The sequence below is a fragment of the Acanthochromis polyacanthus genome, chromosome 7 (genome assembly GCF_021347895.1).
Source record: "Acanthochromis polyacanthus isolate Apoly-LR-REF ecotype Palm Island chromosome 7, KAUST_Apoly_ChrSc, whole genome shotgun sequence".
Classification (NCBI taxonomy): domain Eukaryota; kingdom Metazoa; phylum Chordata; class Actinopteri; family Pomacentridae; genus Acanthochromis; species Acanthochromis polyacanthus.
This window is the reverse complement of record NC_067119.1, coordinates 32230438-32302526: the sequence shown is the minus strand read 5'-3', so window position 1 is coordinate 32302526 and position 72089 is coordinate 32230438. Positions and strand designations below refer to the sequence as shown.

Below are 72089 nucleotides of genomic sequence, written 5' to 3'. Positions count from 1 at the left end.
TGTGCAAAACTGATAGAGACATACCCCAAGCGACTTGCAGCTGTAATTGCAGCAAAAGGTGGCGCTACAAAGTATTAATGCAAGGGGGCCGAATAATATTGCACACCCCACTTTTCAGGTTTTTATTTGTTAAAAAAGTTTAAATATCCAATAAATTTCGTTCCACTTCACGATTGTGTCCCACTTGTTGTTGATTCTTGACAAAAAAATAAAATTTTATATCTTTATGCTTGAAGCCTGAAATGTGGCGAAAGGTTGAAAAGTTCAAGGGGGCCGAATACTTTCACAAGGCACTGTAAATGCTGGAACGGCTGGATTGAGTTTATCAGCCCATAGAGACCAGACTAAGTGACGTAAGTTGTACTGCGACTGCCCTGGTTAACGCTTGTTCAGTATGTCTGTTTGTTTGCAAAATTGAAAACAGTTTGTAAAGTACAATTGTAAGATATTGCTTATCTACTGACTTCTTTATGGAAAAAAGAGAATTTAAAAAAAAAGAAATTGGACAAACATAAAACAGGGATAAACAGACCTTAATTAAAGATTATTATTGGCGTATGCAAGTATGAAAAGCATGTTCACTCACCACAGTCAGGATGTTTTCTGTCATTTCTTTCTCCTGCTGCACGATATTTAACCTGAATTCAGGCACAAAAGAAGTTTGCACCTTTTTACATTTCAACTCAAAATAAAATCTGTCTGGATGTGTATTTTTCAATTAATCCGTGCATCTGAGCCGAAATGCTGCCATTTGTACTGACTTTAAGGTAAGCTTATTGGTTCAGTAAATGAATTGAACTTGAAAAGAAAGTAAAGAAGCAGCGTTTACATGTTTATCTGATGAGGTCCTGGTTTGGTTTGTTTCTCTGGAAAGCTGCTCAGCACGATAGTTCTGATGGCCCTTTAAAAAACACAACAAAGACACATTAATCCTGTGCTTGAATGCTCATAAAATAAGTCTTTTAATGGGGCTGAAGAAGGTGTGATTTGACTTTCTACTATAATCTTTACAATGGATGTGTAAGAATGTTAGTGAAAGAATGATTTGATTTAATGAAAGTCCAAAACCTGGGCCACATTTGTGCCAAAACAATACAAAAATTAAATATGAATCTACAATAAAGCATAAATGCAATCGATGCTTTTGAAGAGAAAAAGCCAAATACTCCAAAAAAATAAGAAAAACGATATTAAAATGCTCCAAATGTATGAAACCAATTCCACATATTATCACTGAATTATATTTCTGGAGTCTTTATTCATTGTCCTGCTTGTTCACTTGGGTTGAAAAAAAGTTATTGTTTCACCTTAAGACAACTTATTTTTTTCACGCTTGTCTTTACTGAACAATATTAAGCTAAAACTTTTTGAATCCTTTTGGTTTTTGTTGCTAACAACCAAATTTCTGTAATCAAATAGATATTTAAGGTTTCTTCAAGATGCCAACATTAAAATGTATGTTGGAAAATACCATGACAAACTTATACTGGTCAGCTACAACACTAAATATTAAGAGATTCATGTGAGAACTTTCCTCCTTTAATGTACAATCAGAGCTGGTGACTTCCACACGGCGGCAAATAAACACTTGGAGTCAAACTGTTCTGCTAGTTTAGTATTTATCTAATTTAATCTGTCCTCAGTGAGTGTTTCCTCTCCTACCAGCGGTTGTAGATGATCACTGCCATGGCGGTGGTCGGAGACAGAGTGGACAGATCCAGATCCACATGTTTCACACCTGGAGGCACTTTGCTGACACACAGCAGCTCATTCAGCAGCATGTTCAACACTGGGATGGTCAGTCTGGGGATGAAGAAGCAGGGGAGATAGTTACAGGATTCTACTGATACATTATCTATCTAACTATGCTGCTTAATGTTTTATCGTTATCCAAGTTTGGTATTTGTGCATCTTTGTCTGTTATTTTCTTTCTCGGCTACACAGTAAAGGAGGCCTTCACACCTCAGTTTATTCAGAGTTTAAGTAAAAGCTGTGCAGCGACTGTGAAGAACAAGAGTCACAGAGGGACTGAAGGTTGGGCCTGTTTGTCTGATGAGCTAAACAAAAGAATTCACTGAGACTAAATTTAGCCTTTTATGAAAGAAAAACGACCATCAACTCATGATAATGTGCACACATTCATAATCAAAGTAATCACAGTGGTCAAAGAAAAATTAGGCGACCCAGCTCACCGCCTCTCTCTTCCTCAGATAAAGTAAACAGATGAGCATATCAGCTTAATTATCCTCACCCATATCCATGAGACCCACTAACCCTCGATTCAATATGATCACAAAACAATATCATAACCAAAACAAACACAAAAAACAAGAAACTCATTCAGAGAGTGTAGTACTCCCTGAAAATTTCATCCAAATCTGTTGGTCTGTTTTTGAGTAATGTTGCTAACAGACAGACAGACAGACGCTGATCGTCACATAACTCTGATGCGTTCCTTGGCAGAGTAACAATCAGTATGCCCCTTAACCTTAGAATAAAGTAACAGTTCACTCATGGCTTCCAGAGGTTAAAATAATTAGTTTCTCTTTAACTGTTCTGCATTTGGTTACTGAGAAACACCCGCAGCCTCATTTCATTCTCAGAGAGCCCCACACACATTACGACCCCACTCACCCTTTCTCCAGTGAATCCAGGTCCCACTTCATGTGTGCGGCGACCTTCAGCGCCAGCAGCTTCAGGGTTCGGTTCCTGCGGTTGTCTGCTGGAGGCTGAACCTGATTCTGCTCGTTCACCGACGGTTTGGACGCCTGCTCCAGGAACTGGACGATCAGCTGCACCGGAGTGGGGTCTGAGGAAACACATACGCCCCAACAGTTTTATACGTTAGATTTTGTTACTGATACTTTTTTTACTTGTACATAACTTTCAAAAGTAATGCCGAGCTGACCTGCATTTGATTTCTGCAGGTGTTTCTCCAGCAGGCTGCCGTCCAGGAGGAACTCAAACCAGGACGTCTGCAGAGGCGTACTGGGCCGACCGCTGGTCACAGCAGCCACCCGGTCGGCTGCTTCAGCACTCATCCTTCCCTATTGGACAATGACACATATAAGTTATATTTTTAAAACACATCACTGTGACCTCAGGGCGGTTAGAAACAAGATAGATTACTACTCACTTTACCTAGGGTGACCATACGTCCTCTTTTGCCCGGACATGTCCTCTTTTGAGAGGCTGTCCGGGCTGTCCGGCCGGGGTTTATAAAGTCCTTCAAATGTCCGGGTTTTTGATCTTGCCTAGCTTGAGCGCGTCACAGACCAGAGTATTTATCATGGTAGTGTCTACAGATACGGACCCGTACCCGTAGCCCGTGGCCTACGGATACGGCACTTTCCCTTTTCATAAATATTAATGAGCCGTACATGAATATTAATGAGCCGGCTGATGAACGCGCTTCGTGATTGGCTGATAATCCGACGGACATAAATATTAATGAGCCGGTTACCATTCACGTTGAATGGTTCTTTTGGAAACACGCTCTGAGAGGCGGAGTTGGAGGCGAACCCCGGAACGCTCCACACTCACTCACTCCTCGCAGGCTGACAGGCAGGTAGGCACACTGCGAGAGAACACTCGAACCGAAAGAAAATACCGAAACGCAAATGTCATTTCACTGATGAAATGCGAAAAAAGTACCCCTGTTTTCGTCCGGGTCGTGTCAAATGGGAGGCAGAATGTACAGTCTGCAAAGCTGGGACTTATGTCTCTGTAGCTAATAAGAAAAGGAAAAAGAAGGAAAAAAGGACTGTTGACTTGAGGCATTATTTCTATATTTTTTTCATTTGCCATTAGACACATTATTTTGAAGAATGGGCTAACTGAACATTGAAGAATAGGCTACCTCTCTTTTTTCTTTTTGTTTAATATTTTGAGGCATTATTTCTATTTTTACATTATTGATAATTGGAAGGTTATTTTGAAGAATGGTACTCTACCTCACTTTTCCTAACTAAGGTGTAAGTGTCAGACTTAAGAGAGATGATTATTTCTTATTTTGTTAAACATCTGAATACATGTGTTCCTACACAACTTGAGTCAATAACTATTAAAGACTAGAGCATGCCATATTTGTATGTGACTGATTATATTGTTTAGGAGAATTGCTTTAAATTAATAAATATATTATTTATAAAGCAACTGTTTGTGAGTGTTTTGGGCTATTTTTCTGTATATCCAGGTAAAGTGTTCTTTTCTGGGAAATTCAAAATATCTGTTTAACTGAGTTTGAAGCACAAAGCCCCCTGACCCACAGAAAACCCCTAAAAGGGGGGGGGGGGGAGGACTGAAAATTTTTCGCGCGCGAGCTGGAAGTGTGTCCTCTTTTCAGAGAAACAGAATATGGTCACCCTACTTTACCTATCAATTAGGGCTGAAACCATTCCTCACGTTATTCAAGTAATCCCATTACTTGGATTCCTCGAGGCAAAATTCTCTGAATCGATTCTTCATTTAATCCACTACATACCAGACCCCAGGTCTCTAATTAGTCTGAACCCAGACTTCATCCTATACAGATCGATAATATATAAATTACAAAAGGATTTTAAATTAGACGAGATGCTTCCATTTTAACCAGTGAAGCTTTTCTAGTGTTTACGGCGTTTATCAGATCAGAGGCTGAACTATGAGGATAGTTTAACAGTCAGACTTTCTTTGTGTGAGTCGACAAAAACTAAACGCTCAGTCAGAGTTAACAGGTATGAAGGTGATTTTCTGCTTTCTTTGTCAACTCAGAGTTTCTGCTTCAAACTCAAACAGGACAGTTTAACAATCATTTGACTCGTTTTCTGCACTAAATAAACCGATGGTGTTCAGCTGCTGCAGTCAACAGGTTGTTTTAATGGAGAACAATGAGGTATATAATAATGTATGATGGCAAAAAGTGGCTACTGGAAATTATATAAGACAAGAATGCTGGTAGTAAACTATTAATTCAACATTAATACATAAATAACAATAGTCCAGGATTACTAAGTATGTCAACCAGACAGACAGAAGATCAGCCAGGACCAGAGCCTCTCACAAGTTGAAAGATACTGTTTATCAGTCATTAAACTAAAGTATAAAAAGATATACAAAAGAAGAAATAACCGTAAGGACATGAAAAGAAACACTGCAAAGACATGCAAAGCCACTACAAAATGATGCACACACACGACAAAAGATGCAAAAATGACCACAATATGAGCCAAAATGATCACAATAGGACTGAAATTGCACACAAAGACACACCAAACAACTACAAAGAGATGTAAAGTGACCACAATAAGATATAAAATGACCACAGAGAAACAATATGACCACAATACGGCTGAAGTTGACCACAAAGAGGCAAAATTAAGTAAATAAGTAATTATAAGAGAAACAAAATTACCAAGCCACGAAAATTATCACAGAGACACAAACCAATGACAGAGATGAAAAATGAAAACACAGTGACACAAAGTGTCTACTACACACAAAATGAACAAAAAAACATTTAAAATGACAGCAAACATGCAAAATTACCCCCCAAAATCACATTTTTACCATAAAGATAAACTTAATTACCAAGGCTTGTACCACTGCAGGATGTTATATAAAAGGTAATATGTTCATGCACCAACTACTGGTTGTACTTTCACTTTAAAAACATTAAAATTTTCTGTCAATAATTCTGCAGCTGCATGTGAAATTTTGAAAGCATGACAATTTCTTGCCATTTAGATGACGATATAATATTTGGTAAGAATCAATACAGTGTTTAGATGCTGAAAACACGGTCGCATTTAATATATTTTCTAAAAGTTTCATGACAAAATTAACTTGATTAAATAATTATTTTTCACGCTCAGTTCTAAAAGGTTACTGTCAGATAAGCTAGTTAGCCAAACATCGATAACTGTCCAGTTCTACGTGACATGAGTAGCTTGAATTTTAAACACGCGTCCTACCAGCTGGGCGGGGACTCACACTTTGACTGAAGGGAGTATTTCTGAGTTAGCGGCTCGGGCTGCTGCTGTGAATAAACCGAGCGCACGTCTTCCACCCGCGCTCTGTTGTGTTTGCAGGCAGCGCTGTTCCGGCTAACATTTAAGCTAACTAGCTAGAGTTTCCATCCTGAACCGGACACGGAGGAACCGTCTGTCTTACTTGAACGGGAACAAATCAACAAGAAGAAGATAAAAATGTTCAAAAAACCCTCTAAAAGCTCAGAGTAAACGACCGGAGCAGCGACACCGACTGAGTCTCACATAATTCTTTTTTTTTCTTCTTTCTTTATTTAACGATTAAACAGAACACATTTAGCATACAACATCTCGTAGAGGATGACAGTACAGAATGTATATTAAGCCACATTGCAGGAATACAAGTAAAATGGCATTCACAGGGCTTAAAGTTTTCCGGCGCCGCGCCGGATTTCCGGCGCATGGAAGTGTACCATTTAAAAACTTTCAGCCATCTCCATCCCGAAGGCTCCAAGCATGTGCGTCATTGTGCATTCAGTTGCTCCGCTTTAATCAATCAAACTCCAAATCCTACATTAAAAAATATACACCTTCTGTCCAGGCATGCGACTTTCTGATAGAACTTTTATCCAATTACAGTTTTCTAACTGCGTGTGCGCATCGACTGCTGGGCGCACGATATGCCGCGCCCTCTTGGTTCGGCATCGTCAGTGCTGCTGAGCTGCTGATAAGAAATAGCAGTATCCCACAAACACAATCCAAATTTGCACTATTTGTTGGTGTTTTTTTTTTGTAATTATATTTAAAGGGAATTACTGGAAACATATTGATATATATTGCATATTATTTATTTTATTTCTGCTTGGACGGTATACCCATTCCACGTGTCCCATCCCTGTGGCTGCCTGGTCTGTCCAGAGCGCACGGAGCTCCAATCTGTGAGTGGTGCGGTGAAGAATCGAGCAGCTGATCACTGGTCAATAGCGTTGGAGCTTGTGTTTAGCCCAAAGACGCAGATACTAAAGTTTGCTCAGACTTCGTGTGACAGAGGAGAGAGGATGTGTCTCTGCTGATTAACAAAGAGAGCAGCCGCTGCCGCGATCCCTGAGCCGCGGTGTGTTGAAGTGCGTCAGTGGCGATGCACGTGCACGCCCCACAGTCCCCATGGTTTCACCACAAAATAAAAACAAACGGGCTTAGGTATTGAATTAAAAAAAAGTAACAAAAACAGAAGGTGTTGATTTTGTTTGATTTCTTAATCTTTAAACATTTTCTATGTTTTACAACGGCAAAAGGAAAAAAGGAAACAGCTATTTAGTTTGCTGGATTTTATTTTGAAAGGAAAAAAATCAAAGATCAAGCCATACGGATTTGTCCCATTATTCTCCACAGAACATCCGTTTAGTTAAATATGCACAGACTGAATGTAGATTAGGTGATATTAACCTTTTTTATTTGAGGACATATAGGATGTTTGTAATGAGTTAAATAGCTCTCAGCAGATTTTGTGACCTTATGCATCCGAATGATGTCTAGCCACAAACAAAAAATCTCCAATCTTAAGCAAATATTATTAGTAAGAACAGAATGAATGTATGGGTTGTGTGAAATGAATAATGGATAGATAGTTAAATAAGAATGTTCTTAGCCTGCTTTTCACCGTTTTTTCTTCCCAAAATATAGATAAAAAATAGAAACATTTAAATTGAGTTAGTTTTGTAGCAGTTTTGTTGTGGTTGGTGTTGTTCAGAGTTCTTGTTAAATCTACTGAAGAGATAAAAAATATTAAAAGTTATTGATAATACATGTACTTGATTTTCATGATTTTTTCCCCTTTACACTAAAATAAATCTTTGCAATTATAGTGATGTGGTATTAAAACATCAACACAAAAAAAATCTGACTTGGGGCACTTTCTGAAATGCCTTAAGTTTTGGCCAAGTAAGGTTTTACATTTGAGCAACAACAAAAAAGTGGGATTATAATGGACATTATTTCCACCAGATGACCTCATATGTGCTCTGCATTAATAGAATCTCATATATATTGTGTTTTAGTGAGTTTTAAAACACATTTAAATACGTTTATTGACACTATAAATTGGATCTTAGAAGTGCAGGCTCAGGATTTTTTCTCACTTTAAGCCCTGCATTCATGAGAAAAGAAACGGATAAAAAATAAACTAAAACTAGAGGAAAGGGGGAGTTGAAAAGAAAAAACTGTGTATGAGTCCAGGCAAATACTTGAGAAAAAGGAGCAATAGCCTTGTAGTCCAAAAACAAAAATTAAAATAACAGAGAATTAGAAAAGTCAGCACTGATCATTCTGGCAAGTGAGTTGGAATTTGTCTTATTGAGTGACAGATAGTACAGCTTGAAGTCACTTAAAAACCAATTAAAGGAGGGCTTCACATTTCTCCACTTACAACAATGAAGATGATATTTACCCAGAAGCAAAACAATATTTACCATAACAGAGACAGATGAATTCATATTGTCCATATAAAACATAACGTGAAGGATATCAAGGATTGGAATGTCCTTAATTTTAGTCAACAGCCAGCTTCTTATATCAGACCAGAATTTCTGAGACACAGGGCATAAAAAAAACATATGTTCCAGTGTTTCTTCTTCTTCATGACAAAAGACACAGGGATCTACTTCAAATCTAAACCTGTTCTTGAGAAAAGCACTTGTTGGATAAATATTGTGGGTTATCTTAAAATGAGTTTCTTTAACTTTTGGGGAGATGGGCCATTTAAGATATTTGGTGAGAGCCTTGATCCTAAGAGAAACACTCAGTGTCCCCGGAGCCTGAATGCGTGCCCCTCTATGATAGTCATGAAATGCTCTAAATTTAAAAGCAGCATTAATTAATTTGTTGCTACATTTCCTGTCAAATAAACTACAGTCATCAATAAGTAATTTTGGCAATGTAGCCTTCACGTTTGTATAGTTCATGATCAAGGGCGTCAGTTTGTTTTTAAAAGTGGGGGGGACGGAGACCACAGCACTTTGAGAAAATGTCGAAGAACGGCGGCAAAATGCCACAGATTGGGTTCGAACTCACAACCACCATACCAAAGGTGAAGGTTCATCCTATTGCACCAGTGATACATACAGATTGAGAGGTCTGTGGGCCGCTATAGTACTAATTCTCCCGGGCCGAAATTTTGCCCCTGCACACCTCTGGTCGGAGCTTCCACTTGGCACGGGCGCAAATTTTGCATCTGCACGTTTTTTTTAACCTCACGGAGGTGTGCTGCATGTCTGTACAACTCTCGGCCGAGTGCGGATGGTGCGTTCAGGAGCGTCGGAATTTTCTATACTGCTGAAAATAACTGGGTTTACAACGGCTTACATGTGAAGAATTTGAATGTGTTGGAGACAAAATGACCCCTGACAAAAAGTGGGGGGGACACGTCCCCACCGTCCCCCCCTAAACTGACGCCTATGTTCATGATACTCTGAATCATCTGAATCGAAGGCAGGGGAATTGCCTTACAGATTTTATTATAATCTCGGTAGCAGCAATTTAAATCATAGTTGGTTATAAAAGTTGTGTAATCGAATAATTTGCCATTGGAGTCTAATAAATCAGTTACAAAAATTATACCTCGCTCAAACCAATCATTCTTAAATACACATTTATTTTTAACTAAGATGACTCTATTATTCCATAAGGTTGAACCATGAGGAGAAAAATTATGAGTAAATATCATCTTCCAAAACTGAAGAGCCTGTCTGTGGAAGTTGGAGAGTTTAAAGGGAATTTTGTTGATCTCAAAATCACACTTTAGGAGGAAGTCAAGACCTCCCATTCTGTTAAACAAAGATCTTGGGATATGAAACCACATGGAGTTTGGCTGAGACAGACAAGCTTTAATCCAATTTATTTTAAAGGTGCCAACCATTGACTCAAAGTTTAGAGCTTTAACACCACCTTTATCATATTCTTTAACTAGTTGTGACTTCTTGATGTAGTGGGTTTTATTTCTCCATACAAACTGAAAAATAATTGAACTGACTTTATTGATATTGTTAGTGGAAATATACATGGAGTGGCAAGGGTAAATTAATTTAGAGACACCTTCAGTTTTAGACAGTAAAATTCTACCAAAAATAGTAAGGTCTCTGGTCAGCCAGTGACTGAGGGATTTTTTAACAGCTGATATACGGTTAGAGATATTTATGTCTTCACGTCTGATGATGTTTTTAGATATTGTAATTCCTAAGTATTTCACTTCTGTCGCTATTTTAATTGAAGCAATTGTAGAGTCAGTACTGGTATGAATTGGGAGTAGTTCACATTTACTTAGATTAAGAGATAAACCTGAAGCATTTGAAAAAAGGGAGATCATATCAAGGGTTTTATGAATCATTCATTTGTTTTTCAGAAAAATTGCTGTATCATCGGCAAATTGACTCAATTTAAATTCTTTATCGAAAATTGTAATTCCTTCTATTTCGCTTGAATGGTTAATGAGAGAAGTTAGTAATTGGGTTGCTAGGATGAAAAGCTTTGGAGAGATTGGACATCCCTGGCGAATGCCTCTTGAAACATTGAAGCTAGGGGTCACACCTGGATTTAAGGAAACACAACTGCTAATGTCTGTATAAAACATACTAATGATATGACAAAATTTTTCCCCAAAACCCATAAAGGGTAAGGCCTTCAGTAAAAAGGAGTGTTCGACACAATCAAATGCCTTATAGAAATCTAAAAATAGTATAAAGCTTTCAGTATTAATGTGGTCTCTATAGTCTAGCAAATCAAGTATCAACCTGGTGTGATTATGAATGCTTCTACCTTTTACAAATGCTGACTGGCACTCATCAATTAGTTTGGTTAGACCTACATCTAAACGATTTGAGTACACATGAGCTAACAATTTATAGTCAATACATAACAAAGTTATTGGCCTCCAATTATCCAGTAAGGATTTATCCTTATTGGGCTTGGGGATTAAGGTAATGAGTCCCTTTTTCATAGTAGGAGACAAATGACTCTTTGAAATGCATTCAATAAAGGCGTTGTAAAGCATTACTCGTATGTCTTTCCAGAAAAATGTATAAAACTCCACGGTCAACCCATCTAAACCTGGTGATTTTCCTTTGGACATTCGCTTAATAGCACAATCTAATTCATCAATTCTGAGCTTATCATCCATTAAGTCCCTAAATTCTTTTTCTATTATGTCTCTATAATCTCTAATTTTTTCAAAGAACGACAAACAGTTTCCTTCAGAAAAATTGGATTTGTACAAATTAGTATAGAAAGTTTTAATTTCTTCATTAATTAGGTCTTGGTCATTAACATTATTAATAAGTAACATTTGGATTTTCTTGCTTGTCTGTCTTTGTTTTTCCAAGTTAAAGAAGTAAGAGGAATTTTTTTCCCCCTCTTCTAACCAACAAGCTCTTGAACGTATAAAGGCCCCATTTGCTTTTTCCAAATAGAGGTTATCTAACTCAGATTGAAGGCAATTTAGCCTGGCATGTTCTTCCACAGACAACTCAGCTTTATGACACAAACTGTTCATTTCTCTTAATATAAGTTGTTGTTTTGCTTTTTGAGCTTACTAACATATTTGCTAATTTTAATAGCACACTCTTTAGCTTTAAATTTAAACCATTCCCATTTACCCACAGCTGATAGTTCCATTTTGGAAATTTCTTGACTCATTTTTCTAACTTTATTACAAAAATCAGAATTATCCAAAAGATTGTTATTGAATTTCCATATTGAACAAGGATTAACTTCGGCTTTATGAAATTTAAAGGACAATGAAATTATACAATGATCTGATAAGGGTGAGGCCGAGATTTCACATTTAGAGACATTTTCAAATAGGTTACTTGAGATTAACCAGTAATCTATCCTAGAGCATTGATTATTGTTAGACGGACTGAACCAAGTGTATTGTTTCGTACTAGGATTTTTCAATCTCCAGAAGTCAGTTACATTTAGCTGAGAGGTAAAATCACTAATAATTTCCTCATAATAATGACATTGCCATCTAGAAGGATGGCGGTCTAACCAAAGGTCATGAACCAAGTTAAAGTCACCACCAATTACAAGTTTATCAGTTGAAAAGGTCACTTTCCACCCCTCAATCAGTTGGCATAAGGTTGAAAAGAAGTTTTTGTTACGTGTTTTGTGGTTGTAACCATATATACAGAGTAAAATAAAGTTAACAGCATTGAATTCAACCACAACCATCAGCCAGTGTCCCATAGTGCCACTTGTGTGATCAATTATATTCCCAGAAAATCTGTTCATCAGGATCATCACGCCTGCTGAGTGTGAAGTACCATGACTAAAGAATACAGAGTCTCCCCATTGCTGTTTCCAAAATTTTGCATCAGTTTCTACTGAGTGAGTCTCTTGCAAAAAAACAAAATTTGCCTTCTGCTCCTTACAGAAAAGAAAAGTTGCTTTCCGTTTAACATTATTTTTCAACCCCCTACAGTTCAGTGAAATAAAGGATAACATACAGAAAATCAAACTCCTTTGAATGCGTAGGAATATGATGCGCAGGAATGAGCAGCATGTCCTTGTAAATATCTATTGTCAACAATTATTGTGCAACAGCAACCCTCAAAAGGAAGGCCACAGGTATAAACCTTACAAAGAAACAGCGTACCTGTGCCAAACAAACTGCGATCTCCAATAATCTCCGAGGAAATCAATTAGGATCCACTCGATGATTGTCAATCAGCGCATGTCCTTCTTTCAGAAAGGCGCGTTTCCCTCTTCTCTTGGCTTCCTGAACGACCGGCCATAACTTGGTACGAGCCCCTCTGGTGAAGTCTTCCTTGAAGCGGATGTGCATCTCACTGCATACTCTGGCTGCTTTAGACTTTTTCCAGACATCATCCCGAACGGTTCTCATCCCGAACTGGTTGATGATCGCCCTCGGTGTGCCGTTTGACGTAGCAGCATCACTCTTCCTTCCTAGACGGTGGACGGTGTCCACTGTCTCTCGTAGTCGCTCAACCAACAATGGCACAACCCTTGTGAGAATGCCGATTACAATTTCTCTTGTGTTTTCATCATCTTTCTCTTTTAACCCAGTCAACCTTAAATTCCACCTCCTTTTGTAACGGGCATGTTCCTGACAGGTGATCTTGAGGGAGAGGTTTTCCTTTTCGAGTCCGTCAACTTTTTCCTGGAGCTCAGCAATTTCTTCCTTGTTCTCTTTGATAGCATTAGTATTATTTTCAATGCGTTTTTCAAAGCTCTTCAGTAATTCGGTCTGGAGATCCATTTTGTTAGTTAGAACTTGAATGGCTTGGAGGATAGCAGCGCTTGCAGCTTCCTCTTCTTTTTTGTCACTCACCCCTTTTATCTTTTTAGGATTTGGGCTTTTAATTGGCGTGTGGTTCAAATTTCTTCTGCCTTCTTTTGGGGTTCGGTCCACGTCGATATCCTCAATATCGCTGTCATCACACGCCTCGTGGAGGCTTTTCAGGTTATAGTCGTGGTCTGACATGTTAAAAAGTTCGTTGCGTAGCTCCAAAAAGGGTATATTAACCCTTGGATGCATGGCCAACCAATACCTACACTCTTCCATGGGTGGGGTCAAAAATGACCCCAATTGAAATCAATGCATTTTTGCAATAAACTTGAGACATTTCTTTCATGTTGGTTAGACATTATATATTTTGTTCAACAAAAGAGTATTTTGAGTTTTGATATGTTCCTTCTTCACTTTTAATTCAAATTTTATCACATAATCACTGAAACGGTATCAAAACATGTTTAATCTTCCTCCGTATTTTAAAACAGACAGAGGGACACATAAATTAACATTCAGTAACAATAATCAATAACATTCATAACAATCATAACATTCAATAACATTCATTCAGCATTCATGTTCAGACACATCCCATCCATCCATGATCATTTTTAGGGCAACGTCCACAGGGATCCTAGCTGGCCTCCTAGCAGCCATGTTGCCTTAGGTTGAAAAGAAAAGGAAAAAACATGAGAAAAGACACTGTTTGAATGCACAAAACTATAAATCATTTGTAGCTTTGTAAGTAAATCTACGGGCGTGCGCGCACACACACACACACACACACACACACACACACCCACACACACACACACACACACACACACACTAACCCATTAGTTAGCCTATTATATGATCATCGATTATTCAATGGTGTATGTGTGTGTGTGTGAGAGTGTGTGTGTTTGTGTTAGCTAACAATACTTTAGCTATCAATCCTGTTAGCTAAGATACTGTGTAATAACAGTGCAACAACAGTGCATGAGTGTATGTGTATGCGTGCGTGCATGCGTGTGTGTGTGTGTGTGTGTGTGTGATTGTGTTAGCTAACAATACTGTTTGCTAATAATAATGTTAGCTAACAGTATTGTCAGCTAACAGTATTGCTAGCTAACCACAAACTAGGCAAATTTCACAGATATTCACATAAAATTCACATATTCTGTCAACGAAAAATAAGTTCATTAATGGAGATAATACTTACAAATAATGCTGTGCAAAAATGACCTCCTAAGTGGTGGGACTGCTGACATCAGTTGTATGAGGGACAGTAAATGTTTATTTACACTCACAGTTGCCAAGAACCAATGTTAAGTGAAATATCCCATTGGAAATACTTGGGGTCATTTTTGACCCCGCCCATGGAAGAGTGGGGTACTGATACAAAACTGATTTTTTTTTAAATTAATGAAAAAATGAATAAAAATGCAAATGGCATCATGTCACAAACATGTTTTATGAGGAATACCTGGAATATGAAAATATCAAAACTTTTAATCTTAAAGATATTAAGGAATAACAACCTCTGGGGTCAATTTTGACCCCACCTATGCATCCTAGGGTTAACACAACAGCTGGCAAAAATATCCTCAGTGAAGTAAAAGAACAGGACAGGGGGCTGGTGCACGACAGGTTAACAAGTTAAGGACAAAAAATAACTTTTTTACAGAGCCTGCAAAAATGCGACTTCTCACTCTGCCATCTTGGACCTCCTCGAGTCTCACATAATTCATTCTGCGCCTCTCCATCGCTCCTCCATCATTCCGGTTCCACTCCGTCGCCAAGGAGACACACGAAACGCCATGTCTGCGCATGTTTATGCTGCATTCAGGTCACATGTTCAAACTGTGATTAAACACAGCTGAGCGACAGACCCTGTTCATGGCTATCTCTGACTTTTAATTCTCACGGATTCCCCATCTCTCAAGCAAGCAGCATCTTTAAAAATAAAACCTTAGCGCTAATTAGCAGTAACAGCGTCCATAAAGCTAGTTTCTATGGGCCTTTACACTGTTTTTATGTAAACAGTTCCACTTGTTGTTGAACTAATGCACAAATATAACAAAAATGTGCTAATTTAGGCTAATTACATGGTGTGGCTATAAGGTTAGCACTGGGGCTGATCACAATTGGAATAAAGCAGATACTAGGTTTAAAATTATTGCTTTTCCGGTTTTCTCGAGATTTGGTGAACGCAACACTATCATGGTGGCTGATAGATGCCTGTATTTAATTATAATCTGATAATTAAACAAAGCTTACACTATTTAACTGAGGCTGAAGTTATTTTAATTGACAGTTTTCTGCCCATCCCAGAGAGGAAATTAGAAAAAAAAAGTAAAAAAATAAAAATAAAAATTCAGGAAAACCAAAAATGAAAAGAAATGGCAAACAAAAAAGTTAGGTTCCAGGAATTCATTCTTATATTGCTGCTCTTTGTGTTTATCAAAAGTTGTAAATTTTAATAAGACCAGTTAAGATAATAATATAAATGTTTAAAACTTGAAAAAAATGCTAAAAGTTAAAATGCTTTGCACTGGCAGTTTAGAATTACACATTTTGTAATAAAAAATAATCATTAGAATATTTTTTTCCTGTTTTAATGAGTTTTTAATTTCTGTCTTTACTTGGTATGCAAGCAAACATATTTAAAGAAATTTTTTTAAAAGTACTTAAGCAAATTCTCACATTTGATCATGTAGAAACATAAACAGTCAAGCATTTTTGCTTGAATAAAGACATGAACTGACTAATCACTTCAGCTGTATTTGCTTTTACTGCTGGACAATTTCCAGAGCAAACTGCTTCATAAGCTCCTCTTCCTATATCTTAATTTATGGTGGTACAAACAGCACAATATCTCCCTGTAAAGTGTAGATTCATTTTTAGGTCAACGGTTATCTTGTATGTATTACAACATCATTAATCATATTTATACACACTGCAGTGCTGTTGTGTTTTCATTGTTTCAGTAGAACTTAATCTTATGTGTCTAAACATCGACTATGGCAGGACTAAAGCAGCAACAATTCATTAAAAAAAATCGATTAGTTGTCCTCTCATAGCCATCAATTAATCTGTTTGAGTTGTTTTATAAAGAAAAAAAAACAGTAAATGTGAATATTCTCTGGTTTCTTGCCTCCTCTGTGACAGTAAACTGAACATCTTTGTGTTTTGGACAAAACAAGACTTTTCATTTTGGAATTTGAGAAACACTGATGGACATTTGGCTGCACAGTGGAGTAGGGGTTAGCACTTTCGCCTTGCAGCAAGCAGATCCCTGGTTCGAGTCCCGGCCTGAGCCCAGGATCTTTCTGCATGGAGTTTGCATGTTCTCCCTGTGCATGCATGGGTTTTCTCCGGGTACTCCGGCTTCATCCCACAGTCCAAAAACATGCTGAGGTTAATTGGTTACTCTAAATTGCCTGTAGGTGTGAGTGTGATTGTTTGTCTGTATATGTAGCCCTGTGACAGACTGGCGACCTGTCCAGGGTGTCCCCTGCCTTCACCCGAGTCAGCTGGGATAGGCTCCAGCACCCCCCGGTGACCCCAGTGAGGATAAAGCGGTGTATAGAAATGGATGATGGACATTTTTCAGCATTTTGTTGCATTTTAAAGATCACCAATTAATAAATTAATGCAAAAAAAAAAATAATTAAAAGATTAATGGACACTAAAATTAATCATTAGATGCAGCCCTATTAAAACTAAACTTACTGGCCAAAAATCAAATGCAATTAAATACAGCAGGATCATAACAGAACTGGAAGACATTTTATGTCCCATTCATCAAATTTCAAATAATCCATGTCCAAAATACTAAAACATTTAGTTGTTGTTTAAATGTTCGTGTCCTGAGACCAAATCTTTAAAAAATAAAAAATAAAAAATTGGAGAATGTTTATAAAGAATTTTAAAAACCAAATAAGTCTGGAGTTTCCCCTAAAATTCCATTTTTCTCTTGTCCCACCCCCCTGATGACCAAATTGAATGTCAAATAAAACTGTTGAAATTAAATTTAATATTAACTGTATATACATCCAGTGTATTAATATCTCTTTAACGTGTGTTTTCTCTCCGCAGCCTTCAGGTCATCTAAATTCATGTATCCCTGCTTTTCTCCCTAAAGCACCACAGTCATTAAAACATCATGCAACACTGGTTCATATAGCTCAACAACAAAATATAAAAACATTTTCTTTACCATGTTCACACTGGTTTTCTCTCTCAATAGCATTATCCATCATGTCATATCTATGTACATACCCATATGTAAATTTATCAAGCCTCATCTGTAGATGTGAAAGGTGTCCATAGTCTTTAGTTCAGCTTCATTTGTTGGCTTTATTGTAACTTATCTTGACTTGACTCATCTTGACTTAACTTATCTTGACTTAATCGATATTGATTTACCTTGACTTTTCATATCTTGACTCAGCTTATCTTGACTTATCTTATATTGACTTAACTAATCAATGTTCTTTTACTTAAATGTATTCGCGTCCTGCTGCGTTCTCTTTCTAGATAAACACACACCCAGATGTACACAGGATGTAAAAAAAAACAAGGTTTGTCGGTGAGAACACCTTCTTCTGTAAATCCAGGGTCCGGTTATAATGCTAACATCCCTGTTTCAGAAGCTTTCAGTGGTGGAAAGAGCTCAGAGTGCAGCTCCTTATACAGCAAATTGCATTGTTCTGTGTGATCTGAACACGTCTCTATTTTTCATTTTTTGTCTTCTCTAATTCAAATCTCACTGAAGTTGTTGGTTTTTAAGTTTCAATAAATAATTTGATGGAATGCCAGATATGAACTGCTTCCAAGAATGTTTAGAAAGACATTAAATTATACACAAAGTATGTCATATTCTGAACAATTTTGAACTATGTTGAAGTCAGGTCATTTAAAAGCAAATCTAACTGCCTAACGGACGCGGGGTACGCGTGGGACATGTCCCCCGCACTTTCCACATCTGTCCCCTCTGTCCCCCGCACTTTTTTCAGCCGTTACAACAGCTAAACCCGTTATTAGCATCTAGTAACGTGTTTTCCCGAGCCGTCTTTGAATGCACCATGAGCGCATGCTAACGCAGGTGTTCCACAGGAGACGTGCTGCTGTGCTGAGCAGTGCTGAACGTGCGTCTGGAGTAATGTTTAGCAAACCAGCCAGAGCCAGCAAGAAGAAAAAACTTTACACAGTTTTTTCCAAACAAACCGTGTAAGTTGTGTGACCTTGTTGGATGCAAACAATGTTAGACTTGTTAGCTAAATGATGACAAGGTAAAACGTGGCAATATATCAATATGTTAAGCTAGTTAACAATAATTTAAATGTTGTCGCCTCTGTTACATTACTGCTAATTAGTTTATTCTTGGAATAAACCCAGTCCTCTTTAATTTCTGGGCAGAAGATGTGCTCACAATTGCTCTCCATGTATTTAAGTCTTTTGGTCCCAAAAGAGGAGAGTCAGGGAGGAGAAAAAAGAATAGGCTATCTATGGTATAAAAGTGGTTAAATTTACAACTATTTTTTACTCCTTCTCTTTCAAATTCTATCTCAGAATTTTGATTTTCAGATTTTTTAATGAGTATTTCCATAACAAAGAGCAGAGTCAGGCAGGAGATGGACCAGAGGCGGCGGCCAGCAGTAATGTTGACCATGCAGGGTCTGCAGAGGTGAACAAAAAAAATATATAAGTGGCTGAGAAAAAATATGTATCTATGGGTTAAAGTGATTTTGAGGTTAAATTCTACTGCAATTTTTACTCTTCCTAATGCTATTTCAGAATTTTTCTTACCACATTTTTTATGTTTATTGCCATAACAGAAAGAGCAGAGTCAGGGAGGAGATGGATCAGAGGCCAGCAGCAGGGACAAGGATGTTGGGTCTTTACAGGTAAGGAGAGATTATAACTTCCTGAAAATAAGATATCTATTGCAGGGAGAAACCAGGCAGTACTGATCATTTCATGTTCAGTGTTTGGCACCTTTGGCTACTCGTCCAGTAGATGTTCAAGGGACATTGTTGTCAACTCAACTAGAGTTTGGCCACTAAAACTTTAGATTTTATAGTTTAAAGTTTTATACTTTATAGTTTAAAGAACTAGCCAAGTTGGTCCCCTGGTATTGCACTGTGGCTGTTAGGGATTATGTGGTTCTTTAGCCACTAAGGACGGTGCAATTAAATGTAAGAGAATGATAAATCGCTCTGAAAAATTTGTCCCCCTCACTTCTGAGATGGTGGTTACGCCCATGCTCTCCTGTGTCTGGTTCAGTGTTGAAGAAGCTCCACGTTGATCCACCATCAGTGAAGAAAACACTCTGATCATCTGACTTAACAGTAAACCAGTCGAGTTGTAGTGAAATAGTGATAAATATGAACAACACAAATATGGAGTCGCTTTGAAACGTGTCCAGACCGTTCAAACATTTAGGGTTTTTTGTGCTGAATGAATACAAGTTTCCTCCATCAGTCTGTCATCAACAACCCAACATGACAAAGAGTAAAACTTCTTTACACAGATTTTTGTAAATTTATTAAACATCAAAACTGAAATAACTCAAAATCACTTTTCACAAAACATCAAAAAAAGTAAATCTTAATTGTTATGATATTTATTCAAGAAGTATTAAATTCACATTAATACAGCAAGATGTGAAAAACAATGTTACTAAAAGGTACTTTCAGTACACATTTTTAAAAAAATGTTTACAATAAATTATATCTTACTGTTGACAATATTTCAATGTCATGCTTAAAACATGAGATCATATTAAACAGTCCAAAAGTTTTTAAAGTGAATCTTTGCTACAATAAACACAGTTTTTATATTTTTACAATGATTATTTAATAAGATTAGATGTTGTGCTAATAATTATAAATAACATCAAAATGTTAAAAGGCCATTTACATTTTATTTGTAATACACATGAACAGTTTTAAATATATTTTAACAATCAACAAAGGAAATATTACATTTTACAATGTTTATCTTACAGGTTCTTGTGTTAGAATAAACAATAACAGTTTTAAAGTTTTTATATTAAACTAAGTAAGTTATTGATGTCAGTTTTTTTCTTTTACATTTTAATTAACCCTCCTGTTGTCCTCATTTACAGGCACCAAAAAATATTGTTTCCTTCTCTGAAAAAAAATCCAAAAATTCATCAAAAAAATTCCCCAAATTTCTGAAAATTTGCAAAATCTTCAGGAAGAAAATTCCATTATTCCTTAAAAGTGTCCTTTAAAAGTTTTATTTAAAAAAAAATCCCCACATTTGTGGGATGATGAGTAAAAATCTTCCAAAAAAAATCAGAAAAATATCTGAAGTGATTACATATATATCAGTAAAACTTCTAATATTTTCTTTAAGAACATTCACATAAAAATCAACCAAAACTGGATTTTAGTTGATATTGTTGTGAATGGTCTTAAGAAACATTTTTAACATTTCTTTTTTCCACCAAAAAATGTTCAAAGATTTCCCAAAAATGTTGAAAATGTGGACATCAGAAGTGTCACTGTGAATATATATATATTTTTCCACATTTTTAAACTTTAAAACGGGTTAACTTTGACCTGCAGGACAACAGGAGGGTTAAACTAGCAAATCTAACTTTTGACAATGTTTATCTCCAAAGTTCTCATGTTACGTTGGATCATAACAAAGATATTCAAAAGGTTTTTACATTAAACATTAACAAAGCAGTAAACATCTTTTCTGTCTGGCTGTCAGAGCTCAGAGACAAACAGGTGGCAGCTTCCTCTGTCTTCATTTGATGCTTTGTGAGGAGCTTCCTAAACCCACCGGCACAGAACCAGCACATGATAGAAACTAGTTCTGTGCAGGCAGAGTCAGGACGCCCCTCAGCGGCTGGAGACGTTGCTGTTGGAGGCAGGGGCGTCTGAATTGGAGCGCTGACCTGGCAAACAGAAAAACAGGACCCAAAAATCATACTTTGACTCGTTCCTGGCTGCTGAACTGTTGAATTATAATTATCAGTGCTTCTTAACAGACATGGAGCCATAAATAAATGTACAGTAGGTGTGGAACGGTTCTAAGCTCTATCAGTTCACATCAACATACAGAAAGTTTACTTTAGCTCATCACCACTTCATGTCCCTGTTGGTGCTTTTGTCGTCTTTGTGAGGACTCACTTAGTCAGCTGACTGAAAACGCTCCTCCAACCCTCCAGTGGGTTCCTGGTCGTCCATCCTTCTGGTCTGGTCGGTCCGGTCCTCTCTGCCCACCATCCAGGAGTTCCCTGAACGGAACTCCTGGATGGTGGATGAAGAAACAAAACATAAAGTTCTACAGTCAGTAAAATTCTTCAGTAATAAATTATCATGAACAGATATTAAATCCTGAGAAACTGATGAAGTAATAACTTACCTTTTTCGGATGAAGAAAGAAACAAAGTTAGTATCATGGATAATAGTTAAATATTGAAAAATGTGCAGTTGGAATTTTGCTTACCTCTGATAGAGAGAAGAAGAAACACCTGTATTTGTCAGGTGCTCATACCTACCACCTCCCACATTGTCTGATGACGCTAAGACATGTGAAGGAGGATTTTTACTATTTGCAGGGATTTTGATGTTTTTTGATCCGTGCAGTAAGAAGTGGGAGCTGCCTGTCAGCTGGAACTTCTCCGATCAGAGCTTCCACCAGTTTCAGGACTAATCGGAGTCGCTATCATCTGGACTCCGAAAAGGCCTGAACCAGCTTCCACCCGTCACAGAGAAGCCCGGGCTTGATGTGGAGGGACCCGACGCACTGTGGTCTGTGGACGAAGTGGATGGTCCAGGCTGTGCGTCGTCCTCTTCGCTGACCCGCTGCCTCTTCATACCTACCTGGGCCTCAACATCGCACTCCTCCCGGATCCTCTTGAGGAAGGAGCTGATGTGGGCGACAAGGTCCTCTGGGGGAGCAGCGGGAGCAGCGATGACCGGAGCACCAGCAGGAGGGGGGAGACGCTGGACAAGGGGGGAGCGGGGTCGGCCGTCCTCTTCTTCGCCGTCCTCCAGGTCTTCTTCGTCCTCGTCCAGGCTGTCATAGCCGGAGTCTTCGCTGGTGCTCCAGTCGGACCAGGCGTCGGAGTCTTCCGTCTCAGGGTCTTCCTCTTCAGAGTCTTCTTCCTCTGGGTCTTCTTCCTCTGGGTCTTCTTCCTCTGGGTCTTCTTCCTCATCGTATGGAGCCAGAACATCGTAGAAGATGGGAGGGTCGTCGTCATCAAAAATCCAGATGGTCTCCGGGAATCCGACGGCAGGGGGATGCTCCACGGCGTAGTCCACAGACCCTGAGAGGAAACAAGGTCATCACATGTTAGTACTTCTAACATCATTAGATATCAGGACGAAATCATCTACAGTCACAACTAAAGTTACTATAACCATCCAACAACGGTGTCAACGCCACAAACACTAAATCAGTAATTCTGCAGTCTGTTCTTTCATGCGAGACTTTATGAAAACAATTATTTACTCTACTTTGGTCACTTGGAAAAACTTAAGTCTTGACAATTCAGATGACGAGTTTGTTCACATTCATAGTGATTTAGTAATTAGAAATGTGTAAATGATGTGCTGTAATGCAACACTACACAATGCAACACAATACAGCTGAACACGGCACACCACAATATAGCACAACACAACACAGTACAACAAAAGACAGCGCAACACAGGAAACCATCACACTACACAGGATTACACAACAAAACACAACAGAGACCCACACAACCCACCATCATACAGTTTACCACAAAACAACGTAATATGGCACAACATAGCAAAACACAACTCAGAACAACACAATAAAACACGGGATAACACAAATATACACAATATAATTTAATACTACACAGCACAATATAACACAACACAACAAAAGACGGCACTTTACCTCTCTGATCATTAATGTTACAACCAAAACATGGCAACAGGCAACAATGAAGTCACATTTTATGACTAATTATTATGACTGTCGCTGGTTCAGGTCATCATCACACATTTATGAAATCCTAAATAAACGGAATGTTTTCCACTAAGTGAACTTTTCTCCTCCAACACAGCAGCGTCCTTTCTCCTGGACTGTTTTAAGTGTCCTCACTCAGATAAGCAGCATGTTAACTGCACCTGTATTAGTCTGTGTGCATCAGATAATCAGTCACATCAGCAGTAGAAAGCAAAGTAAATCACTGTGTTCTTTCTTAAACGACAGAATAAACCAACCAGCAACAGAGATCCTTTACAAATAAAACATGAGCAAAAAAATATGAAACTAGCAGATTAGAACTATTTATTCACCAAATCTATGAGTTTAAATCATAGTGACTGAATGGAGACGGTGGTACACCTGCAGCCTCATTCAAGTGGTAAAAGAATCATTTTGTCATTCTTATGAGATTCAACAAATACAAACTGTGTGATGAATAAAATAATAGTTCACGTTAAAGGTCCATAAACAGTCAGACACAAAGTTTAGGTTGAGCAGAGTGAAAATGTGATTTTTAAAGCGACTCAGAGCAACACAGAGGAGAGGCCTGCTGCATTCTGAAGACTCCATCGTCTCCATGGATACAGCAAAAACACATTTCTGGCATTTTATCATTTCTGCCCCAGTTGGCATCATTTGTTTTAGTTTTCAAAAAAATTAATGTAAAATTTGATCAATTTGATGCCTTTAAATCAAAATTACAGAGTTTCCAAATCACTACGCCAATGACTAATAAATTAGATTAACCCTCTCCTGAGAGAAGTTTTACATTTTATGCTTCAAATAATCATTTTAAAAATCATCCAATAACTGTTAATCACTAAATCTGTGTTTTTATCAACAGTTACAATTTAGAAAGTCACACTGGTTTCTACACTGACACAGCTGTAAGGACTTCAGACAGATAAATAACATAATTCCATCAATTAAAAGCTACATTATTAATAATCTATTCATAATCTTACCAGTAGCATCGCGGTGCACCTCCACGGCAACTCCCACGTATCCCTCGACGTCCATCAGTGTGAGGTCCATCTCCAGGTCTTCAGGGATCCAAAGGTGATTCAAGGATCCACCAAGAGTGGTTTTTATAAATGTCTTCTTAACTGGACTTCTTTGGCTGAAGGTTTCCTCTTCAGGTCTTCGGTTTCCAAAAGTGTCCTCTTCGGGTCTTCTCTTTCAGAGTCCGAGAGTTTCCTCTTCAGGTCTCCGTTCTCCAAAAGTGTCTTCTTCAAGTCTTTGCTTTCCAAAAGTTTTGCTTTCCAAGTATTTTCTTTCTGCAGCTGATCTTTGAACAGGTCAATCCAAGTCCAAGAGCAGGTGAAAAAGGGAAATTTCAGAAGGTTTCAGCCTTTATATAGGCTCCCTGGGTGCATCAAAAAATGCCAGAATTGTTTTTGTTCGGTGCACCATGGAGACGATGGAATCATCCAATACAGAAGTTCTCTGTCACATAAATTCTGGTCACCTGCCTGAATAAAGACTAGAAGTCACTCTTTTCATGAACCTTCTTCCAGCTGACTTCACATTTATTCACGTTTTCTGTTGCAATTTTACAAAGCAGCTGCTTGAAGACTGATTTTGTTTTGACCCCTGGATCGGACATCCCAGAACCAAACACCACAGAGCTCCACAGGGACTCATTGTTTGTAAAATCAGTAAAAGTGTTCATCTGTCAGATAAATGTCTGACATATCAGAGGGACTGGTATAAAGTATCTGAGTAAATGTACCCAATTACTTTACTTAAATGCAGTTTAAGTGGTTTAGACTTGAATATTTTAACTAGGGCTGGGTCTTTAACTCGTTAATTTTGATGAAGTAATTACAGCACATTTAATTGCACCGTTCTCAGTTCCCTAATTTGTGGCACACCAGTAACACTGAAGAACACTCCAGCCCAGTAGGAGGTAGTAATGAACCTAAAGTCTGTCTGCAGCATACGGTCTATGGTCTGCAGTGAAGAAGATACACAGGAGTGATGTCAGCGCATAAGAAGTTTTGGTAAACAGTGAAGGAAAATGAGACTCATTGAGCTTGTTGGGAGGAAAGTTTTCTTATAAAAATCTTCCTGATGTCAGACAGATGAAAAATGCAGATAAATAGAAATGAACAAACATTTTTCTTTTTGGGATTATTTTTTTCATTGATGTCTCTTGTAATTGTGGGAACATTTTATTTAATCAACATAATATTTCAAATGATAATTATTATGCATGTGTCCCACAACAACCCTGTTAGCAGAACCTTTTTCAAGTGGTAGAAGAAAACCGTGAATCACATGAAACACTGGAATTAACATCATCAAACAGATTTCCTAAAGAATGTGTAGAGCAAAGCTATGGCCTCCCTTTTATTTTTCATATTTTCATCACATTGGCAGCCATGATTGAATGTCTCACTCTACCTCATATCATCAGGATCAGACTAATTGTTTTTACTTTTTTCCATCAGTCAGTTTGTCCTCTTGGTCAGCAGTAACAGCTAGCTAAATATCTAGCTTCTACTGCTGAGAAAAAAGCTAACATTAGCATGGATTAGCAACCCTGATACTGTGATTAGAGTAGGGTTAGCAAGCAACACATAAAACATGGAATAAAAATGGTTCCATTGATGTGTAAGCTGAGCTAATCAAGCCTTCGATAGTTTATGACCTATTATGATGAATATATAGTAGAAAATTGTAAAAGAGAAGGTTAATTTTTCAAAAAATTTTGAAGCCCAAATGTCCTCCAGGCCTGGAATGACCCAACAGCTTTGCCATAAATTGAACTTTTTGCTTCTACATTTTCAGTTTCTGACCTTTTTTTTCATCTATCATGGTTGTTTCACGTGTACTTTACTCTTCATGTATGTTAATGGGATGGACAAAATAATGCAGTCCAGCACAGCACTACCACCAACTAAATACTCAATAATCAACATAAAGTTGATCATCTTTTTTGCCAAAGTCAACAAAAAATGTTGCAGTTTCAAAAAAGTAAAACTTCTAGCCCTGTTTTTTATTGGGTTGTATTAGATAGCCAAATAAAGAGGCCAGTGAGCGTAAAAACAGGAACAGACCACAATTACAATGATCCGCTAAAGTCATAAGTTAATCTGTCATGTTGAGATAACTGCATAAATATTCCAGAGCCACACTAGACGCTCCACGCTGCTGCATTGTGAGCTAAATGCTGACACCCTCACAATTTGCAAAAGTTTAGCTCCCACATGTTCCACCACCTCAAATTTATCATGTTAGCATTTGCTACTTAGCACAAACATTCAGTCCAGCTGAGGCTGAAAGGATGTTTGTATAACATAAAACTAAATTTAAAAATACTATGGCATCACTGCAGCGATTAGAATTTATCCTGAAGGAGATCAACACCGATCAGCCACATCATTAAAACCCATTGACAAAGTGTGCAACGTTTATTTTTTTTCATAATAACATAATGTTCTGTTAGGAAACCTTGAGTCCTGGTAATTATCTTTAAGCTATTCTGACATGTACCACTGATCACTGTTCAAAAGTTTGGGGTCACTTAGAATTATCATTATTTTTGAAAGAAAAGCAGTTTTTATCCATGAAGTTAACATTAAATGAATGATAAATCCAGTCTAGACATTGTTAATGTGGTAAATGACTGTTCTAGCTGGAAACAGCTGATTTTTAATGGAATATCTCCATAGAGGTACCGAGGAACATTTCCAGCAACCATCACTCCTGTGTTCTAATGCTACATTGTGTTAGCTAATGGTGTTGAAAGGCTCATTGATGATTAGAAAACCCTTGTGGAATTATGGTAGCACATAAATAAAACATGAATAAAAGCATTGAATAAATCGTGAAGTTGTTTGGATGACCTCAAACTTTTGAACAGTAGTGTACATAAACTTTGCTCCAGACCAAGAACACTCCTTGTGGGTAACAACTAGGCTTGTCATGATACCAGAAATTTAGTAGTCGATACCAATACCACTTAAATTCTACGATACTCGATACCACTCGATACCACGGTAGCAGAGGTAGCAGGTGCGTTGTGCCACAGAAATGACCATCTGTGTCAAACACCGTGAGCTGTATAGTAGTCCAGATATATATTTTAGATATATTTATATATTAAACGAGGCTTCGAGGCACACGATTTTCCCCGAGGATATTTTGTAATTGAATTATTCAGATCATCCCAGGAATCTTTTCAGCCCTAAACCTATTATGCGGGACAAACAAGGCTGGACACGCTTGTTATTTTGCCATGCAGCTCATTTACTATGGGCTGGGCTCATCTAATCATTGTAACGTAATTAGATATGAGCAACAATGATAACACGTGAATTCAAATGCACTCACCTTGAATTCTGTGTACAACTGTGTACAACTCTGGTGCAACGCGGGCCGCTGAACCCATAGATATATACAAACACTAGATGTCTCAAGACAGAGTCGGCGGCATCGTCACTTGGCGGCCATCTTAGGACAGGGGACTGCTCTGGCGCACTGTACTGTTGTCAATGGTAAGGTGGATGATTTCCTCACTTTAACCCTTATGTACCCTCGGGGGTCATTTTGTACCCTAGGGGGTCGATCTGGACCCCCAACCCCACTTGGTACACAGGAGGAGGAGGAGGAGGAGGAGGAGAAGGAGGAGGAAAGGGAGGCTCTGCCAGGGGTCTTTGTTTCTTACAGGGTGGTGGTGGTGATGGTGGTGGTGGTGGTGGTGGTGGTGGTGGGGTGTTCTGGACCCCTCTGGACCCCGCGGAAGTGAAGAAGCTGACTCTTCTCTCCCACCTGCGGGGGTCCAGAAAGACCCCCCGACAAAGAGCCCCTCCTACTTCCCTTCCTTCCCCTCCTCCTCCTCCTCCTCCTCCTCCTCATCATCATCATTATCATCATCATCATCATCATCATCATCATCCGGTGCGGTCAGAGGAGGAAGAGAATAATGAGGAGGAGAAGCGAGAAGGAAGGGAAGAAGGAGAGGGTCAGCCGGGCACTCTGTTTCTTAGGGGTTGTAGGGGGTCGTTCTGGACCCCCCCTGCAGGTGGGAGAGGAGAGTCAGCTTCTTCGCTTCCGCTGTGACAACAACAACAACAACAACAACAACGCAACTGAAAAAAAGAAACTGTGATAGCCAGAAACAGGTATAATCGGCATATCTTTATTGAGCAGGCAAAAAAAATACTACGAGATTGGAACCATAAAGACCATCATAGAAGAACAACATGATCTGTAACTCACAGAAACAACATCAATTCTTACGAGTCTGTGCGGTTGTATTTTTGATGAATGGAGGAACATGGAGGAAGGAAGGAAGGAAGGAAGGAATGGGGTCAGCTGGGGTCATTGTTTCTTAGGATGTGGTGGTGGTAGGGGGCTGTTCGGGACCCCTCCCTCCCTCTCCCCCCACCCCCCGGTGGTGGTGGCGGTGGCGGTGGTGGAACGGTGCGGTCAGAGGAGGATGATGATGATGATGATGATGATGTTGATGAAGAGGAGGAGAAGGAAGGGAAGAAGGTGGGAGTCAGCCGGGCTCTTTGTTTCTTAGGGGTCGTGGGGGGTCATTCTGGACCCCGCAGGTGGGAGAGGAGAGTCAGCTTCTTCGCCGCCGCCGCTGCCGCCACCTCAGCCTCAGCCGCAGCCGCAGCCGCAGCCGCAGCCGCAGCCGCAGCCGCAGCCGCAGCCGCTTCCCTTTCTTCTTCAGGAGGAGAAGGAAGGGAAGAAGGTGGGGGTCAGCTGGGCTCTTTGTTTCTTAGGGGTCGTGGGGGGTCGTTCTGGACCCCGCAGGTGGGAGAGGACAGTCAGCTTCTTCGCCGCCGCCGCCGCCGCCGCCGCCGCCGCCGCCGCCGCCGCCGCCACCTCAGCCTCAGCCGCAGCCGCTTCCCTTTCTTCTTCAGGAGGAGAACGAAGGGAAGAAGGAGGGGGTCAGCCGGGTTCTCTGTTTCTTAGGGGTCGTGGGGGGTCGTTCTGGACCCCCCTGCAGGTGGGAGAGGAGAGCGAGCTTCTCTGCTTATGCTGTGACAGCAACAACAACAACAACAACAGCAACAACAACAAAAAAAAGAGACCGTGATAGCCAGAAACAGGTATAATCGGAATATCTTTGTTGAGCAGGCAAAAAAAAAAATACTACGAGATTGGAACCATAAAGACCATCATAAAAGAACAACATCATCAGTAACTCACAGAAACAACATCAATTCTTATGAGTCTGTGCGGTTGTATTTTTGATGAATGGAGGAACATGGAGGAAGGAAGGAATGAAGGAATGGGGTCAGCCGGGGTCATTGTTTCTTAGGATGTGGTGGTGGTAGGGGGTTGTTCTGGACCCCCCCCCCCCGGTGGTGGTGGTGGTGGTGGTGGCGGCGGTGGGGGAACGGTGCGGTCAGAGGAGGAGGATGATGATGATGATGATGATGATGATGATGATGATGATGATGATGATGATGTTGTTGATGAGGAGGAGGAGGAGAAGGAAGGGAAGAAGGTGGGGGTCAGCCGGGCTCTTTGTTTCTTAGGGGGTGGGGGTCGTTCTGTAACCCGCAGGTGGGAGAGGAGAGTCAGCTTCTTCGCTCCTGCTGCCGCTACAGCAGCTTCCTCTTCTTCTTCATCTTCGTCTTCTTCTTCTTCTTCTTCTTCTTCTTCTTCTTCTTCTCCTCCTCCTCCTTCTCCTCGCGGCGTAGCGTCGGCGGCACAAGCGGGACAGTAGCAAATCACGCAGCCGGAACACACGTGAATCAGATACCTGTGGCAAACCGTGTTGGTCTTGACGTCTTTGCTCCTCGGGCAGACCAGGCACCGTTTCCTTTTTTTCCTAAGGTCGACCAGAAGACGTAAGCGGTCTTCGTCTTTGCTGTCTCCTGCGCGCCGCGGGGGAGGCGGAGGCGGAGGTGGCAGAGGCAGAGGCGACAGAGGTGGCGGCCTGGCGGCAGAGGCGGCAGAGGCGGCGGCGAACACGCGGTCGCGGACATTTGGTGCCCTGGGGACGGTAGAGGGTCGTCTCGTCGCACCCGACACGGGCTGGATCAGGGCTCTGCCCAGCTGTTCCAGGAACAACCTTCGCTTGTTGAGTTTTCCGCTCATCCACTCGGGGTGAAGTTCACACCAAATGACAAACGCGTTGTAGGCCGAGACGTCCACCATGTTGTGGAATAACGCCATGGGCCAGTGACACGTTTTTCTTCTACAGCTGTAGGTGGCCGTGACTTTGTCCAGGTTGTCCACCCCTCCCTTGGTACGATTGTACTTGAGAACGGCGGTGGGCTTCCTTCTTCTTCTTCTTCTTCCTCCTTCTACTCCTTCTTCTTCTTCTCCTCCTCCTCCTCTTCGTCCTCCTCCTCCTCCTCCTGCGAGCCCGGGTGGATCGGCGGCGGCGGGGGCAGGAGGGACGACCATGACGCTCTGATCCGTGGTGAGAATGAGGAGGTTTTTGTTCTTCTTGGCCACGTACGATATCAGTCCAAGCCGAGGGACTCCTCCTCCTCCTCCTCCTCCTCCTCCTCCTCCTCCACCTCCTCCTCCTCCTCCTGCTCCTCCTCCTTCCCCCGGCACCGTGGCGGTGACGAGGATCGAGGAGGACACCTCCCTGCCTTTGCAATCGCGCATTTCCGGCGGTATTTCGGGCGCGTTGCGCCGAAGGGTGACAAGGATGGCGAGTCCTCGTTCTCTGAACAGGCGGACCACGAGCCGGCGCGAGGTGAAAAAGTTGTCGCTCGTCACGGTCCGACCCGGACCCAGCCCCCGCGTCAGGTCCATCACGACGCGACAAGCCAGGTTCTTCTCGGGCGGACCCCGTCTGTCGGGCTTTCCCAGGTACGCTTGCATCTGCCACGCGTAGCTGGACCTGGCGTCGCAGGCGACCCATATCTTGAGCCCGTACCTGGCCGGTTTGCCGAACTTGTCCGAAGAGAGGCGTCGCCTGGACTCTCGGGTCCTTCTGTTGTCGAACCGCAGCGCGCTGGAGTACGCCCTGAACGTTTATAGCGGCATGCCGGAGCGCAGCAGCGGTCGTCCGGTGTCCGGATCCCAGAGGCTCACGCAGGCCTCACCTCTGGACCTGTACACGCCGGACAGAATGAGCGAGCCCAGGTAAGCTCGAAACCATGTCCCGTCCATTGTTCTCCAGCCGTCTGGAGCTCGGCCTCTACCCTCCACCTCGAGATTGGTCATCTCTATGACCGTGTCCTGGATCTCTGGGCGGATGAATGCCAGGAACGTGGAGACTATGTCTTTGGCCGCGTCTTTGGCGAAGGCCGTGGGTCCCGGAGCCGGGTGGAGGCGAGGAGGAGGAGGAGGAGGAGGAGGAGGAAGAAGAAGAAGGCCGCCCTCGTCCTCTTCTCCGTCGTCGTCAGGAGCAGCGCTGCTCCTCCTCGGGGTCGGTTCGCCTCCTCCGATGTACTCGTCTCGCGGATTGAGCCACTGCTGCTGCTGCTGCTCCTGCTGTTGCTGCTGCTGCTCCTGCTGCCGCCGCTGCTGCCGTTGCCGCCGCCACCGCCGCCGCTGCCGCTACTGCTGCCGCTACTGCTGCTGCTGGTGGTGCTGGTGCTGCTGCTGCTGCTGCTGCTGCTGCTGCTCCTGGTGCTGGTGCTGGTGGCGGTAGTTGTAGTAGTGGCGGTAGTTGTTGTTGTTGGTGGTGGTGGTGGTGGTGGTGGTGGTGGTGATGATGTGGTAGGTCATGTTTATATTGTTTTCGTTTCGCCCGACCGACCGATTCTTTTTTCTTCTTACTCCGTCCAACCAGGTCGGAGCCGTCCGACGGGGCTGTTGTTTATTGTTTGGTCCGACGGACGGGCTTTCTTCTTATTCCCCCCGGTCCAACCGCTGATGGTGATGTGGTGTTGGTGGGGTGGGGTGGGGTCATCGTCATGTTTATATTGTTTTCGTTTTGCCCGACCGACCGGCTCTTTTTACTTCTTACTCCGTCCAACCAGGCCGGGCTCTTGTTTGTTGTTTGGTCCGACGGACGGATTTTCTTCTTCTAGCAACTACCTTTAGGAACAGAAGGAATCTTTAGTGAAGACTCTGCCACTGAAGAGAGCTCACATAGTTTTCAGGAAGAAACATATGCTGCTGCTGCTGCTGCCGCTGCTGCCGCTGCCACTGCTGCTGTTGAATCAAAAGAAAAGAAAAAAAACACAACAAAAACAAGGACAGAAGCAGCCTGGAACCTCAGCTTTCATCCCACATGACTTGAATTCCGACCTTTATTATTTCTGTCATTAATTTGTGTTTGCTTATAATATCAATTTTTAATAAATGTATTCATTTAGAACAGCTATTGACTCATTCTCTTCATTTATTTTGTAAAACAGTAGAGAAACAACAAGAATTATGACTTTTTTTTTAGCTCAAATGGCGGCTACTATGATGAACAAGGACTCGGGGGACCTCTAAATCAGCTTCAATTTACAAAATATTTTACCAGAACAGTTCTTTGCTATAATGGAACAAAACTTAAACACCGACAACACAACAAAAAAATAAGTGTTTTTTTTTCATGTAAATCTGATGCACCCTAACGCACACATGCACGGAAAGAAAAAAAAACAAACACATACACACACACACACACACACACACACACACACACACACACACACACACACACACACACACACACACACACACACACACACACACCTCTCTCTCTCTCTCTCTCTCTCTCTCTCTCTCTCTCTCTCTCTCTCTCTCTCTATCCAGTAAGTGCCCGAGAGACATGATATTTATTCTTACATAAATATTACTTTAATTTAAAAAAAAAAACACGTTCTGAAGGTGTCCACATCCAACACGGTCTCACGGGGATTCGTGAAACTGTCACGTCAGTTTTTGTTTCGGTTTCGTGCGCACCAACACGATGTCGTCATGTTTTTCGTGCCGCTCACCACGAGCGAAACCCGCTGTGGTAATCACATCTGAAAGTGGTTTATACCGGCGGATTCATGACGATCTAAGCTGTCCATTGGCGTTTGCGGCCGCCAGACATTCTTAGTGTGGTAATAAACCACACAACCATTTATATTCGCCCTTTGCAGCTCAGTTTGAGCATGGAGCAGGTAATACTTAGATTTTTCATTTCATGCTATTTATAATCATCAACTGGCCCTTTTAATTCACAGACTGTTGTCAACAAGAAAAATGTTGTATACTTAATTTTAACAGTTTGAAAATTATTTTTCAAGGGCGTTTTTTTTTTTACATTCTTTAGTGTGTCTGATTTCTTTGTACACAGGAAGTGAGTGATGCGAGGACTGACCTTGGACCACAGACTGCATGCGTTTTGTGTGGAGAGGAGTTTCCATTTTCAGAAATAAGACAACACAATGTGGCTTGTGCAAGGTATTGACCAATATTTTTATATGGTCATAATGATGATGATTCTTTGTCAGAGGGCGAATTTTACTTACTTAACAGTTACTGATAATATCCTTTTCAGGGGAGACTTTTCAGAAAATGGAATAGTTAGTCCAGTTTTATATTGCCAAAAAGTGTTTTGTTAAGAGTAGCTTTATGATTACAATGTAAAAGAATAATTGAGACCATAAACTTTTGACTTTTAAACTAAAAAAAACTTGCAAAATAACTTAAATTGCTTCAGATTTTACAAGAATGAATTTGACAACCAGAATCAGTGTTATTTAAGCAAATTTTATAGTGGCAGAGTTGATTTGTTTTTTCCTACAACCATTGGTGTTATTTATTTTCTTACTGGTGGACAAGCTAAGTTTGTCCTTCAACTGACCCGCCATTGCCTGACTACTGTCTCTTAACTGAACCATTTTTGAAGAGATTATATAGTGTTGGAATGTACCGAGTGCAGGATAGGTTCTTGTTTTATTTTACTTCTGCTTCTCAGTACAGTACTTATGATATTGTTATTAACACATTTTGTAACCTGCACATTGTTTTTACCCCTGAGGTTGTACTGATATTTATTATGCGCATTTGACTAAGTATGTGCGTTAACTTTGGGCTATTGGGCCAATGCTATTGATGGCACTGGTTAAATGTCTGTATGTATTTCTATGATACGTCACTAATCACTAAACCTTATTTGCATTCTTTGAAGTCAATCACAGGGTGAGAATGAGGCTAGAACTGGCTCCAGTGGGACAGGTACGCTGGTCTCACAAGAGGTTGTGCTCTTGGTTGAGGACAGCCTAGACACAGGTTCAGCTCAGGGTTTGTATTTGGTGTTCTTTCTAGATTAGTTTTGTGGATAAATGACAAGTTTTACCTTTGGCAACACTTCTAATGATCAAAATAAGATTTAATTTTCTGTTGTTCTTATGAAAAAAAGTTAATTTGTGGACATAATGCAACACTCCCCTTTTCAATTAACTTTCAAAATACATAATATCTAGTACTATATCATATTTTTCTATATTCCCATCAGCAGCAAGCTCATCACATCAGCAGGAGGTCCTATCAGGAGATCCTGTACATCCAGTTGATGGTAAGCAGAACATTACTGATTTTGGGTGGTTGTCTGCAATAGCAAGTTTTGGACCTATTTAAAGCTTTACACAAATCAAGCCACCAAAATCACACTAATCACTCTATTCAAATTCACATCTGTCACCAACTTTTCATTCATTATCTCTGTAGAAGCAATGAATTGTTAACATTTGAAGTGCATTCATAAAGTCTGAACACACTTTTTTAAATCATATAAATTCAAATACCAAATTGACATCAATATCCAGACACTTTACTGTGCAGATGTCTTTTCTCTTGAACGTCTCTTAGATGTTTCTGCAACTTAAAGACTGTGCTGCACAACTCACGACCTCTCCACAGGATCTTCAACCTGAGTCTACAGCTGGGACGGATGCCTGCTCTATGGAAAATATCCTGTATTGTACCGGTACCAAAAATCAAATGTCTAGTAAGAACTGTCAAAACCAACAGATCATGATTACCATTCAACATAAAGGAGTCTTATGGGATTCTGAAATACTTGCTGCAGTTGCTGTGGATTATTTTGACCGTGGTAAAACTTTATGTGAAGGAGTTGATGTTTTGTTTGCTTTGTCTCTAGAGCATCTCGTTTATGTTGGGCACAAATCACATCAGTCACTTCTCAAGGTACATCTCTTCTTGGCCTGTTTCAATTGCTTTGTTTTAGCTTAGCCAGATGGATTTACAGATACATTTTCTTCAGTCATTCCAGGCTGAAGGTCTTCACAAATTCAACTTTAAAACCTAAAATGGTCTGTTGTGTTAGAGGCAGAATGAGTACCATTATGGCCTTGCAGCAAAAGATCCTGTGAATGAATCGTGGTTTGCTTCTTTTCCCCACTTACTTGAAACAACTGAATGAAATCTGCAAATTGAAATCAGCAGAAAAAAAATCAGAGAGAAAAGGAGTTGAAGTTAGCTGATGGCTTGGAAAATGAAGTGACTCATCCACTGTGCCTGTCCTAGATGCTACTATTTGCATTATTAGTGCCCGAGCTGATGTTAAAGGGGAGGTTCACTCATAATGTCAAACTCATCTGTTTGTCCTTGTTCTAAAATCCCTTTTCTTATGTCAAATATGAAACATACACTCAACAAAAATATAAAGGCAACACTTTTGTTTTTGCTCCCATTTTTTATGAGATGAACTCAAAGATCTAAAACTTTTTCCACATACACAATATCACCATTTCTCTCAAATATTGTTCACAAATCTGTCTAAATCTGTGATAGTGAGCACTTCTCCTTTGCTGAGATAATCCATCCCACCTCACAGGTGTGCCATATCAAGATGCTGATTAGATACCATGATTAGTGCACAGGTGTGCCTTAGACTGCCCACAATAAAAGGCCACTCTGAAAGGTCCAGTTTTGTTTTATTGGGGGAGAGGGGTCCACTCCTCTTCAATGGCTGTGTGAAGTCGCTGGATATTGGCGGGAACTGGTACACGCTGTCGTATACGCCGATCCAGAGCATCCCAAACATGCTCAATGGGTGACATGTCCGGTGAGTATGCTGGCCATGCAAGAACTGGGACGTTTTCAGCTTCCAAGAATTGTGTACAGATCCTTGCAACATGGGGCCGTGCATTATGCCACTGCAGCATGAGGTGATGTTCTTGGATGTATGGCACAACAATGGGCCTCAGGATCTCATCACGGTATCTCTGTACATTCAAAATGCCATCAATAAAATGCACCTGTGTTCTTCGTCCATAACAGATGCCTGCCCATACCATAACCCCCCCACCACCATGGGCCACTCCATCCACAACATTGACGTCAGAAAACCGCTCACCCACACGACGCCACACACACTGTCTGCCATCTGCCCTGAACAGTGTAAACCGGGATTCATCCGTGAAGAGAACACCTCTCCAACGTGCCAGATGCTATCCAATGTGAGCATTTGCCCACTCAAGTCGGTTACGACGTCAAACTGGAGTCAGGTGGAGACCCCGATGAGGATGACGAGCATGCAGATGAGCTTCCCTGAGACGGTTTCTGACAGTTTGTGCAGAAATTCTTTGGTTATGCAAACCGATTGTTTCAGCAGCTGTCCGAGTGGCTGGTCTCAGATGATCTTGGAGGTGAACATGCTGGATGTGGAGGTCCTGGGCTGGTGTGGTTACACATGGTCTGCGGTTGTGAGGCTGGTTGGATGTACTGCCAAATTCTCTGAAACACCTTTGGAGACAGCTTATGGTAGAGAAATGAACATTCAATACACGAGCAACAGCTCTGGTTGACATTCCTGCTGTCAGCATGCCAATTGCACGCTCCCTCAAATCTTGCCACATCTGTGGCATTGTGCTGTGATAAAACTGCACATTTCAGAGTGGCCTTTTATTGTGGGCAGTCTAAGGCACACCTGTGCACTAATCATGGTGTCTAATCAGCATCTTGATATGGCACACCTGTGAGGTGGGATGGATTATCTCAGCAAAGGAGAAGTGCTCACTATCACAGATTTAGACAGATTTGTGAACAATATTTGAGAGAAATGGTGATATTGTGTATGTGGAAAAAGTTTTAGATCTTTGAGTTCATCTCATAAAAAATGGGAGCAAAAACAAAAGTGTTGCCTTTATATTTTTGTTGAGTGTAGTTTATAATTAAAGCAGCTTCTATAATCTCATGTAGGACAGAGAAACATTCATGTAGACAGATCTATTTTTGCTATTGATGATAACACCAGTGTTTCAAATTATTAGAGGAACTATTAACATTTTCAGACATACACTTTCTTGCAGAGTGCAATTTAATTAGTTTCTTCCAGTTATCCACAGGTAGGTTTTTAAGGCACATTATCTTATTTAAAAATAAGCAAAATCACACCATTTATGATATCCAGAAATGGTAAAATCAGAGAGAATCAACAGATTTTCAATTTTCTGACAGTTCTCAGACAAATCATGTGTAATATATATTTTAATAAAAAAATTTAATCAAACCTAAAATCATATTTAATCAAAATCACTTTATTCTCTGTTTTATTTAGAAATGCACCAAAACTAGACAGTTTTCAACAGATTCTATGGACAAAAAATAGATTTTAAAGTGTGCGCTCCTGAGTGTAACTAAAAAGTGATGTTACTCAGCTGTGACTATCAGTCATGTGGCAAAAATACTGGGACTGTTTAGTTAACTGGATTGAACTGCAGGCTGTGTTTACATGGACCAGATAGGAAAGAAAAAACTGGAAACAAATTAGAGAGATTAAGAGCTAAAAAAAAACCCACAAACTTGATCAGTAAAATAAATGCAGCATGCCTCAAAAACAGTATACGGAGGAGGAAGTTGTCAGCAAGTTTCTGAAAAATACATTCAGCATGGTAAAATATCTTTTTAAAATTGATGTCCAATCCCAACTGGGCACCTGTGGCTGGTTGGTGATTAAGTCCACTGCCCCTCCACGTGTTGAAGTGGCCTTTGGCAAGACATTTTAAGTTTTAAGTTGCTCCTGATGCCAGACGGGTAGTGTTTGATTGGAAATTGCGAAGCACTTTACACTAGGATAGGAAAGTGCTACATAATAGCAGACCATGTGTGGAGTATTGTGGTGTATGTCGAGCTTGAGGAGGCAGTAGATAGAACTACTGTATTATGTGAAGCCACAATTTTGTATTTGTAACGCCCCTGATCACTTGGAAAATTGCTGTACATGTCGATTCCACATTTTTCTGATTTTTGCAAAACAAATAGCCTAATCAAAGAAATTCAACTTTCACTTTTTCTGTTTTATAGTTGACAGCAACATAACTGTCATACTTCACAGAAGACATTTTTAGGTTCTCTCGACTTCTAGTCATGGTCATGCTGCTCCATGCTGCAGGACTTCATTGCAGTGAAAATGAGTTCCCAGTGAATAAACATGATAGAAATAAAGAAATGGCCAGAAACTGCCTTTGCACAGAGTGAACTTATAGGAGAGTACTCCCTACAAAACTACCTCAACAGCTTTCCAGCTCCTTTAAATAGATTGTTCTCTAAAAGAAAGTCCTCCAGAGTGAAGCGATTCCTTTCAATTTTCCCTTTGGCCTCTTTCTCTTGTTTATAACTCTCAGAACATTGCGGGAAAAATCCAAACCAGAAATGTCTATATTTCTTCCTGGCTTTTCACATCACTAAATTCACTCCTTGTTTGGAAAACATTGTCAGCACCTACACTGTTGTCACTCTCATGGCTTCCTTTAGCACATCTTTGTGCGACAATGCACTAAAAGAAATGTTGGCTTGATCTTGAAGCTTGGAGATGAGTTGAGGAGGGGCAGGCCTCTCAGAACCTTGATCCATGCTAAAAGCAGGGCTGTTATGCTACCACAGAGACCTTTCTGAGAATGTGGAAATATGTGGGGCTAATGGATTGAAAGGCCACCACTTCTTCCTTCGTCGTGTCCTAGATGATCTCACATCTTGTCAGCAATAACAAACAGTGATGTGAGTAGTGGTGCACTTAATCAATGGCCATACAAATCCTGCATCACGGCCTCTGTGAACCATCAAAAAATCCATTTACTGGCCCCTCTGTTTGCCCATCATCTCGGTCTCAAATGAGTGCGTGACATGCTTGCTCCTATCATCCACCTGCTCCCACCAACCAAAGCTGCTGAAAAACAGGCAGTTACTGATCAGCGCCCTATCTGGAGTTTTCAAAGCTAGTCTCTAATTACATCCTTGAGAAGAATCCAGCCTGAGGCCATCAATCATAGTGGAGGCGCAAATCATTGAAATGACTTGAGTCTCCTGCTGGAACAAAATGCATATTCTCAGAGCTCAGAGTGGCACCATCACTGCACCACTGTAATCAAAATCAGACTCAATTACAGCTTGACCAGGAAATTAAACCACTTAATAGACATGTTTCACTTCAATCTTTTTATTTATCGCGCAACATAAAACAATATTGTGGGGTTTTTACCACATACACTATGTATTCACATAATACACCATACAGCTACAAAGAGAGAGAGACTGAACAAAAACACTATTTTTTTTTACATACTGCATCCTTGACATGAAAAATAAGGAACCAAGAACAATCCTAAAACTCAAAGAGGAATGTAGCTGCCAGTTGCGTCGGTTCATTTTCATTACTTTTTTTTGTATGGGCCAGGGTCCAAGTCCAAATTTAGAGAATGTTTGTTAAAATTAGGTGTTCACAAATTTTGAAAAGTGGGCCATACACAATGAGATGCAAATGTATATCTATGTTTTTGTGTTTGACAAAATATACAAGATTTAAGAGAAAAGAGTTGGTGAGTAAAGGAAGTGCACGATTAGAAAGAGGGGGCAGCACACAGTTCATGTATTGTTCAAATATCTTAGCATTCAGTGAATGTGAACATGTACAACATACTCAAAAGATCACTTTAATAGCCTTTGGTACTTGCGCTGTACCAAATATGAAACCCAGATAACAGTCTTCATATAATATGATTCTATATCTCGTCCTAGTTTAAATGAATTCAAGTACAATATGGAATGAATATTAATAGAGAATGTAATCGACTGTTTGAGTGCCCTCCTGCCCTCAAAAAGAGATGCAAATTTGTAGCGTTGTAACAAAGGACTTCTCATAAAGTCAGCACCAGGGCAGCTTCCCATCCCATGAAACTGCTTTAATCAAAAGTATAGTTCTCTTGACATTCGAAGAGCTCAGAAAAATATCTGTGGTTATCATTTATCCCTCACTTTTTTTTTTTTTTTTTTTTTTACACAGTGAATTTCAAGGTATAGCATCATAGCACCAGCTGACCGACCCACCCCCACCCCCACCCCATCTCAGTATATCCTTGGGAGGTGGTGCCTTTCATGAGAACCGTCCACCAAACTTGTGACACATTTAAAAATTTACAAAGATGGTATCGCGTACACTGTATCTTCAGCACCCTTTCTTAGGCAAGTGTGTGTAATGTGGGCCGTGTAGGTTGACCCTGTTACTGTACTAGTCCCAACCCCTGCACCAGTCAAGCTACTGTTAGCCATGATGTGTGTGTCATTTAAATAATTATCATTACAAACTAAACATCTGGTGTCTTCTGCAGGGGCATCATGATTTTTCTGCCATGTGCTATTATGAAAGCTAGAGCAGATAATAATGGTAGATACATCTAAACAAGCAGGAAGGCAGTCTCTTACCTGATAGTCTAACACAACTGACAAAGATTGCTGGGCTATAACTCACTAAAACATCACCCACTGATTCACCACCAGACAGGCTCTGCAGCTGCCAGTGTGGTCGGACACATCCCAGCCCTCGGATGCAGTTCTACACATGAATCTAAACTCCTCAAGGACCAAATAATCAATATTAAAGGAATAGTTCAATTTTTGGAAATACCCTTATTCACATTTTGTTCAGAGTTTGATGAGACGACACACTACTTTGATGTCTCTACGCTGAATATGAAGCTACAGCTAGCAGGCAGCTTAGCTTAGCATAAAGACTGGACACAAAGTAAATTATCAAAAGTAACTAAATCTGCCTGCCAACACTTCTAAAGCTTGCTTTTAAATTTCCTACTGAAAGAGCAGTGTTTTACAGGAGTTTGTCAGCCAGATGATTTTGTTGGCTGTGAGCAGTGACTTCTTGAAAGGAACACCATGTAGACTCTTTAACACCACAGCTTAATGTGTTGAGACTTTTTTTTCAAACAGATTAAAGGGGCCATTCTATGCAACATTTAGTTTTCATTTGTTCTTGAAAATTATTATCTGTCCCTAGTGTGTCACAACAGCCACAAAATGTATTCTTTCTTATATTTCTACATAAATCAGTGCGTCTCTAAATGAGCTTTTCAGGTGTGCAGCCTGTTGTGATGTCACAGCAGGATTAGCACCGGCCCCCAGCTGGCTCCTCCTCCTTCTCCTCCTCATCTCTGCCACTCACTGAGAATCTACAGAGTAGGTTCAGAGAAAGATTTACCTACAACTCTCTTTCTGTAGAAGACATGGGCAGCAGCACCTCAGTTAGATTTAGAGCTGCAGACGCTGAAATAGCCCATATTTAAGAGGTCTAAAACACAGACATTAAAGGCATACTACAGTGAATGATCTGTGCAGGACTTGAAACCTGAAATACACATTCTTGGGATATGGGAGACTTAAATTATCTTTTTAAAATCAGGTACTAAATGACCTTGAAACAAAGTAAATACAGGGTTAATGAAGTGTTGCTATAGGTAGTCGGCCCTGTCTTTGTGCTACGCTAACTGGCTTCTGGTATACAAGTGGCAAATAAGCATATTTCCCAAAATGTCAAATTCCTTAAAATTCTCTTACTGAGAGTCAAAATCTGCTGTTGAAAACCACATCATTACAAATTTTGATATTTTTCACACCTAAATAGAAATTTCTGATCAGCATTCATTTATGAAAAAAGTTTAAGAGACAGTTTCCAATACACATCACTGTCAAACTTTTCTAAACCTCTTCAAGTCCAATATTTTGTAGAAGTGAGGTTTTAACCAGAGAACTGCAACACAAGGGGGATCCTGCATATTTCTGGACCGTGGTCAGTGAGTAAGGTGAGTGGAGTTTCAGGTTACATAATTGGGCTCATGAACTAATATTCAGAAAGTGACAGGGTTCTGTCAGCCACATGCTGACAGGGGGTACAGTACTTACGAAAGCAAAACAGCAGTGTTACTAAGCACACATTTACGCACAACACATTGGGATCAAGTGTTGTTTACTGTTGTTAAGGGCTGTCAGAGACTTCAAAATACCCCCTTGTCATTCATGGTTTAGTTACTTTCCTCACCAGTTAAATAATCTTACCTAAATAGTTTAATATTTACATTTTTTATCTCTCTCTTGAGAAAATTAAAAACAAAAAAAAAACCAAAACCAAAAACCTAAGCTTCAAGTTGTCAATAATCGGCTCTTTCTTTTTGTCATTAAAATCAAGATTAAAAGTGCTTTTATAAATCTTTTCTTCTCTATGTACAATTTGTATTAGCTATATAAAAAAGACAAAAAACAAAAACAAAAACAAAAACAATAACATCAAAGACAATCATCATCATCATCATCATCATCACCGTGTAGTAATAAATAAGATTAAAAAAGCAGGTTAAAATGAGTGTGGAGATCTAGAGCACACAAAGAGACATGCATGATTCTCTGCCCTCAGTAGCAAGTTGTGATTGTGACCAGTGTCTCTACAGCGTGAGGTAGAGAGCTGGAGACCCTCCAGATCGGTAACAGGGTCTTTCACAGATGACTAGGGCCTTGACCCAAACAACCACCCAGCAGCTGGGAGTCGGCTTCTGTCGATTTCTATTTGTAACTCAATTATATTTCAACATATGTTGCAAGTAAACCATGTGATAAAAAAACAAAACAAAAAAAACACAGCAATTCTAGCTTGAATACCAAATTATCTCTCTCTTTGGCTCTTCTCTTTTACACAATCATCCATTTGTGTCACTTTCTGACACACACACACAAAGTGAGAGATTGATTGATTCGATGTGTTTGCATTTGGTGCCGACTCCCAGCAGCGACAGTAATTTACTAAGGTTTCCCCTTATCTCTCATTATTGTTTTCTCTGTGAAAATCACTGTTAATGGGTGCACAAGAAATGCATTGAATGACTGTGCTTTCTCTGCCCTGTACAGTGTACTTTGTTTGAGACAAAACCACTCTATGCCACAATAAACTGCAAAAACTCCTCAAAAGGAACCAGTTGTTGAGCCCAAGGACAGAGCTGCAACCACATGGCGGCCACTTTGATTGGCTGGCTCCATGGTGACAAGGTGCCTGCAGAAGGACACACTTCACTCTGCTCGAAGATGACAGCACCATGCAGAGGAAGGAGTGGGCCCTTCACAGTAAATCAAGTGTAATAGGAGAGCACCAGAGTGTGTGTAGGAGCACCAAAAGTACCGCTGTTCCAACACTGTTTCCCTCTGCTCTAACCCAGGGCGGGTTTCCCAAAGGCATCGACACGTTTCATTCACATTTGTGCCACAATGGGACAAAGATCTGCCTTGATTTCCATCCATGGTCAGCAAACAAGGTGTGAGATCCCCCTCTACTGGCCATGGGTGGTTAAACCAGCAAGGCAGAGCTTTGCTGGCTTCTGAATGGATCTCAAGTGCTTGTAGGTTTGTTTGTACACACTGCTTTGAAACAGCGGTCACTGCTGCCCTCTAGAGTTTACACTGGGAAGTGCTCACCCCTACTTGAATGTTGTAGGAAGATAGAGTGCCACCTGCTCCATCTCTGTGTGATAATTGCAGATCTGGGTTAAATGGCATTTGCAAATAAAATGACTTATTTGTTTCCTTTGTGAGGTACCAGACACCACAACCACAGTTTCCCCTGCAGCAAAACATGAAAAACAAGGGAAAGCATTTGCTGAATAATCCATGCTACCTTTCCTTGCGCAACACATTTTCTGCCTCCATCTCTGAACACAACATATCCCGTCACTCTGGTACCCCACCTCAGACAAAACAAAAAATATATACTTGCAAATACTACTTGAGCCAAATTTGGCTTAGAGCACCTAAATACAGCAACAAGTGCCATGAAGAGTAGCGGAATGAAAATCGGTCAGAGCCGGAAGCTGAGCACCAGTCGAAAGCTGGAGGGGTGTGGAAGAGTAGGAGGAGCGCATCATCAAACCATAAGACAAGCAGCAGTGTTTTCTCTCAGTGTGGTTTAAATGCAGCTGTTATCACCCTGGACATCATTTTCTTAATGTTTGCATCATGACAATTGGTTTCGTTTGTAGGCTTGTAAACTGCTAACTACTGCACTTCTGCTCTGTCCAAAGAAAGTCATATTCTTGTTTCCAATTGAAGAGATTTTTTCTGTCTACTTAGCCACATAAAAAAGGTATGAAGGATTACATCAATGCATTACGTCTGATCATCTGACATGCATGCTACTGCTTTGACAGTTAGCTTTAGTAAATTCTCATCTTTCCTTCCATCTTTCGCTTTTTGACATTTGTGTAGACAATGTTCATAATATATAACAGTAGTTAGAAGTCAGACTGTGTGTTGTGTAATAGACAATAATGATGCTGGTAGAAAATTTGAACACAGTCCTCATGATGGCCAAAACAAAAGAATATAAATATAATAAAGCCCAAGTAAATATAATTAGAATGATCCTTCAGAGGGCCTAAAGTGGTTTTTATAAAGTTTGAGACATCTGTAAATTGTCAATACAGAAATAGATATCTATTCCAAGTCGTTTTTGTATACAGCTATGATTCTGATTATTGTAACACTGATTTGTTGTCTTATCAGGCAGATAATGGCTCCTCCTCCAAGTACAGCTTAAAGATCGACAAGAACAAAGAAAATCAAACAAAAAAAGGGTACACGTTTTCCAAACATGGAAAAAGCAACTGTCTGAGTATGTCAGACTCAGACTGATTGATTTAAAAAAATATATAACCAAAAACAATCACCTCATTAATAATAACATTAATGAAAACAGCAATAATAAAAAACAAACAAGTCTTCATTATAATAATACCTGTAATAACAACATTGACAGTAACAATAGCAATCATAATAATATTGATAACAATAGCAATAATTAGAATCATTAAAATTCTATAAACAAGAAAAAGCAATGGAGTTCCTCTCCAGGGAAGAGAGAGGAAGAGCACCACAGGCAGTGTGTCTGAAGCCCAAACCACTGCCTGACATGAGGTAAAAACAATAAAAATGTCCCCTCCTCCCAGTGGACCGTGGAGGGGGGCAGGATGGAGAGATGCCAGACTGCGGGCGGCTGAGAGACATTCATCCTGCTCATTGCTCTCTCCAGCCCTCCACTGCACCACTCTGTAGCTATCAGTCTGTCTGTGTCTGTCTGGCCTCAGACAAAGTGGCTGTAGGGTCCAGTGAGGCGGGTGAAGGCATAGGGAGACACAGTAACCATAGAGGTGGTGTTGAATGTGGGGGCTACCCGTGTCACTGGCCCCTCCTTCTTGTCTTTAGATTGTCCAGGTCCTGGACTGGCACCTGCCACTGTAGCCCCCCATTTGCGTTTCTTCCCGAGCGTTTTGATGTCATCCTGGGAGAGACCAAGGAGAGCTGCCTCCTGCTGCCTCTGCAGCGCTCGCTCTGCCAGCAGCTTCATTTTGGCCTCCCACAGAGCCAGGCCATGCATGGGCTGGTTGAGGTTCTTGTGCTGGTAGAAGACCAGGGAGATGCGGGTGGGGTGGGAGCGATCAGGCTTTTTGAGTGGAGTTGTAGCATGTAGTTCCCGACGGGCACATTCAATCAGGATGGAGCCATGAGCTGGTGCTACTGCTACACCACCAATGTTGGGATCCAGGAAGTTGTGCTCGCTGTCAGACCACACCTCATCCTCATCTTCTTCACGGTGCTTGGTGCTCTCAGTGTCACTCTCAGCTTGACTGGGGTCCCAACAGGCCTGATTTGACTGCTGTAGGGCATCTGGGAAGAGGCGCCCCTCAGGGGCAGGGGAAGGAGTGCTGCCTGCTACTGAACCACCACAAGACTTCCAGGCCTTTTCTTGAAGCCCAAGGGGAGTGGAACATCGACTTTCACCAGTCTTGGACCAGATCTTATCGGGGTACGCTCCTGCAGGATTGCTGTGCTTCAAAACAGGACTGTATGCTGCAGGCCCCATTGCCCAAGCATTCGGCTGAGGACTAGGAGCAGGGCTGGCCCAGTGTCTGGGAGTGCCTGGCCGGGGGGTGCCTGGGCCTGAGGTGCCTGGCTGTGGGGTAACTGAGCGTGAGTGACAGCTGACAGGCTGCAATGGACCTGTGTGAGGGGTGCTTGGCCGGGGGGTAGCAGGACGTGGGGAGCCTTGGTGTATGTTAGCCTGGAGCGCTGTGCCTTGGTGAGGGGACGGAGATGGAGAAGGAGGTACCTGGACTGAAGGTGATGGAGATGGGGAGACCATCGTGGGGTTTGAACCCGGGTAGGATGTCCACTGCTGGGGGTAAGGAGAGGGCTGCCTCTGCTGAGAATGCTGGTGAAATTGCTGTTTGTCCGGGTTAAACGATGAGGCCTCAGGACTTTGTTTGCGGTTTAGATGCCCATCCCAGGTGGTAGGAATAATACTTCCATTAAGCTTGTGTCCTGGCCAGGCCACAGGTTGAGGGGTGATTCTCCCTGTGTTGACACCAGACTGGCTCGGCAATGTGCCCTCATAGACTGGAACATCCATAGGCTCCTGTTTGATGATTGGAGTGCCTCTGTTGGAGGGCTCAGAGGAGACAGAGGAAGGACGGGACTGGTTGTAGTCTGCAGACTGGGTGTAAGTGCTGTGGTTTGGCTGGCTGGTTTGCTCCGGGTGGCTGGGGCAGGACTGGGCCAGTTTGGCCTGAAGGCTCTGAACATCAGGCTTCTTGTCTACCTGGACGACTTTAGAGCCATTGCGACCCTCGTAGGTCCTCAGTTTAGGGGGGAAAAGTGCATTGGGCGGGAAGTTATAGTAACCATAGGGCATAGTGGGCAGACTGGGGTGGTAAGCCTTTACTGCTTCAGGTGCAGAGGGCTGGCCAGTTGGGGGGAGGCCTCCCCTTGCATAGTAGGCAGGGTGTGAATAGATGTTACTGAATGGGTCTGCTGCCTGCACGGGGTATCCATCTACTGATCCGTTAAAGGGTTCCGTCTTGATGTTGGGCTTCACTTCTTGTTTTATAATTGCTGGTTGTTTGAAACAAACGACAGGTAAGTTACAAACTTAACAAGTGCTTTTTTCAATGCATTTTAGTTTTTAATAAGAAATTTAATATGAGAAATAATTGTTGTTTGCTACACACTGGTTGCAATACAGGGTTAAGATCAAGAATTTTATCGTAAATGCCTTATGATGTGGACACCTGTTTAACATAATCAGTGAGCATTATGTGGGACAAAAACATGAACAAAGCAATAATAACTAACCTTTATTGCCTTGGGGTTGAGGGGAACTGGTGATGCAGACACTCTTGACAACCATTTTCTCCGGCGTCTCCCCTGCCTGCTGCATGAGTTTACTTTTCTTCTTCTCTGAGGCGGCCTTCTTAGCCTCCAGTCGGCGCTGTCGGCAGGACTTGGCAGGTTCGGGCAACTTGCGTACCTCACGACGGAAAGCCTGAAGCACCTGGATAGCACCTGTTTGCATCTTGAGGCGCTGGGCCTCTGCACTGCCAAACTCATCAGCCAGGGATATTGTGTAAAGAGGCAACACATGGAGCTGCTCATCCTCAGGGATTTCCCCCACCACACGGTTATCCTCCTTCGTTAAAGTACACACCTACCGCAGAGAAATATCAACTCATTTCATTTATCTAATTAAGAACAGAATATCCTTTATGAAATACAAATTTTATCTGATGATGAGAGATCTTACCACTGTGCAACCATTGTAGAGGTTGTGCTGGTCCTTGTGAGCGTGGGCGCAGAAGTCCATGCAAGCAGTGACTCCAGAGAATGGACGACCTTCTTTCAAGCCCAGTCTGCATTCTGGAGCTCTGTGTTCTGTCTGGCACTGAGGTAGAAGACAGAGAAAATTTTAAACCAAGGAAGGAACTTAAATTTAAATTTCCCAGCACTCTTAGAATACAGCACTTCACAGGTATGACAATTCATGCTGTGATATTAGCCTAGGTTTCAGTCAGTCTCTGCCAGCAGATTAATTTCTGCCTCCTCTTTTTGCTAGGGATTTATCATTATGTGACAGCTACTGCCTTGACAGTCTTGTACAGAGTAGTATATGCTGTTTGTCAGAAAAATGACAAGTGGAGTTGGTAGCATCAGGTCGTTACTGTGCAAAGACCTGTACAGTAAATGTACACTGATGAAAATTTGTCTGTACAACAAACCTGGTTACTGTAAGCCTGTGGAGCCAGACGCTTGTACAAAGGAGCCACCTCAGTTGCCAGATTCTGGAAGTTATCCCTGAGTTTTTCCTCCTAATAAGCAAAAAACATGAATCGCCGGTCAGAACAAAACACAGTAACAGAGCAATTAAATGGCACCATAAAATTACTAGAAGCTTCAGAGACTAAACTCTAAGACAAAAGAAATTTTAAAAATTAGTTTATTGCATTAATACATTGCTGTATGCTGTAAAACAGGTGGTAGTGACGTGATGAGTACCTCTTCAGGGCGATCTCCTTGTAACCTGAACTTGCGCGGCATTTTGCTTCTGGCGTACTTACAGCCATTAAAGTACATGCTCCAGGAACACCCAAAGGAGAAGGAAGCACCACAACTTTCAGGGTCCTTGCCTTGACAGGCACAGGTACGACTGCAGGGGGAGACAGTGAGCACACCATCAGCTTCATTATAAGTGATGTGTACCCTGTGCACACTTTACATCATGAATAAACCATATGTAGGAGAAACATCAGTGAGACAATTTGGCCAGTGTTTCATTTGAAGCTGATACAGACTAACACGGTTTTACACATAGGCTGCTTCAAGGACTTCAAGGAGAAATCCTGACTGATTTTCTCATCCCAGGTGGTGGATGGTTCTTATACTTAAAGCACCACAAACAAGGCTGTGTTGATATTTATTTCTGAACAATTATGAGAGTGAAAAGTGACATGCATAATATCAAACAGTGTGTACACATCTGGTGATGAAGATGCAGTATTATTCTGTGTGCGTGCACAAACCATTTGTCTTAAAGTATACAGAATACACAAGTATACAAAAATATTCCATTACAAATGAAACCCCTGTATCAAAAATCCTGTGTAAGTAAAAATACATATGTATTAGCAAAAAATACAGATAAAATAAAAGTCCTGGTTTGCTCCCGCAGATTGATATATCAATATGCATTAGATTAATGAGGCATTAGTTGCTCTTGGACTGTTGTTGTTTGACATTTCAACACTTATTGAAATGAAATCGTCAGAGAAGTTTAAAGGGAAAAACTCACTGTTTGCTGGAGCTGTCAGCAATTCACAGACATCTGAAATGTGACCCTGACTAAATTCTTTTTAAAAGAGCCCAAAAATGTTGAAAACGACTGGTTTAATCTATACCTATGCTTTGTATTTCAAAGACATGCTACATTATCTATTGTGTAAAATCTTCATTTTCAAAGTAACTAAAGCTGTCAGATAAATGTAGTGCACTACAAAGTACAATAATTACTTCTGAAATGTGGTGGAGCATAAGTCTAAAGTAGCCCAAAATAAAAAAATACTCAAGTAAACTACAAGTATTTCAAAAGTGTACTCAAAGGAGTTTTTCCATCACTACCAAAAATTAAGCTTTATGCCTCAGAATTTCCTAAACTTTTCAATGTACTGCCCTCACAAATGATAAAACCATGGATCCTCACAAAACAAACATACTTTTATCATGTTTTACTGAGGAATGTTTTAGGGATGAAAGTAAAAAGCACAACTTTGAAAATTGCTTTTCAAGTGATGCACAGTGTGATGCAGAGAAAAAGAAACAAGCGCAATTTTTCAAAAACTGCTTGTTGTTTGCACATTCACAAACTTGTTTGTGAGAAAACCGTTGTCAAAAAACACCTATGGGCTACTCACTCATCATTGAGGCCACAGCGTCGGCTGGTGGGGTTGCCATATTTGGTGAGGGTGTCACTGAGTTCGCTGTACAGCTTGTCAGCCAGGCCCCTTGGGACACCTTCCCAGGCCATAATGAGGATAATGATGACAGCGTTGGCACAGTGGTGGCCTGCACGATGACGCACCACACACAGCAGCTTCTCTGTCTCGCTGCTCCGACGGATCACCTGACAGGAAACAAAGATTACAATAAGTTTTGCTTTCACGTTCTCACAAAGTTTCACTTTAAAAGTTGCATATAACTTAAATAAAACATCAGTTATACGCTAAAATGCAGAGAAACTTACTATTTAACTTTGTAGTTACTACGTTTGTCCAGCAGATGTCCAGCACACATAAATGGTTTTAATATATTGACACATTAAGACACAGTTGATGGTTACACTGTATTTTGGTAAGATATTTAATACCTGCACTGAAATCTAGCCTTCTTTGGTGACCAAATATTAATCTAATCTTCTTATGATTCTACTGATTAAATTATGCCGAAGAGCCAACTTGTATTACATATACAGGTATTTATAAAGATAAATATATTTCTATATATGCATGCCTGCTCCCACAAATTGCCTCGCTCTGTCTCAACATAAACACACATTCACAGTCATCCTCCCTCAGTCAGACGGCTGTTTTGAACCCATAAAGTCATTAGCAGAATGTGTCAGGGGTGGCACGGGGGGGGGGGGGGGGGGGGGGGGGAGGCTGGGCAGTTGTTACAGAGTGAGACCTCCTACTGATTTGCTCACTGGGGATGACAAACTCGCCTGTGTGTCTCCCCAGGACCCCTCATTATACACAAACACACACACAGCATAAATCTGTTGCTGATTGGCTGTCATTGTTGACAGGTGGAACAACCATTCAAAAACACCTTTCTCTCTTTTTCATCCCCTCATTTGATCACAATCAGACACTGACTGGGATGTTGACTGATTGTCACAAATGCTTGAAAGTTTTTTAAAAGAAGTGAATTGTTCTTTTAACCCTCTGGAACTCAAAACCCACCGGCAGGTTTTAAATATATGCTGCTTTTAGACACCACAAGTCAGAGACAGAAACTGTCAAAGCATTGAGAATGATGAGGCTTCTTTGAACTACTAAGCCATGTAGGTTTAAAATTGCGATATTTTACAAAATCCCTATCTTGTTTAAATGTCCCTTAAAAATTTACCAGATAGTGGAACTCCAATCAGAATCTGTAAAAAATGAAAACATATGCACTAAGAACCCATGACTGACTCAGCTCTGACCAAAAGTCACATGACAACAATTTAGGGATAAAATAAAAAATAAAAAAAAGTAGTAAAAATGTAGACAGTATGTAGACTGACCATTCTTATCCTGTTTGGAGAAAGGCTGCCCTAATTAAATTCAGATTTTTAACTTTTTGTAAAATAAACAATCAAACAGATTTTATATTTTTCCTTTTTAATGATGTATGGCACTATAATTTTGTGATGTTGCATAGAAAATGTCTTGAGTTCTCTCTATTTTAGCTATGATTGTGCTGTTTTCAGAAGTGCAGGATTTTATATTGTAGTGAAAAATTACTCAAGGCTATTCCTCATCATCCCATTGCAGTCAGTTATGTTGAAAGTTGCCTCAGCTTTTTTGAAACTTTGTCCACATAATGGATGTAATGTTATGCTACTTACCCACTTAGCAATAGGACATCCATGTGAGCTTTTTCCCTCTTTGCCTGTGTACACCACCTTCTCAATACGAATGGCATCTCCCTTCTCACCATACCTTCACAGACAGAGAGAGACAATTTCGTTTATTGCACATCCACTTAAGCAGTTGGTGTTTGCAGTCAGAATGGCGTATTGTCCTGATGTCTGACTTTAGCGCCTGACACACCGACTGGACATTCAAATGTCCTACATTTAAACAGAGACTGTAGTATTCATTGTGTGTAGTGCCCTAAGGGCCACTGAGCCAACCTCAAAGAAATGATGCAGACAAAAGCTGACATTGCATTCATTTCTTGTGGTCTCACGTGTTCTGTTAAAAGGTCAATTTGAAGACACCACAAAAACTACACCTGACAGTCAGTTGACAACAGACAAGGTTGTGCATTCTGTGCCTGTATTCCCAACTAAAGCCAGCCAGTATTTCCATGCTCTTAATATGTCCAATTGGCTTTTTTACCAATTTCGTGAGCTGACCAAACTAAAAGCTCTGATTAAACATGTTCAGTCGACCAAATGGTTGCTCATAATTACTGCCAATGGTACCATATTGCAAAAACTATGGACACCACATGGCTATTCAAAAACAATTGAACAGCACCCCATCATCTGAATCAGAGTTGGAATAGGAGATACAATCCTGTCATTGAGACGATAATCAAAGATTTCTTTTTGTCACGACTGACTTCATCAACAGCGTTTCTTATTTTTTAAGCAAACTCTTCCTTTTGTGTGTCCTGCTTTAAACATATAGTATATGTCAATCCTGTCAAAGACAGGCCTATTTCAGCAACTCAGTTAGGGAAGTGTATGTTCACAAGGCTCTGCTGAGATTCACACAAACACGGCAGAATAAACCAGAACCCACCAGCCTGTACACAATGCCAGTCGACAGGGTCTTCTCTTGGAGATATTTCTGTGCTGGTGTTCATGGCATGCGACTGCATTTGCCTTTTATTTGTTTATGTGTGTTTGTGTGTGTGTCCTAGTCTTAACTGTGCATGTGTGTATTTCAGCAGGTCTATTGGTTGATGTTTAGGGGGAGGGAGGGGTCAGAGGTTGCACTGGGGTGCGGGTAGGTCATCAGAAATTGTCAGATGTCCGCTCATGCCTCATATCAAGGCTCCTGCCCGCTTGATACCTGCCATTGTGAAAACTTCAGCCCTGAGCAGATTTGGCGTGACAGTGCACACAAGGGGCTCCTGCTGAATAGGAATCAACCCGAGGTGGCTGAGAAATTGGGTGGGATTGAGCTCTGTCACTGCAGGGGTGGCTTGCAGGGGTCAGAGGGGGGTCAAAGGTCAGCTAAGGACTATAGGGTCTTAACAGCTTACGTCATCTCTCAAACAACAAAAGTGCTCTTCGCCCAAACATCCCCCCTCACTCACTAAACCTGTGCTCTCTGGCTACTAATACATTGTTGGTCCTACAGAAATCCATGCTTTTTGTCACTAGCAGCCAAATGTGTGCCTCTTTGCAATGTCCAGTACTGTTAGTATGAAGCAGAACACAGTGAGAGATCTTGTTACAAAGGTTACTACACAGTACAGAAAGCACATTTGCAATGAGGAGTGACAATATGAAAAATATTTTTTCATTCAACCCTACAAACAGCAGATCAGTGTTATGTTTTAGTAAAACAACCCAACAACAATATCATTATAGAGGCTGCAGTTGCGCTGGCTATTACAGTTTTTCTCAATTGCTAAAATACTAAACTCTATTGTCTGAACCAAATTCTCAGTTGCCTGAACCCACTTATTGAATCAGTCACTCTTTTGGCAAAACCATAAGCCCTTTTCACCTGTTTAGACACATCCTGTCAACACATTGTCATTGTGATGCACCTGTGTTGCAAAATGGTGAGCACTGGTGAGCAAAAGTCAAACACAGTTAAAGCTCAGGCGTCACCGGTTGAACACAACAACTCAAAATTGATCACACTTGTGGCTAATGATGTGAGGGTACATATAAGCCAAAGCACTGGTTTGTGAGGCACTACAATGGATAGAAATCTAAGAAGAGGAGCATGGATACGGCATGCCAGGGGTTTTTTCCCCCGTTGCCTGGTCAGAGAAAATTCTGCTTCACAAGCGCTGGTAAAATTACAGAACGTGTACATGACTGACTTTTCCCTCTGTTTTGTGTGTGTTTGTTCCAGAGAGTTTTTCAGTTGGATTTTGATGATACACATAAATACATCTGGGACAATGTTAGTTTTCATAGAGGACTATTGATTTGGGAATGGTTCAATATGAACCCTCAAGTCATTGTGATTTTTCTGCCTCCATATTCTTCCTTTCTGGATCCTATAGAAGTCTTCTGTACATGGAGGTGGAAGGTTTATGAGCAGCAGCCATCAATGGTCTTGACATGTTGTGATGTTTCTGTTGATGCATGTTAGGGATGGATCAGACACACTAGGTCCTTCTTTCCAGAGAAAATGTGGCCTGTGATGTAGATGAAGTCCTGTGGCCTGACCCAGTACGGAGAAATGATGCTGTGGCAGAGTAATGCACTTCTTTTCTTTGTACTTCATTTGTATATTTTTGTGCTTTATTTTTACTTACAAGTGCTACATGTAAATGCACAGGATTTCTGTTTTTTTGCAAATTCTTTTTTCTATGTACAAGTGTTACAAATGCCCAGGTATTTTTGTTTTGCAACATGCATTTAGCCTAAATAACCATTTATTTCTACCGCTTCATGTCCAGAGCATTGTGTTTTCCTTTTTTCGATGTAGTGTTTAGTGACTACTCAGTAGAGTATTTAATTTTGATTGACTTGAGGCATGATTTGACAGCAAAGTTCAGTTTTGAGCACAGATTGAACTGTTTTGGGGTGAAAGTTTGGTTTTGCAAGAAGAGTCAGAGGTTTTGTGAATGTAGCTTGAAAATTGGGTTTTGTGTTCACAGTTTAGGGAAAAGGAGAGCAGCTTTCCAGAAATGTGTCTTAGCAATCGAGAAAAACTCTAAAACTACGAGCAAGAGCTTTTCTTTGGTCAGTCTTTTTATCATCAAGATTACTGATACATTGCAGACAAAGTAAGATTGGAGTCCTGATTAATAACGTTAAATGCTATCCTTTGTTTTCTTTATACAACCAAAATACATTGATTTAATCTTCAGTTTGATTGTGAGATTATTTGTTTAATTTTAGGTTTCAAACATATTGAGTTCAGATTTTATGTACATTATTTGCAAGCAAAAGGGTACCCATTTGTATTCTTGCCCTTCTTTCTTTCTCTGTAATTTGATATCCATCCTTCTTCCTTCCTTATTCCTCCCATTCGCTGTTGTCATCTGCTGTTACTCCTGTGCTTTTTGCTCTGAGTGTGATACGCTTATGATGCTGATATTTCCTTTTCCTCCTACTGGATTCTGGGTCACAGATTCCCTAAGGACAAAATGTGAGGAGGAGGGAAAGTGGAGAGACAGGAGAAGGAGGAGGGAGCAGCTGGGAAAGCAAGAGCATGTGGGAGGAAGAGAAGAGAAGAGAAGAGAAGAGAAGAGAAGAGAAGAGAAGAGAAGAGAAGAGAAGAGAAGAGAAGAGAAGAATGGGCACACCTTGTCTCCATCAGGCTTCGTATAGAGGCTACAGTAGGTCCAGATCCCAGGTGATTGTAGTAAGGGCCTTCATCTTTCTCCAGGATTTGCTCTTGAAAAGGAGACAGTACAGAGTGAGGAAACCACACTAAACCGGTACCCGAAAAATCCAAATAACACATTTAATTGTAGACTGCTATGACAATCATTGTGTATTACTGCAATTATTGTTTGCTGTGTTTCTCCTTAAGTCGCTTGTCAGTTTGTATAAGAAGTATATTTAAACATTGCTTGTCTATTAAAAACTTTACTCTTCTACACTTATAGTGAATTTTGTGGATGGATCAATGGATCAAATGTCTATGTCTGAACTCCAAATGTACCAGTCCCTAGAGATAGTCTCATTTGAAGCTAATTTGTGTCTCTCTCAAATAGTGAACAGTAAAAGTCCCCTGACTTCAGTAGAATGAAGCCTGACTCTACATGTCATCATGTCTTACTTGTTGCAGTTTTGTAAAAGGTCAAAGGCATGCACTTCGATGTATTTAGAGTCAAAATTAGAGACATCCTCTTTGCAGTTGAGGTCACATGATCCATGAGAAGCGTGAGAATGTACAACAGATTGCAACATCCAGTTCACACCAACACACATGAACACACAGATCTTCTACAAGGCCAGACAGTGGGCTGTGTCCGTAGGGTGTGGTCTGCTGGGAGCCACTTTGTAAAGCAGAAGCTCTTGGAGGTAGTAATGGATGAATCAGTCTTTAGGAGTGTTGTGAGGGAGTCAGGGTGTGTCTGTGTGCATGCTGCGCACATCTGTTTCTGTTGTGTATGAGAATGTGAGTGTATCTGACCATTGTCCTACACGTATCTGTGGTTATAAACCACATCCTGTGACTTCAGTGCTAATCTTTGTATATGATTGCCTACACTGAATGAAAATCTCTAATGTATGTTGCACTTCCTAGCTCTGGAACAGCTTACTATGTGTTTTAAAACGGGAATGTCTGAGAACTAATACTATGTTGTTCTTGCTTCTGTATCACACTTCCATATCACACCTCTCATAGAACACTCTCTGGATAACAACATTAGCTAAATGCATTAAATGGTACACACAACCAGCAGATTATCTGAAATGTGGACATTCACTCAGTGATGTGTGTCTCTTTCAGAGGCTCTATGAGGTCACATTCCCCTGCTGGTGCAGGGAGTCACCAGGGTGTGGCTCATAGTAGGAAGTGGAGTAATCATACTAAATTCTTGTGTGCAAAGTGTGTGTGTGTGTGTGTGTGTGTGTGTGTGTGTGTGTGTGTGTGTGTGTGTGTGTGTGTGTGTGTGTGTGTGTGTGTGTACTTGTTTCTGCTATACCGGTGGGACTTTGACCTGACTATTTGCTATAAAGGTGGGGACTTGTCTTACGGTGGGGACCTAAAATGAGGTCCCCACGGGTGGCAACACCGTTTTCTTGGCCATATTGTTGTTAATAAAAATGTAAAAGTGCAAAAACGTTTGTTTAGGGTTAGGCATTGATTTGGTGATGGTTAAGGTTAGGGTTAGGGTAAGGGTTAGGAGTTAGATATGAATGGGAGTCAATGGTAAGTCCCCACCGGTATAGAAAAACAAACTTGTGTGTGTGTGTGTGTGTGTGTGTGTGTGTGTGTGTGTGTGTGTTCTTGTACTTGCTACATGGTGAGTACCATTTTCTGCATTTAACTATCAAAGTGAGGACATTTTTACAAAGTGAGGACATTTTGGCCGGTCCTCACTTTGAAACAGCCATGTTTGAGGGTGAAGACTTGTTTTTAGAGAACAGGTATGAATTGAGGTTTGGTTAGGGTTAGGGTAAGGATTAGGGTTAGGCAATCAATTGTGATGGTTAAGGTTAGGGTAAGGCTCAAGGAATGCATTACGCCTATGGATGTCCTCACTAAGATAGAAGTACAAACATGTGTGTGTGTGTATGCGGATCATGGCTGTATACTATATGTGTATGTGCTGTAGACAGTCTCATTCTAGTGCAGTTATATTCTATAGGGGACTGATAAGACAGTGAGTAACCAGGCTCTACTGTGAAGGCTTGTTGTGTGCTGGTCTTTACTCTAGTAACAACACACAGTTAGCAAGTGTTTTCCGTGCAGCTGCTCTTCCCTGCTGTGCACCCTTTTTGATGGTGAGGGACAACACAGGCCTATGAACCAAGCCTTAGCCCTTCACAAATCTACAGTTAACACATCTCTCTGAGAACAGACTTTTATTATGACGTTATTGCATCAAGTTAATGAACTATTACCCAGGGCAGCTACAGCAGCAGTATTCTGATTTACCTGGTCAATAATTAATGACTTAATGAACAGAGACAGTATATATAATAATAAGTTTGTGTTTCTAATGGCAAACTCATTTTGACTAACTCCATCCACGGGTAAGGCTAGCAAAAATATATTTTTCTCATATATTTTAAAAATGTACTGTATAATAAGATCTATAATTATACATTTCTACTGTAGGACCACTTATTTTGATGTAAATAAATAATCAAAGTAGGATGCTATCCAAACTATGAGACTGAACCCCTTTCTAACAAAGCTTGCGTTCTGCTTGCCTGCCAGACCCAAACCCACACAAAAGGCTCCTTCTGCCACCACTGCTATTGTTCCTGCCTGCTGCCTTCATTGCCTCACACTGTCGCAGTCTGGATGGTCATAGTCCCACACCCTGGCAACACATACATTCTTTGGCACACTAAACAAGCATCCAGAGAAGATGCAGACTGAAAGACCTTACAATGGATCTGTGTAGATAGGTAAGTAAAGCACTACCAGTGACCACATTATAGATTAGCTCAATGGGTAGAACAAAACATAACAGCTTCCAGATTTATAAAATGCTTCCAGAAAGAGTATGCCAAAATATGCATGCCCCATGCCACCGTAAAGTCCTTCAGAAAAAAACAACCTTTACTCTTTTTGTCCAGAATGAACCACTTTCTCCATGTTTTAAGTGTTATGGTAGATGTTTGAACAGTACTGTATATGTGTCAGAAAAGTGCCACTGCACTTTGTGGATAAACAACAATCTGTACAAACATAAAAAAAAGCCACAGTGATGCACAGACTTCCCACGCAGGTACAGGTGGGGAACTCTGCTTGCAGATCCTTTGAAGGAGTATCCAGCAAATTCTTGGTGCGAGCTGTCCAGGTAGCGCAAAGGAGACTCTAGGAACCTTTCAGTGATGGAGGAGGACGGCAGACTGTCCTTAGTCGGTGTGTCTTCCTCAGAATAGCATGTTGTATGCACAGAACTGCCTATATCGCCCGAGGCTTCAATCTTCATTGCGTTAGGCAGCGGGGAACATGGCATGCTGAATGTATTCTCCAACACTCTAGGACTTGATTGCTGCTTGTCCGAATGGCCTCTGGTGGAGGTGCAGAGAAGCAGGAAAAAGCCGCGTCCCTTCCATGCTGCTTTCTCATTACGGCTTTCGGTTGGGTGTTCGGCTCAAGGCTGCTTTCCTTTGGGGTCCCTGACTCATCCTTGTTGACTTCCAATCTCCAGATGGTCTGAATGAGGTGGTGGAGCTGCTTTGAATGGCTGGAATTTAAGGAATTGACTGAGAGTGTTGGATGATGATGTGGGGACTATGGTCCTGAGGACTGATCATGCGGTTGAATACCTGCTTAGGGTTGAAGCAGTCTCCTCCATGGGCTGTACTGGCAGGTGCATCTGAGGGCTGAGTCCCCCAATTCAGCCTCAACTGCGCGGATTAATCTCTTCATATTCGGCGTCTCATTTTGATGAGACTCTGTAATCTTGAGGTCTGGATGGAGATGTGGAGGTCACAGGTGTGGTGGTGCTGGTGTTACAAGAGGCCAGGCTGCCTGCTCCTTCTGACCTAACATGGGTTGCAGGAGCCACAGGTGGGGGCAGAGCACCCATGACAGCTGGAGTGTTTTCTGACAAAACAGAAATGGTGGAGGAGGGAGTCATTAAGCGAATTGAAAATGGATACCTGAGATTGGGCTGGGGCAGGGAGGCCTGCAGCGCAGCCTGAGTGGAGTTACTGTGGAAGGGCAGAGAGGGAGAGGACCTGCTTGCAGCTGGTAAGGGCTGGGGGCTCTGTCCATCATGAGGACTGGTGGTTTTTGTATGGAGATTTGAGTCTGAGGCAGGAAGGTTGGCATGGAGGCTTTCTGCTTGTCTTCTTGATGATTATCTGTTTAGGTTTAGGAAGGGAGGCCTATAAGATCCCCATCATAGCTTTAATGACGGGAATCCTGGCTGCTTTTTTTCTTCTTGGGTTCCTTGGGCTCCTGTTTTGATGGCCAGATGGACAAACTTTCCGGCATCCACCCTGGTGGCCACCATTTCTTCAAGTTTTGGCAAGCCAGAGGTGCATGCGGGCCTGGTGCTCCAAGTCAGAGGAGTGGTTAGAGAAGAGGTTCCTCCTATAGTGAAGGTGCTCGTTGCAGAGCTGCCTGAGTGGAATGACTGATGGCTGCTTGGCCCGGAGACAGGGGAGTGCCAGGGTAGTGCTGACCCTGCTGTTGACCATTAGCCATGCCATGCTGTCCCATGGAGGCAGTGTGGTGGTAGTGCTCACCGGGAGTCTGACTTCTTGTTTTATCCTGGCCAGTGCTGGGTTGTCCTGTGTCTGGACACCCCCATTCTGGTTCAAGCTAAGCTGCTGTACAACTGGAAGCTTGAAAGTAGGATTGCTGAATTTGCCACTTTGTGTCACCAAGAAGCTGTTTGAGCTCTGACATAGGATCTGAGCTACTGTGAGGTGGCAGTGGCAAAGTGAGACTGGGGCTCAGACTTCATACACATCCATGGATTCCTCTGTCAGAGGCTCTGCCTGAGCCCTGCTGCCATTGCTGGAGGCTAGGGCTAAAGCCTTGAGGTTTTCCCTGACCTGGGAAGGGAGAGGTAGAGGATGGGAGAGGGGTAGCATGGGGTGGCTGGCCCTGTGACTGGGGTCTGTGGTGTTCACATGATGTCTGCTGGCTGGTGTGTAGTCCTGGAGGGACAGACTGAGAGCGTGAGGAAGATGAGTGGGTGCAAGGAGATGATGGGATCAAGCCTGTGCCATTAGGAGGCTGCGATATGATGTTCTGGGTATGTTGGTGGTGATGGAGGTGACTTTTGTAATGGGTTGACCTGGAGGACCGACAGCTTGTGGACTAGATAACTGGGTGAGGGCATCAATGGCGATGGCTGTCTGAAGACTGATGTTCTTTCCTTGGCTATGGAGAAGCACCTGGGGGGAGCAGGGAATTGGAGGTTTGGAGCAGGGCACTTGGTTTGGGTGAGGGCTTGGAGTTGCTTGTTGATGGTGGGAGCATGAAGTAGACAGATGGTGGCCACCAATCACCTGTTGGAGGCTGAGGGTGATTCTGCAAATGATGAGGCTGTAAGTGTGGAGGAGCATCAGACATTTTTTGGGAGCTTTGATCCTCACTGTTGCTAGCTTAATCTTCTTCTCCAGCCACTCAAGGTAGTCTGGACAGTCAGGCCACGCAGTTGCAGTTTGGGGCTTGTGTCCGTGTTTGGCTTGGCTCAGTGCTGACTGTAGGGTGTCCAGGTCTTCAGGAGGCTGGCAGTTTCCCTCAGGAGCCCCTGCAGAGAGTCTGGCATGAGTTCCCCAGCACCTGTCTCCTGAGTGAACTTCTCATACAGCTGGCAGTATTAGGCTGCACGAGGAGGCAGGAGGAGGAGAAGAAGGAGGCAAGGAACCCGCAATAGCTGAAAAAGCAACCAGATTGTGGGCATACTCCACATTTGCATGGTGGACAGGTACACCGAGGTTGTACCACTGCTGCTGCTCCAACATGGCTGTTGTTGTTGTTGGGTGTCACTGACCTTGCCATGTCCTGGCACCCCAGCTTGCCTTGGAGGCACACTTCCTGCCCTCTGCTGCTCTGTTTCTATAGACGCGTCATCATCATTAGGGTAGCGATTCACCCCATTGGCCAGTTCCAGGCTCAGCGCGCCTTCCTGGAGGCGGTCATGTGACCAATTTCCATCTGGCCTCCACTTCTGGGCCATCCACTGAAGTGACTTTGTGAACAGTCCTGAAAGACAAAAATGGAGCAAGGTTAGTAAGGTTAATAAATTCAAGACTGATGCAAAACAACATCACACCTACAATGGGATGACTTTGAAATAATGAAATGAAGTTGTGCATATGTGTTCATCAGTATTTGGAATAACAAATATGTTTCTTTCAACTTGATAGACTAACAACCAAGTAATACAGGACTTTATTACTTTTTTCCCTGTATTTCCCTCCCACATCACACATTAACATACAGTGCTGCAGGTGAGGTCAGTAGATAAAGGAAAAGTGAATTAAACTACTGCCAGTATTCAGTGGAGTGACTTTACTACAGGCAAAACATTTTGCAGGCAAGTCACAGGTCATATGACACAGTTCGACTGTTGTTAAATGAATGGACACTGCTCCAAGATCAGTTGGGCTATGCAAAACAGGCAATTTGGAGTTAAAACTTGTCAACTGTGGTGTTAGGAGATTCTGTGCCAGGAGTGGGGCATTGCATACACACTGACGGGTAAAGCAAATTAAATACAATCTTAATGTCACTTTCAATAAATTGTTTATTTCTAAAATGTAATAATAAAAATACACAAAATGTATAAAAACTATCAGTAAGCAGAGAACAAGTAACACAAGCGTAAAACTATGTATTATAATTGGTTGATACTGTAATAAATAAGAGAAAAAATGTCAAATGTGAGATGTCCAGAGAGTTTAGCTCTTTAGAAACAGAATATAAACATATATGCGATTGCAACACATTTATGTTCATTAATATGAATTGCTTATTATCAGTCAAAACCAGACACAGACTGAGTTGTTATAGTCTTTTCTCTTGTTTTAATTTTCTGAGAAAGCCTTTGTTGAAATACAACATGTTTACATTTGCTCGTAATAGTTATACTGACTTAAATTTGAATCACTTTGGTACTGAAAAATGATTTTCACAGCAAATTGCAGCGAAACGACGTATCATATTGTGTTCAGTGTAACTCACAACTCATCCGTAAACTCACCGTCACAAAGAAAGAAAATGTCCTACAGGACAAAACCCTAAATGGCAAACCTCAAATGACCTGAATGTCAGGAGATCAGCATGCCTTGCTGAGATAATCTGCTGTCTAACAAACAGCACCTTATCTCAGATACAAAGTCAGCTGAACAAAGATCATACCACCACAGATGGTAACAATACAGTCATTAGATTTACCTAAGAACCTGCTGACCAAGTGTAGAGCTACAAATACTGAAATTCTTTATTAAAATATAAAGGAAAGTCTTGTATGAATATAGTCTTATGTTTCAACGCGATAGTTATTTGTTAATGACATTTTATGCACATAAACATTTATTCAGTTGCAACTAAATTGTAATGTAGGAGGAGTGAGTGTGTTCAGAGAGAGAGAAATACTGAAACCAGGTATTGTTGTGACATTACTGATGTAAAGTTCAGAGTTGGTGTATGTAGGCATGTAACTACCACAACACTGTCCACAACCTTGTGTTGAATTGTCCAGGGGAGCTGATGAAGTGAGAAAAATTAAGTAAATATTGAGGTGTGACTTGACTTGCATGATCTCTCCTCAGCAGTCAAAAGACTTCAACCTGATTCAGCTTTTTTGGAAGCATTTCAAAAAGGATAAATACACTATAATATCCCAAGTTACCTAATGAGATGTTCTAAATGATTGAATGCAATAATGTAGACTCTCAAGTTTTGCATAGCTTTGCAGAGTATAATGGCAATCACTGCAATCTGTAAACCTAGCATGTGACTTCAGCCAGGTATACTGACTTTAATAAAACAGTAAGACTTTTAGCCACACTAACAGCCCAGGACTCCAGCAGCCATAATATGTAGTTTTCTTTGCACAAATGCGCTGTTACGAAAACACATTCTTATTGTGCACAAGATTCAAATGGTCATCTCAAAGACTTTTGAATTAACTTGTTTTTTACTAACTTTCTACTTAATATCTCTTGGAAATGAGTGCTGGATTTTTTGTATTTCATGAGACATAATGGCAGTAATTCAGAGGAAAGCGCAGGCATTTTAAGCAGTGCTCTTCAAAACACATATCACATCACATAACCAAAGTGTGCAATTGTAGGTGGGGAAGCTGGTCCTTTTTGCTAATAACCTGCCATTTCCTAATTTTCTATTATGGTGACTTCTTGTGTTTGTGTCTTTGTAGAAAAGTCCAACTTGTCAGGACATCTAAATCCACACTTTTCTGAACAACAGAGCTAGCTTTGACCCTGGGTGCATTTTTGTACAGACAGAGACTTCAATGTTGTAATCTGTAAGGAAATACGTGGTTGTGTGCATCACTCACTGTAGACGGAGAAATTGTAATCCCAGTAATAACAGTGGATTACAGAATGAATGACGAAGCCAAGGACATGTGAGACTGATAGCTGGTGTGGTTCCTTACACACAGCACTGCTGTGGTACACACAGCAGCTTCAGTTCCACTATCAGCAGCAGCTTCTGGTATTGCTGCTATTGGGAGTCATGGTCACAGATCAGATCTGTCAGAGAATTAACTTGACAAAATGCAAACGTAAACTTTACATTGGTCAGCTCACTCTCACTCTCTCTCTCTCTCTCTCTCTCTGTCTCTCACATGGCACTATAAAATATAGTTTTGTTTATAGTACATAGTATCAATACTCCAGTATAAACGTGCAATACTAGTTGTGTTGTATTCATTTGGCAGTAAATTTTACAATACTGTGATACAACACAACATGAGCTAACACTATCAACATCACCAAGATGTTCTGATAGTGATAGCTATCAGGACTAATGGTCCTGATGGCTGTTACTTCTTCTAGTCCTTAACTGTTTCTGGTCTCTAAAGCTGTGGGCCATCGTATGCACACAAACATACATTTTGACCATTTCTGTTGCAAAACTATTGTTACTATCCATATCCTTGTTATTAAACTGTTTGTTTGTTTTTAAGGGCAGGCACAAAAATGTAAACAAAAGCTACTGTTATATTAAGGTTATTGTAGTGCAAAAATAGACATTCTTTTCCAAAATTCTGCTTCATTTTATTGCACATTAATACTCTGCAGTCACCAACTTGCAAGCTGCTCTTTAACTTAATATATATGAGTAAAATGTAATCTTCAGGAATCTAGCTTAACCAGTCTTTTTATTTTCACAGATTTCAAGGGTTCAATAAGCAACTCTTTCTGTTCATGCAGTTACTGCATCCCATTATGTAGCATTAAAAAAAGACAGTAAGTATTTAAAAACATGCTTACGTAGAGTAAATGCATGATGGATTCTTCCCTGATTTTTTGTCACTTCAGCAGGTTTAAGTTCTTTCTCAGAGGGTAACACTAATCAAGAGCTGATGGTTGCAGTCACACACCTCACTTCCTCTGTACTTCAAAATTGGGACAGTTGCCACATTTGTAGTTCCACTGAAATTTGCAAACACATCACATACCCTGTCTCAACTTACATTTTCAAAGTGATGTGTTTATTTCAGCCTGCTTGAAGCACTAGAGGGGTAACTTTGACTGCAAACACTGTAAAAGTGGGTGTGGACCATTCCAAAGTAATGTTGCTAAACTGGCTTCTACATGACTAAAAAATTGAATTAGCTTCAAATGTTAAAATAATTACAGTTCTACAAGTCACTTGAATCCAAAGATGTTACTTGCAAACAATATTCAAGTCCATGTGGACTCCTCACAGATTATAATTAAATGAGTCTAGCGAGGAACAGCAAACACAGATAACCCAAGGGCAAGTTTAGAAATCATTGACAGAGTTCGTGTTGTGGCTGAACAGTATATTCCAACATATTCAGCGGCTCTTGTGAAGCAAAAAACAATAGCAGAGTCACTATATAAATATATTTGTTGTGCTAGCCCTATAGAAAGAAGCCAGCACATTGTATTAATGTCAAACTCTTCTATGTGTTTACTATCAATAGCAAAGATACCCTAAACAAGCCCCTTCTGATGCTTTACACTGAGCAGTAGCCTTAACTAAAGAGCACTACCAGGCATCAAAATTCTGGTTGCAAGTAACAAGACTTCCTGCAAAAAGATGCCACAAAAACTAATCTAAGATGATGTGATCCAGATAAGAAACAGTTTTTTTTTTTAAATAAATGCACACAAACTAACCTCAGGCAAACCGAACATCTTGCACACCAACATAAATATGAAGTAGTTTCTAATTTAAATCGAAATGACTCGGTATTCTATCATCTTCAGCCAGAAAAAAACAAAGAAGATGGCTTCTGTTTGTAGATCCACCAGTGGATGATAGTAGAAGTGAGCCTGACATCCAGCTTCCCCATCATTTGAATATTATTGAAATGAGCCTTTGAAGTAGCTAATTACTGGACAGGCAGTAAGCTTGGGTCTTTTGAATCCACCTTCTGCGCTGGGTGTCTGGTGGGGGTCCCAGGGGGTGCCGACACTATTGGTGAGAGGTGGTGTGGGGTTGGAGGAGGGGGGTTTGAGGGTGGCAGTGAACAGCCGGCATGCAATACGTGAGAGGCCCCATGTCTGTACTATCAGTGGCATCAGACGGGAAAGAGGAAGGAGGGGGGGAGGTAGCTGTGTGCGGCAGTTATGAGAACTGCAGTGTGTTGAAACAGCGACTGCAACACTGCACAACCTAACATCCCACAATCACGCACATCAGTCACACTGACACTCTCTTTTCCTCTTTTTCTCACAGTCACACACAAAATACTGCCTCAGAAAAAGTTGCATGGTTTTAAAGCATGTTATGCCTAACATTTAGAACAAATGGACTTCACTTAACTTGCCAGTGCCTCAAACAAACGCCTCCCCACATACAAAATGACAACTCTTTGAATCCTCATATAATGTAATGATTAACCTTGAAAGGTATTTAATCGAGAGTCCATATGCCGGTCGAGGATGGAATTGCTGCGCTGACACCTGCAGCGCTTCTACACCTATCCGGGTGCTTGGACTGTATAGACCACGTGCTATGACAAATATTTACACCATGACAGAGCCAAGTATATTTGTCTTCTCTAACTGTGTCGCTCTATTTCAAACACTAAAACATACACACACACACACACACATATGTACAAGTTTGACACAGACCACAAAGTATATCCAAAAACATCAACACACCGAACAGGATCAGATCTTGTCGAACCTGGCAGACCGGATTTGAGTCTGGGTGCCCTTTAAACAAGGTAAGTCTGTATAGGTCTGTGTGAGGACAAACTAAGTGCTGTTTATAACTGACACTGCACAAAAAAGCTGGAGGGAGGAGACAAAGCATGCAAGGACAGTAGTGGTGGTGGCAGCGAGGGGGTTAAGTGTAGCCTGTGAGTAGACAGCTGAACCTAAATCCCAGATACACAACACCACCCCATCCTCCCTCTTGCCCTCCTCCTCCTTCCCCCACCCCTTCCTTTGCTGCCGTGCCGAGCAGGAACATGAAGCAGAGACCCTGACAATATGAAGCCGGCTGAGAGCCCTGAAGATCAGCGACGCATACTTACGCGGTCCTAAGCGTCCAGACAAAGCTGCCGGTTGAAGAAGCAGAACAGGAGACAGAGAGGAGCATGAGACTTGCTTGCCGGCACAGCAGTCCACAAGCAATCCGGCCTTGTTCAGTTGTATTCCTTTTTATTTCTTCCAGTCTGTGCAGCGCACAGACACAGCGAGCACCAAGACACACATGTGTGCATTCACACACGCACACACAGCCAAACACACACACACAACACACCTCCCCCCAGCACACAACACACGTTTCTCATTCTCTTTCCTCTTGTTATGGCCAACGCTTTCTGTTCTCTCCTTTTTCCTTTCTCATTATCTCTGTCTGCTCCTCCCTTCCCTTTTTCAATATCCTCTTTCTTTCTCTTGACTACACATGCAGTCAGCTTCTCTTCGCAGCCCCCACCTTCCCCTCTCTCTCTTCCCTCCCTCTCTCCATTCCCCTCCCTCTCATGCAGCCTCTCCCTCCATCTCCTCACCTCTCTCTCTTCAGTGTGTGCAGAGCGAGAGGCCATTATCTGAGCCACAGCGGGCACGTACGATGGAATGGAGGAGTGTGCAGTGAGCAGAAACAGAGAGAGCAGTGGGGGATAGTCGCTAGTAGCGCTAGCCTAGGAAACAGCAGTGTAGCAGAGCTCTTACCAATGAGAAAACCTCTCTGTGTCTCCATCCACGCCCTTCAAAACCACTTGATCTGCTGCATTCGATGACTTTACATATAAGGCTATGTGTGTGTGTTTTGTTTATCCAGAAAAGCCAAATGTTGGCAATTTCGGCTGTGACAGAGCTTCTCTGCTTTCGAGCGCAGAGGTGAACCAGCGGCTGCCAAGCGAATTCACAATCTCAACTCACAATGGCATCAACAGGAAAAAGAAAAGGGAGCAAAGAAAAACGACATTACATTGCTTGTTTATGCCTTCTGCAAACGACATCTGGGTTTCCTTGCGGAGATTTTGTTCCATGTTTCAGCGTCTAGATTTGACTCAGCTCCGGGCCAAAGGAGAAGCCATCGATAATGGTTGTTCGATCTCCATTCTCTTCCTCATCCACATTTACATCGGTTTCCTATTGCTCATTTGAAAAAAAAGAAGCTTCAGTCTTACACCTGTGGCTGATAATAGATCCTCTAGCAAGGCTGCATGCACAAGAAAGTGAAAGGTTGGTAAATAAGGAGGGAGCTGGCTGGCGGTCTTGCTGGCCCTTCCTCCAAGATCCAAAGGATACAAATGAGTGAAAGGCTTCTGATTGAATGACGCTCAGGGACACCTAATATATAAAACTCCATTTTTGCCAACTCACCCATCTATATGGGGTAGGAATATGAACGGTACGCTCGAAGGTAAAAGAGGACGACAACTGCATTGGACGATGGAGATGGAACGGTGGATGACACTTCAACATCAGAAAACAAGAAGAACAGGATGAATATCAAGGAATGTAGGACAATACTGAGGAAAGGGAAAAAACAAGAACCTGTGGAGAAAACTGTTGAAAGTAACACAGAGTTTCTCAGTTATTCTTGTGACTCATTCTGCAACAGGAAGGAAGATGATGAAAAAGAGGAGGATGGTACAAACACAAGGAGGGTCAGCAGGTTGTTGCCCAACGAAGTAAGCAACCACAGGTAATCAACCCATTACAGTTCGCTCAGGATGCAACGCTTGTGTCCACTATCCTACGATAGCGTAGTCTTGTAATTCTCTCCTCACCGTTGTTCCGCCTTGGCATCAGTACCACTATCATTATCAGCGTCGTCATCATCGCTGGATGTTTCCTCTCGCCCACTAACCGAGAGAGCTGGCTGACCGGCCTTGTGGTCCTCTCTTCTCTCCTACATTGCTGGAGTTTTAGAGCAGATTTAGCCAAGAGGAGGAGGGGGGAAACATGGCCGTCTCCCCCATGCAGATCGCTGTCAGCTCCTGCGTAGTATTTTTCTCTTACATTACTGAGCATGTGTCGGCTACACTTCGCTATGGCTGGATTAACTTCAGCAACCTTTCCCTGCTTCACTTACTTTAGCTTTCCCTGTGTCTCTTGGTCTCTCTTGATCTCTCATTTTCTCAGTTTTTTTCAATCTTCCTCTGCCTCCCTCGATTTGTCTTTCTATTTTGTTTCCTGAGCCTTTTTTCCTTCTAGCATAGCTTATTGCATTAACGTTCCACACTTTCTGACGCACTCGCTCTCTGGCCCTGTAAATTGTACACTGTCTGTCTCACTGTTGCCACACATATTCGTATATACACACACAGATGAGCGTCAATCCCAAAGAGAAACAGCGCAGCCGAAGCTGTCTAAGGGAAGGAGAGGAGAAGTAGAGCATTAGGTCACGTGACCAGGGAGTGCCAATGAGCGAGAGGAAGAGCAGTGAGCAAGAGAGGTAGGAAGCACGTGTGGCGGTGACGTAGCTGCATCATCATCAGTGTCTCCCACCAGGACACTTGCCTCCACCACTGGGTGGGCACATGTATCATCTGACACATGCCCACTCTCTACTATCACCAACCCACACACCAACGGACACTCGAAAAACATGCGCTTTTATTCACCCCGCTGGCTTGTGCTCGCTCACTCCCCCAGATTCAGTGACACAGCATTTCTAGCTCAAGACTCAACTTAACCCTGAGCCACATGCTCTCCACGCACGGTTCCTCATTTGAAAGATCTACCGAACACGACAGGTCTTTTTTTATGTTTAAATCCTCTGTTTTTCTCAGAAGTTACACCTTTCAAAATTCTTATAATAATGCCAGTTATACTTAAGATAAAAGCTCAAATTAGGATTGTTTGGCTAAAAAAGACCTTGGCAAACCATCAGTCACCAAAGCTAGATCTATAATAAGCAGTGTTGTGAATTAATGTAATCACATGACTGTAACACATTCATAGTTTTTAAATGAATATAAAGAAAACAGAACAGAAACATGAATGGAAACACATGTGCACTAAGGAAGACTTAGAACTTACTCAAACTGTAAAAACAAGAACTCAGCCTGAGTCTGTAACTGTCCATGTACACAGCTGAGTAAAACAAAGAAGTCCAACTTGACCAAAACATCAACACAGAGGAACAAACCTCAATGCATGCTACAGATGCACATACATTGTGTAAATATGATGTGTACGACAATTTAAAATCTGTAGGCAGACAAAACTCAATTACAGTAAGACTACTGTTGATTCAAACACTTGTGCTCTTTGATGTCTCGTAACCATCGGCATAAAGCAGGTGTCACTTCACATGAAATGCTACTCTCGTGAGAACCACAATCATATTTTACTAAATCTAACAATTAAATAAGAATTAATGAATTATTTAGAGAATTTAGATAAGAAACAATAACAGAAAAGTATGCTCCTGGCTTTAAGATGTTTCTGTGCTCTTAAAGTTATACACAGAAACAATGCCACAAGTTTGTAGAAGAAAGCTGTCAACATCACCTCCTGAACACGGTGGTTACTTCTCAACTAGATAACATATCTCTGACAGACAGATGCCATATGACTGGAAGGCAGTCTATAGTCATATCTTAACTTCTGATACAGCTGTTCTTTTCACATGACACCAAGATTTGAAGACATCTGAAATTATAACAACAATCCAAGTGTCATGCCTTCTTAGTAAAAATGGAATCACACTTACGGTAAACCTGCTGTAACCCGGCATTGACACAAAGTGGAAGGTACACTAGAGACTCCAAATCTCGCATCGATCACTTCATCCACAATGCACTCAAATTATCATCCAAATGAGTTGCTTCACGCCCTCGTCTCGCTCTTTCTCTCTCCATTTCTATCTCTCCGCATCTCTCTCGTTTCTCTGCCTCTCGCTTGCTGTTTCTCAGCAGCATGGTGGAAAGGTCTTTGGTTGTAGGAGGTATGACTGACAACAAAAGTCCGTCCTCAGCAGTGTGTGTTGGGTTGGCTTGCATATGACTAAGCCTGAGTCATCTTTATCGTTTCTTTTCAACAAAGTCCTGACATAAAACCCTCACACACTGAAACAAGCTTTTCACATTTTTGCCAACACATCAGCAGTGGGAGGTCTATGTTTATGAGACACACAAAGACCACAAAAGAACAAATTGTTCATTTTCAGGGGATCCATGGAGAAATGTGCTTCTAAAAAAATAGGTGACTTCATTATTATACACCACTTTCTGGCAGTCTTTAACCATCTCACAGGAGCACTATGGTCCACTCCCCTCCTCCCATCTCTTCCTGTCAGCTGACTCCACCTCCCTCCCATCTACCTCCATACGCCCTCATCCCCAACGCACATTGTCCTGCAGTGTAATGGCATCAAGGTCATCGGATCTGACACACTCTGTGCACCCCCCCTCCACACCCCTCCCCCCTTTATCTTTCATTTTCTCTCCCTCTTCCTGTCTCCTCCCCCCTGTTCCCTACAGGCTCCAGCAAATGCACAAACTGTCATCAGATGCAGAGGCACGCTTTAATGATTTTTATCCCCACATACAGTACGGCGCTACTATGCACACAGTTCAGTGAGGGTCACTGGGTTTATTGGTGGGCGGGACTACGGCCAGCACATTATATTGTAACATAGTGGAAGCAGCAACACAAAGTGTTGCAGACTGACTGAACAAATAAAACACATATCTTACTAAGATCTCTATTATAATGACGATACATTTTGCCTGGTTTGGTCTTTCTAAGAGGCTAACCAACCACAAAATGGTTTTTGTATTGTATATCTATAATTTCATGAAAAAGATATAAATAGTATGCAATGCCTTTTCTTTCACAGGATATACCAAATACATACATACATATATATATATATATATATATATATATATGTATATATATATACACAAACACACAGTGTACATATGTGTAACCATATGCAGAATGTACAGTAGTGTGTCTTCATTTTTGCAAATGTCTGTTGGGCTGTTTTTCTCTCTTTGTCTTTGCCTCTTACCTACACCAGCCCCATCCCCAAACCCTTCCCAGGCAGGATGGTGTTAGGTTCAGGGTGTTTGGGTGTAGT

The 72089-nt window shown here is 41.4% G+C and overlaps 2 protein-coding genes and 2 pseudogenes across 2 annotated transcripts; all 4 read right to left on the bottom strand.

Annotated features, from left to right (window-relative positions):
• Window positions 1–1658: 1658 nt before the first annotated feature.
• On the bottom strand, window positions 1659–2914 carry LOC127534855 (integrator complex subunit 8-like). Its single transcript, XM_051951137.1, has 3 exons — window positions 2905–2914; window positions 2635–2809; window positions 1659–1803 (listed from the first exon to the last, which is right to left on the bottom strand). Exons 1-3 carry the CDS (start codon window positions 2912–2914, stop codon window positions 1659–1661), a joined length of 330 nt encoding a protein of 109 aa, XP_051807097.1.
• A 36659-nt stretch (window positions 2915–39573) lies between these two features.
• tet3 (tet methylcytosine dioxygenase 3) lies at window positions 39574–58783 on the bottom strand. Its single transcript, XM_051950307.1, has 9 exons — window positions 58617–58783; window positions 55513–55604; window positions 51911–52004; window positions 50214–50422; window positions 48802–48952; window positions 48525–48614; window positions 48053–48190; window positions 47605–47956; window positions 39574–47364 (listed from the first exon to the last, which is right to left on the bottom strand). The coding sequence occupies exons 2-9, from the start codon at window positions 55521–55523 to the stop codon at window positions 45557–45559; spliced, it is 2853 nt and encodes a 950-aa protein (XP_051806267.1). The 5' UTR covers window positions 55524–55604; window positions 58617–58783; the 3' UTR covers window positions 39574–45556.
• A 508-nt stretch (window positions 58784–59291) lies between these two features.
• Window positions 59292–60448, bottom strand: LOC127534854 (methylcytosine dioxygenase TET3-like; annotated as a pseudogene).
• LOC127534636 (methylcytosine dioxygenase tet3-like) lies at window positions 60167–61567 on the bottom strand (annotated as a pseudogene).
• Window positions 61568–72089: the final 10522 nt, after the last annotated feature.

What these genes read in the sequence shown, in the direction of transcription:
- tet3 (XM_051950307.1), bottom strand. An exon ending in CGCTGTGGCCTCAATGATGA is followed by an intron (nt 48,953 to 50,213) that starts GTGAGTAGCCCA and finishes CTCCCCCTGCAG; the next exon opens with TCGTACCTGTGCCTGTCAAG. An exon ending in TCTACAATGGTTGCACAGTG is followed by an intron (nt 47,957 to 48,052) that starts GTAAGATCTCTC and finishes TCTCTGCGGTAG; the next exon opens with GTGTGTACTTTAACGAAGGA.
- LOC127534855 (XM_051951137.1), bottom strand. An exon ending in CTGGATTCACTGGAGAAAGG is followed by an intron (nt 1,804 to 2,634) that starts GTGAGTGGGGTC and finishes CTTCATCCCCAG; the next exon opens with ACTGACCATCCCAGTGTTGA.